Raw genomic sequence first — 58,322 nt, 5'->3', positions numbered from 1 at the left:
AATATGACCTGAATAAATGATTTTTTTATGTTGATGTGACCAAAGTTCTTGGGAAATTAATATTGCATCCTCTGAAAGCTGGACAATAGGTTACAGAGACTTTGCACAAGGCCAATTATTTTAAAGGAAAAGGTTTTTAGGCCTGCTTGACTCGTAAAAAGCATCCTTTAATGTGCCTCACTTAAAAACAGAAAAAAAAAAAGCTTATTTTACTCATTTTGTGCTGTGAGATACCCCGTTTACATAAAGCGTTGCAGCACGTTGGCTGAGCAGTGGGTCCATCTTGGAACAGCAGACCATTTATTTTGTTGGAATGGGGACGTTTTAAACTTTGCACTAAAGCATTCCAATTCGTTTAGGAACATCTTCAAAGCACCACCCATGTTTACTGCTCCAAGCCTGTAAAAGCTCTCCACTGCCATCTTCTGGTAATCTCTTCAGACGTACTTAACCCATTGAGGCCGGGAAAGCATTGCCGCATTTCTACCTTTAAAGCCGGGGGCGCTGTTGCGTTATTCTACCTTTAAGGCCGGGAAAGCGTACACGTCTTTTTTCATGTATACGGTTGTTTTGCACCAATTATTGACCTCTGCGCCAAAGAAATGCATTATAATAGACACGTGAGAGTGTCGTCATGTTCCTCGTGTCAGTTTTGAAGTTAAGTTACATCGAAAAAAAAAAAAAAGTTAAGTTTCATCGAACAAGCATGGAGGACTTTCAGTCCGCACACCAGGGGTGAAAGTGGATTTACCTGCAGATGCCACACCGTTGCAGGCATTTAATCATATTTTTACTGAGGAGCTTTGGGCGCATCTCGTTTCCGAGACGAATAGATACAGTGACCAGGTACTTCAGATTTCAGCTCGAGCAAAGATGGCAAGGTGGTCACACGTAACTGTGCCGGAGATGAAAACGTTTATTGGGATGTGTATGGGCTGCTTGTGCTGCCAGTACGAAGAGACTGGCGATAAAATAAATAGATAAATAAATAATTTAAATATAAAATTTAATTTAATTTTATTACTGTTTTCTAATTGAAAATAGCACTGTTCCTGCACTTTACTTTTTATTTTATTACTTTTTTTTTTTATTGAAAATAGCACTGTTCCTGCACTTTACTTTTTACATTTTCTATTTTCGTGAAGGTGTATGTAAATAAACTCAATTTCCAAAGAAAGCCACAGGTGTAAGCTCGCAAATACTTTTTGAATTTTGTTTCTATCTGCTACAGAGGCTGAGAAATCAATCATTTAGTAATTGCTGAATTTCCAGAAAAACTTCAGGTTTTAGGGGGTCTTTCTGAAATCGCCCATAGGTTTTACAGGCATTCTTTTCCAGGCGTCTTAGGCCTAAATGGGTTAAAGAGCACCCAGTGTGCAGTGCAGATGCAGCGATGGAAGAGGCTCCACGTGTAGATCACACATGAGATTCTCCAACCCTGCTACTAAATAATCTGCTTAAAACAGGACCGTCTTCTGCTTCACTACATATTAGATGGGGAGGATTTCACTGGTAACCAAACCTCTGTTTACAAGCAGCTGAACTTCAGCAAAGTGACGACTCCTGCGCTTTGTATTCAAACCGACAACCTTTCAGTGGGGATAGCATATTTGTGAATGAAAGCCATACATTTCTGTACTGAAGCAATGGGTGACTGTAGATGTGCAGAGGTGAGACTTCAAAAATGAAATATGAAAATATGCAGTGCACATACATTATTTATCAATCTCAATAAATTATTCAATTATTTCTTATGCATGTTCCAGCTAAAAGGATGAGATATAACATGTTTATGTACAGTAAAAAGGCTTTAATGATCGTGATAGTTCCTTCTGGTAGCACTCATCCAATATACAGTTTTCATTCATTGGGGGGGGGGTGTGTCAATGCCACGTAATTCAACTGAAACATGATGAGACGAATCAACATCAAGATACAGATCTGGACTCCCAGTGTGGCCACAGCGTTTCATAGAAGCATTCGGTCGGTTTGGCGGTCGGGTTCAATGTTTGGTAGCCTGCAGGAATTTCTGCAAGAGAGCACACGAGAGCGGCTCCATCAGTGGCTGAACTGTGGAATCTGCATCTGAACACGTCATCTTCAGGCCTGTTCATCACATACATGTTGCTGTAACTAAGCTTTCCTACGGCATGCTTTCTGCTCCTGCTGCTGAAGCATGTACTGCAGCAGCCGAGTTAAATGATGGAAAGTACGGTCAGCTGTGGACTTTAAACTCAGGTGAAGCTAAACTGGAGCTTTACAGCAGGATGATGGAGGCGAAGACAACATTTACATCACAGAACAAGTTCTAATCAGAAAGAAAAAAGGATTTTCAGAACTTCTGCAAAGGAAAAATCCCATGACATGACTTCCTTCATTCCACAGAGTCTGATCTGGATACTTCTCTCGCTGCGAGGAGCATGAATGGAGCTGGCAGTGAGTGTGGCCCTTACCTGCAGGTTGCAGTGAGTGTGTTTGAGTGTGTGTGTGAGTGTGTGGCCCTTACCTGCAGGTTGCAGTGAGTGTGGCCCTTACCTGCAGGTTGCAGTGAGTGTGGCCCTTACCTGCAGGTTGCAGTGAGTGTGGCCCTTACCTGCAGGTTGCAGTGAGTGTGGCCCTTACCTGCAGGTTGCAGTGAGTGTGGCCCTTACCTGCAGGTTGCAGTGAGTGTGGCCCTTACCTGCAGGTTGCAGTGAGTGTGTTTGAGTGTGTGTGTGAGTGTGTGGCCCTTACCTGCAGGTTCTCGTAGTGTTTCAGGGTTTTGCAGTGGTTGATCTCGGCCACCTTGGCTCCACTGAAGAACCGACTGCACACCTTACAGAAGAAGCCTGTCTTTGGGACCAAATACTCCACACCTGTAGCCACACAAGCACATCCACACAAAGTTTAGGGCTGGAAAGGCAACATCACATTTCATCAGGATTTATTCAGCTAACCATCTCACCAACAGGCCTGTTGGGGTCATACGGAGGGAAGGGCTCGTGTGTTTCCATGGCTGTCTCCATGGCTGTCTCCATCTTTAATTCTGTCTTTATGCTCTCCTCTTGGGTGTTGCTGTGATCCTCAGCCTTCTGCAGCTCTCCTGTAAAAAACAACCGACTTCAAAATGTAGGCCAAGGACTGATAAAGAAACACCTGCTCTTGGTTTCTACAGATGGCCGAACAGCTGCAGATGTCCTCATCTTGGCAGCATCAGAACACAACGCATCGCTGTGGAAAACTAACTTTGTGCTGAAGCTCGAGCTGAAAGCTCAATCAATCTGGAATGTGTCCCTAACTGCTAAGTGTGGAGATGACAGAGTCGTCAACATGGCTTCAATTATTTCAGAATCTGAGCATCCCAACTGGATATCTTCTGCCCAAAGGAAAAGCAGAACGCTGCTGCTTCAGGGTGCTAAATGTTCCAAACAAAACCGAACCAAGCTTACGTGCTGCAACACCTGCCATCTCCTCTCTGTCTTCATCCTGCACTGGCTCCTCCCCTTCCTGCACCGGCTCCTCCCCTTCCTGCACCGGCTCCTCCCTTTCCTGCACTGGCTCCTCCCCTTCCTGCACCGGCTCCCCCACCTCCTCGTCGTTGGCCTGACTGGGATCAACAGGACCGCTCTCCTTCCCTGCAGTGCCTTCATCAGCTGCTGGGCTGTCTGAGGGGGGCTCAGCCATTGAAGAAGGGTGACCACCTGGGGTGGAGCCCTGAGGAGCTTTCACTGTCGATTCTAAAGAGGAGTGAAAGAGTTGAGCCAAAAACACCCAGTACAGAATTAAAGAGCGTTTCTGTGGTGTGACAGCCGTACCCAGGTCAGGTGGGACATCAGCCGGGGCGGCTTCTGGGTGACATGCTTCTGCAGTATTGAGCTCCAGAGACGGCTTCAAACCAGCTGTGGGCAGGTCTGCATCTCCAGACTCTGCCGTCTGCTCGTCAGACTCTGCCAGAGTCACCGGGGCCTCTGGGGCCTCCGGGGCCTCCGGGGCCTCCGTAGGTGTGTCCTGGAGGGTTAGAGGAGCAGGAGATAACAGGATTAAACCGAGGAAACACAAGGAAAAGTCTCTGATGACAACAACAATATAGAGTTATCAAAATAAAAAAATGTTGCCTTATTTTTGGTTAGTTCTGACTGGTGAACTTTCAGATTATTAAATGTGTAAAAGGGAGAAAAATGAGAAGCTTCTATAATCTGGTGGAGAGAATGGAAAAATACTTCCTCAGCTCAGTGTTCTGCTCCATCACCGATGATGCTTCAGTTCAGGCTCACTGGGGAGACGTTTGGGACTGAAGTCACAGAACAGTGTTTACAGGGGCCACGGAAAGGGCCACGGAAAGGGCCACTGAAAGGGCCACTGAAAGGGCCACGGAAAGGGCCACTGAAAGGGCCACTGAAAGGGCCACGGAAAGGGCCACGGAAAGGGCCACGGAAAGGGCCACGGAAAGGGCCACGGAAAGGGCCACTGAAAGGGCCACTGAAGGGCCAGGGAAAGGGCCACTGAAGGGCCACTGAAAGGGCCACTGAAAGGGCCACGGAAGGGCCACTGAAAGGGCCACTGAAGGGCCACTGAAAGGGCCACTGAAGGGCCACGGAAAGGGCCACGGAAAGGGCCACTGAAAGGGCCACGGAAAGGGCCACTGAAAGGGCCACTGAAGGGCCACGGAAAGGGCCACTGAAAGGGCCACTGAAGGAAACATCAACATCTCCAAAGTAAGATACGGATGGAGCTTCTTCGAAGTGCGTGCAGAAGAAGAACTCTGGGTGTTTTAAAGGAGAGAGTTCAGACAGAGGGAATCTGAAAACAGAATATCCAAACTAAATGAAAACAGCTAACCTTCACAACATCTGGAGTAGCACTGACAATCTGCATGTTACATGGAGCCAGGGGACATCTGAAAGGTTGGAGCATCTTTGTTTGAAAAATGTCCAACATGGAGGGTGAAAGAAGTGAAACCAACTGGTTCTTGCCCAGTGGTGAACAAGCCTGCAAACATGCAACAGAAGCTAAATAAAGTACCTCAGGAGCGTCCTGCTGGCCAGGTTTAGGAGCACCATCTGCTTCTTCTGGCGTTTCCATGGGAACAGTGGGAGATGGAGACTGAGGAAGGTCAGTCACATCTCCAACTTCATCTACGGTCACAAAGTCGCTCAAGTTGAAGGGGAACTCGTCAAAGTCCTCTTCCTCCTGAAGTTCCACCCAGACAAAAGCAGAAAGTGTGAGATGCAGCATTCTGCAGCTTTCTGCAGCTTTTTGCAGCATTCTGCAGCTTTCTGCAGCTTTCTGCAGCTTTCTGCAGCATTCTGCAGCTTTCTGCAGCTTTCTGCAGCATTCTGCAGCATTCTGCAGCTTTCTGCAGCTTTCTGCAGCTGACTGGGCAGTGTGTGCTCACCTTTTTGCTTCCAGCTTCCAGACTGGCCCTTTCTTCCCTCCAGGAGCTCTGCCTGTATCCCTCCGATCTGTAGGATGACCTGGACCCTGACAACCCTTCACCATAGGCCCTTTTCCTCTCCTTTCTGTCCCTCTCTCTCCTGTCACCCTCCCTTCTTTCCTCATCCCTCCTCTCCCTCCTGGCCTTTTCAGCCCGTTCCTTCTCTCTCTTGGCCCTCTTCTCCCTCTCCCTCTCCTTTCTGGCCTCCCTCTCCTGCTTCTTCCCCTCCTCCTCCTCCTCCTCTCCCGTGGAGCTCTTGGCCACCTTCTTGGTCTCCTCTGCAGCTTTGCCCCCCGGCTCCGTGTCCGTTTGAGCCTCCTCCTCTCCGGTGGGGGGAGCTGCTGCGTTGCTTGGATGGCTTGACGTCCTGGTTCTGCACTCCACAAGCAGCGCGTTCACCATAGCTTGAGTCATCTGCTCAAACAGCGAAAGAATAGAAAAGAAAATAGAAAATAGAAAAGTAGGATGTTAAAACTGAATATCAGTTCATGTGCTGCAGGTTGAAAGTGTGAATGGATCATTAACCTTGGGGAGCTCTGGCATGGCTGTCTCTTGGGAAGCTGAGCTGCCGTCAGAAGTGGGTGGGTTTGTCTCCACTCCAACAGAAATCACTTCGGATGCAATGACAGCTTTGACTTGTGCTGCCTCAGCTTCACCAGCTAATGTTCCTCTCATCTCTGTCACCAGGTCTGTGTCTGCTGTAGCTGATGATGAAGTAAAGAGCTCCCCCTTTTTAACACTCTCATCTTTGCTGTCATTTTCCCCCAAAGATTCATCTTCAGTTGTCTTCTCTGTGCTCTTTATCTTGTCATCACCATCTTTTTCCATCGCCTCCAATGAAGATTCTGAGTTTGCCTCATGTGCCGTCACCTCTTCTTCTGCAGCGGCTGCCGTTTGGTTTTCACCATTAGCAGGTTTATCCTGCAACCAGACATACAGAGGTACTGACAGCACTCATGTGCAACAACCAGTGGAAAGGATCAAAGCCACTAACCTCAGGTGAGTCCTGGAAGGCAGCGATAACTTTGCTCTGCGGGTTGGCTTTGGGGTCGGGCTTTCGGGAGAAAAACAGAGGGTTGTTCTGGATGATGCACGGAAACATCTGAAAGCGTTTGTAGACAGACAAAGCCATGGCCGCCGTTGCCATCTCACAAATGACCTGAGCAGGAAGACACAACAGCACCCTCCATTTATGTATCTTACAAAGAAAGAGTGGGATCTGAACTGTGGGAGTGAAACTCATAAGGAGAGTTCACAACAAACAGCCCTCACCATGTTGTTGAGAACCAGAGTCTTAATGACGGTACCAAAGCGGCGCACCAGTTTCAGGACCTCAGAGGAAGCCGACACCGTGTCGGGAACATTCCTGATTACCAGCAGGCTGCTCCAGCCAACCAGAGCTGAACTTTCCTGCAAGAGAGAAGGAGAACCACCTGTGTGAGCTATTCTGCAGCATTACATTATTTCCATGTCAAATATAGTTCAACAAGCTCCTACCAAAAAAAAAAGCAGCCGTACTAAAAGGCATTACAGGTATCCCTGCGTTTCACATGCTCACCAGAAGCAGAGCGATCGTACCATCAAAAGTATACTTACTGATGGATCCACTGAACCCATGAGAAGATTGTAGAGAGACACCTGTGTGATGAGTTTTTGGACAATCAGTCAGTAATAAGTGAACATATATTATTAAGCACAAAAATGGAAGAAGGAAAACAAAAAACCAAAGAACCAAAACTAATCAGATATTATTGACGGTGCAGATGTAGCTGGAGCCCTACCGGCGTGCTGAGGCTGACGTGCTGGTTCACAAGACTGATGTTCACCTCCGAGTCATTCACACTTGCAGGCTTGAAGCTGTGGACCTTCACCAACTCTTGAGCAACATCCAGGTCAGGCAGCGACACCAGTGCCTAACATAAAAAACAATGTGCTTAATGCTTTGTTGCAGGCACATCAACCGTTTCTATATCATACTTAAGGCCAATGGTCAGTCAAAAATGAGAACTCCACGAAAAGGATATCTCAGTCAATCCCATGGATCTTACATTCAGCTGGCAGCACTGACCCCTGGATCTTACTGACCCATGGATCTTACATTCAGCTGGCAGCACTGACCCCTGGATCTTACATTCAGCTGGTAGCACTGACCCATGGATCTTACATTCAGCTGGCAGCACTGACCCCTGGATCTTACATTCAGCTGGCAGCACTGACCCCTGGATCTTACTGACCCATGGATCTTACATTCAGCTGGTAGCACTGACCCCTGGATCTTACATTCAGCTGGTAGCACTGACCCCTGGATCTTACATTCAGCTGGCAGCACTGACCCCTGGATCTTACATTCAGCTGGTAGCACTGACCCCTGGATCTTACTGACTCATGGATCTAACATTCAGCTGTATGTGCACAGCCCTCAGTGCAATAAAGTTAAACATGCCATTCCTGGCACAGGTGCCCAGCTGCATTCAAGTGGAAACAGTTGACATTCTAAGTTTTGTGGAAAATCTATCTGTACTGTTCAAGAGCACATTTATTCTGTACATTGTTTAAAAAAGGGGGAAAGGTTATGAGGCTAACATGAAATATATTGCAATTCAGGCAGATTTTACTCAAATACATCGGTCCAGTAAGCTGGGGCACTTCATTTCAGCTTTAGTTTTACTTCTTACACAACAGGCTGTCAAACTTCTTTAAAAGCCAATCGGAAGGTCAGACCTTCATTAAACCATCAAAGCGCTGACGCTAACCTTTCCGATGTGTGTCGCCAAGATGATGTCAGAGGGGCTGCCATAGGGCTGGACCAACTGGACGATATCACTCTCTGACCAACCCGTCTCAGGAAGGCCTGCGACCAACACCTTGCACTTCTGTTGAAGACATTGCATTGAGAAGTCAAACATCATGTTGAATGTTTTTTTTTTAAACAGAATTTTACCTGCTGATCACATTTATGCACTTGAGTAGTAGTATTTGGAGCATGTACCTGGTCCTCAGTCACGTCAGCCTCATTTCCTGCTGGGTGGAGCAGGAGCAGGAGGGAAGAGTCACAGTCAGTATGTTTTCTACTGCACACCTGGGTAAAAAGTCTTGACCTCTACAGAGGTGGAAGCAGGTCTTAAAAACCACCTGGTTCATAAAGGTTTACCCTTTCCACTGGCAAACTTACACTTTTATTCTAAATGGAAATTGCCATACTGTTGAAGTTAATGGTGTTTTCACCATCATTGATATAAATGTGGTCAGAGTTAAAGAAAAGATTTAACACATTACAGTTCAACAGTTCCACAAACTACAAGGAGAGCATTGAACAGATTTCCTACCAGAGGGTTTCCCAGCTTGGTCCTGTTCTGGAGCAAGTTTACTGGAAACAGAGCAGAGGTCATAGTTCTGGTGAGGGCTGAGATAGGCAGGGTGTCTGCAGAGTGTGCAGAGGGACAAATTAAATGACAAACCTGTTGGCATCAGAAGATCGTCCATCTTCAGCTTTCTGGAAGAAAAAAAAAAGCATGTACATTAGGAGAATGCACATGAGAATATTTAATGCCACCCAGAAAGGAAGGTGTGTTTCAACAGCGCCTGCATCTTTACTCTCCAAGCTTACTCTAACAGACCAAACACAGTCCATCCTGATCTCACATATGATTTTACAAACTTTTATTATGTTATTAGAAAGTTTATTCTTATGAAGCAAAAACATTCAAAAGCTTTCTGTTGTGGAGCAGCATCTGCTTTCAGTGATGCCAGGAGAGCGACGGTGTATGTGTACAGGTGTTAGCCCAGCGTGTGGAAAACTGCAGAATCCAGCAGAGGCTGGTGATCACTACAAGATTTATAGGTTCAGACATGACGGTTTCCAGATCAGACTGTACCAGCCGTATCATCGGGACTGCTGTTCACAAGTCAAAGTTTATGCTTTATGTTAATTACACTACATAAATGTTGAAACTTCCTGCTGGATTCAGAATTATCTTCTGTACCACAGCATCAAGTGTGTCCCAATCATGTGGCATAGATAAAAGGCCAAGAATCCTGCAACACTCTACAGTCCTTAATCAGACATAGATATTTGAGTTATCTTCATAAGAAACTGTGCCACAGTCTCTGTGACACCTCTGCACTTTTCTGACCACTATTTTATTCACTTCAGAGTAGGGCTGGGCCATAAAACCGTGACGATAGCTATGGAGGAATAACTTTTCCTCCATAGAGATATGAAACATGGTTGATATACTTTTCCATAGATTACATTCGTCCGATCTTTTGACAGACAATACGAATAGCCAATGACAACGAGAGTTGCGCCCCGCTGAACCAATCACGTGGCTGGAATAGAGCCATGCCAGCAGCTAGTCGTGGCGTGTTTGTTTGTGCTGCTGCAGCCGTATAAAAGAAGAAAATGAAAAAGTTCGGTGGTGTGGAGGTATTTTCGTTTTTTGAAGTCAGACACAAACAGAGTAGCGTGCACTGCAAATTATGTTCCGACAAAGACGGGGAATACCGCTAATCTGTTTCATCACTAATCTTCCCCCGATAACAGCGCCTGTGCAGCAGCAGCAGAAGCCCAGAGTCTGCTTTATCCAGCGCCGTGTGACAAACTAATCTAAGAGACACCGTGATATTACAGAGGCAGCTTATTGTACTGTAAAAGGCATGCTGCCATGCTGCCAATAAGCACAATGGAAAATAAGAGCTTCAAGTGGATGCTAAAAGCTATGGAGCCGGTATACATCGATATCGACTGATATAAAAAAAGAATATCATGATATGACTTTTTCCCCATATCGCCCAACCCTACTTCAAAGTGACTCTCCCAGGAAGACCCACTGCTTCCACCCATTCCTCCGCAACCTGCAGCCCACCCACTTCTCCCCCCCTCTCTCATTCAAAACAATCTCCTTGATCCAAAGCAATCTGGGTTTAAAAGTGGCCACTCCACTGAAACGGCTCTGTTGGCTGTTACAGAAGCCTTAGGTGCTGTTTACACATACCCGGGTATTTTGATAAACGCATATTTTCTAACCTTCGTTTGCAAAAAAAACTAGGTGCACACAGCCCCGTTTTTAAAAAAAACCACGTCTACATTGATCCGCATAAATACGCTATCAAGAGCTGTTAAATTACGCCAAGCCTGACGGTGGCAGTGTTAGAACGATGAGAATTCCACACAAGCCAATCAGAAGCCTAATAGAGAACCGCTGACAGGAAGAACTTCCGGATCCTTTTCAAGAAGAAAATATGGCGCCAGGCTCATGTGTGTGGACTGTAGGGGTGCAACGGATCAAAAATCTCACGGTTCGGATCGTTCCTCGGATCAGAGTCACGGATCGGATCATTTTTCGGATCAGCAAAAAAAAAAAAAAAAAAAAAAAAAAAAAAAATAGACAAGACAAATAAACATGTTTTGTCTTTTTGTTTATTAACACTTAAATTATTAAATTGAAATATATAAAATCAACTTAAAGTGCACAATTAACATCTTCTTTTCAACATAATCAAAGAAAAACAACTTAAAGTGCAACATAAAAATACACCGATAGCGTTTGTGATTGTGAAGGAAGGGGCTGCTTAAATGCCGCGGTGATGAGCAGTTGTTGAGCCGCTTTCGGTTTCACTCCTGTCAGTGAAACACCGGGGTGATGTCGCTGCAAATGCGTGGCCATGCTCGATGTGTTTCCACTGTTGTGTGGCTTTCTTGTGCCACAGTGCCTACACACCGTCACGGTTTTATCCACCAACCTCTTTCCTTCTTCATTAAAGCGGAACTCACCCTTTAAACAACGTCGTGCCCAATCACTATATTTGACCATAATATAATAGTGAATTGTGCTGCCACTGGGTATTATGTCTTCATATTAAATATAAAACCTTTGCATTTTTTTAGAAATGGTGATTTGACGCGTCATGAAATCACCGGAAGAAAAAATAACAAACTACAACAATTCTAATTAGTTATAGTTCTAATGTAGAAGGGTTTCACTTGACGTCACTTCCGTATTTTTCTAAGCGCGCTAACCCAGGTGGTGGGCAACTGTGTTTTGTCTGCCACTTTTTGCCCAAAATGCCTCAGTTTTGTGCCGTTTTTGGATGTAGCAGTCGGTCTAACCGAGAGAAGGGAAAGGGTTACTATCGAGTACCGAAGGTAATCGCCCATAGAGGTGAGAAATGGAAAAAAACTCAGAACAACGCCGCAAAAAGTGGATAGCTAACCTACGTTTACAGACTGGAGGAGCTCAATCTGCAAATGCTCGTGTCTGCGGTGACCACTTCGTCAAAGGTATGCGCGAAATCTAACTGTTTAGTAGTAGTGCAGTAAAGTATTATGTTGCTAAATGCCAGTCGACAGTAATGTAATACGGGCTACGTTTGGGCTTTGTTTTGAAGGCTGCCCCAGCGCGTTGTTAGCTACTGTCAGTGGACTGGGCTCCGACGGTCAAGCTGGGTTACCCAAACACAGAGCTAACACACCGTCATCGGTGTTTCATGCGATCTCTGAGAGTGGCTGATCTAAACAAAACAAATTTGTCACGTCGTCACAATCTTCACGTTTCAGTAGTATCCACGAAGTGCTAACAGGGCACATTAGCTCCCAGGTTCTTGACAACAGAATCGCTCGCTCTCTGCCTTTTGCATTAGGCTAGCGACGCCAAGTTCCAGGATATTACATGGTTGTTATAGCAGCTAGAACTACGTGCATGAAGTAGAACTATAACTAATTAGAATTGTTGTAGTTTGTTATTTTTTCTTCCGGTGATTTCATGACGCGTCAAATCACCATTTCTAAAAAATGCAAAGGTTTTATATTTAATATGAAGACATAATACCCAGTGGCAGCACAATTCACTATTATATTATGGTCAAATATAGTGATTGGGCACGATGTTGTTTAAAGGGTGAGTTCCGCTTTAAATTTGACAGGGAAGCTAAAAATGCTCCCAAACAGGGGATTTAAATGACGTGGGGCGTTCAAGCTCTTCTGTTCCTCCGCTCGCCATGACCACACTGTGTTGCAGGTTAGGGGTTTTCTTTATGTTAGCTATCGCTATGTCAGCTACGTGTTATGTCTGTGTGGTAACCTAGGCGACAGGTTTGTGTGGCAGCGCGAGTATATGGAAACAGACGTAGCACTACAGGCAGCAGTTATCGTTACAGTAGGCCTAGTCACCGAAGTCTAGCCTACTTTTATTTTCCATGCCCACTGTTCTACGTGTTGTACGCTGAGGGCAATAAATCACAAACGAGCCATAGGACTGTTTGCTTATTGAAGAGGGAACTGTTGCAGACTTTTACCCAGAGCGTGGAAAGTAGCCCTGTCCCTGGAACTAGCAGGAATTGTAACGGCTGTGTGAGGACTGAACATGCGCACAATTTTTTTTTTTTCATAAATCAATCCGCGGATCATGTGTGTGCCGAACCGAAATAATTGATCCGAACGGATCACGGATCAATGATGATCCGTTGCACCACTAGTGGACTGATAGCGAGACTGAGCTACTTTTACACGTTGCGCTGGACTATAAAACTGCTAAAGCCGTGAAAAATGTCTTTGTTGTTCAATACATTGTATGACTGTAATTTTCAAAATCACACAAGCGAGTATAGATTCAGAGCACAGGACCTACGATTCAGAGCACAGGGCCTACGATTCAGAGCACAGGGCCTACGATTCAAAGCGATTCAGAGCACAGGACCTACGATTCAGAGCACAGGGCCTACGATTCAAAGCGATTCAGAGCACAGGACCTACGATTCAGAGTACAGGACCTACGATTCAAAGCGATTCAGAGCACAGGACCTACGATTCAGAGCACAGGACCTACGATTCAAAGCGATTCAGAGCACAGGGCCTACGATTCAGAGCACAGGGCCTACGATTCAGAGCACAGGGCCTACGATTCAGAGCACAGGACCTACGATTCAGAGCACAGGACCTACGATTCAAAGCGCAAGAGCACAGGACCTACGATTCAAGAGCACAGGACCTACGATTCAGAGCACAGGACCTACGATTCAAGAGCACAGGACCTACGATTCAAGAGCACAGGACCTACGATTCAAGAGCACAGGACCTACGATTCAAACCGATTCAGAGCACAGGACCTACGATTCAAACCGATTCAGAGCACAGGCAGGGTATCCCCAGGTTTGACCACATGAAATTTAAGACCTTTTTAAGACCACAAAAAATGAAAATTAAGACTGGGGTCGCGACCCTGGGGGGTTCGATCCCCTCTAGGACACAAAACACCACGTACACAAATCAGTTTAAAATATGTTATTTCACAGGTCATGCAGAGCAGTCACTGTACATATTGTGGATAGGTCAAGTAATTGAAAACACAGGTAAAAAAACACATATGCTTAAAGTGTACTTTTGACAACTGTACTTAGTACAAAGTACAATATTTTCGGCGATTTAAAATGCGCTTCATTGCATTGTTATGCGTTTTGTCCCGAATAAATACCGCTAACGAGAGAAGTTGTCCTCCTGTGATTCACGATTCATACGAGTTTTACAAAGCTGCCGTCAACATTCACCACTGACCTCTCATGTCACAGAAATAAGCCACGCTAAGCACGCTGTAGCACACCAAAATACATCGCCATTTTCTTTGTAACATAAAGCACTGTTGTCATCTTAGCCATAGTCGGAACTGCTTCAGAACAGCTACGTTAAAGCTACTGTTGTGATCGATAACAAAATGGCATTCCATGTTCATTGCTAGTGCTCTCAAATATATCTGCTATGGCCAAGCTCAGCAAAGAAGGGTTGACGTTCTTGAGCTAGCTTAGCATGTTTTGCGCTCCTCATGTCCAGGGCAAGGTGACCTAATGTTGTAAGTTTGAATTGTTTACGACAGCACTTACATCTCGCCTCCACGTCAGTCTCCGGGGCCTGTGTGGTAACCTAGGCGACAGGTTTGTGTGGCAGCGCGAGTATATGGAAACAGACGTAGCACTACAGGCAGCAGTTATCGTTACAGTAGGCCTAGTCACCGAAGTCTAGCCTACTTTTATTTTCCATGCCCACTGTTCTACGTGTTGTACGCTGAGGGCAATAAATCACAAACGAGCCATAGGACTGTTTGCTTATTGAAGAGGGAACTGTTGCAGACTTTTACCCAGAGCGTGGAAAGTAGCCCTGTCCCTGGAACTAGCTGGAATTGTAACGGCTGTGTGAGGACTGAACATGCGCACAATTTTTTTTTTTTCATAAATCAATCCGCGGATCATGTGTGTGCCGAACCGAAATAATTGATCCGAACGGATCACGGATCAATGATGATCCGTTGCACCACTAGTGGACTGATAGCGAGACTGAGCTACTTTTACACGTTGCGCTGGACTATAAAACTGCTAAAGCCGTGAAAAATGTCTTTGTTGTTCAATACATTGTATGACTGTAATTTTCAAAATCACACAAGCGAGTATAGCTCTCAACAACAGAAATGCTGCTAGTACCTCCATGCTTGCCAGATAAACAATGGACGGAGAGAATGGCGTTTTCACGCTAGCATCCTGCCAACATGGCGGATAGGGGCGGGGCTCTGTACTATGACGACAACTCCTCATTCCATTCCCAAAACTCCGTTTTCGTCTCTTTCAACCAGTTTACACACAAACGCTAAACGGAGTTTTTAAAAAATCTCCACTTTTGCCAGAGTTAGATTCAGAGCACAGGACCTACGATTCAGAGCACAGGGCCTACGATTCAAAGCGATTCAGAGCACAGGACCTACGATTCAGAGCACAGGACCTACGATTCAAAGCGATTCAGAGCACAGGGCCTACGATTCAGAGCACAGGGCCTACGATTCAGAGCACAGGACCTACGATTCAAACCGATTCAGAGCACAGGACCTACGATTCAAACCGATTCAGAGCACAGGCAGGGTATCCCCAGGTTTGACCACATGAAATTTAAGACCTTTTTAAGACCACAAAAAATGAAAATTAAGACTGGGGTCGCGACCCTGGGGGGTTTGATCCCCTCTAGGACACAAAACACCACGTACACAAATCAGTTTAAAATATGTTATTTCACAGGTCATGCAGAGCAGTCACTGTACATATTGTGGATAGGTCAAGTAATTGAAAACACAGGTAAAAAAACACATATGCTTAAAGTGTACTTTTGACAACTGTACTTAGTACAAAGTACAATATTTTCGGCGATTTAAAATGCGCTTCATTGCATTGTTATGCATTTTGCCTCCACGTCAGTCTCCGGGGCCGCGAGCAACCAGCTGCTGTATTTTGGATCACTTAGCCATTGCGGGTTGAATTTGCACTTTCCCATCTTCGAAACAACTGACCACCAACTGCCGGGCGGGTTGGCTCACGCGCGCTGTCACTGTACTCACGAACTGTCAGGCTAGCCAAGACCTGTGTGCTCATGCTCCATATACACGTTCGCGAGCTCTGTTATTCATGTTTGACGTTCATAGGGGCTGTGGTTCGCTCACGTTTTCTGCGTTGCTCGTAATTCGCTACAGATCGGTTGAGGGGGAAAAATAGTCCAGAGAAATTTAAGACCTATGTATGACATTTTAGACCCGTGACACACATTTAAGACCTTTTTAAGGCCTAAAATCGGGGGAATTTTTTTTTAAGACTTTTTTAAGACTTAAGACCCCGCGGCTACCCTGATAGGACCTACGATTCAAAGCGCAAGAGCACAGGGCCTACGATTCAAACCGATTCAGAGCACAGGACCTACGATTCAAACCGATTCAGAGCACAGGACCTACAATTCAAAGCGCAAGAGCACAGGACCTACGATTCAAAGCGCAAGAGCACAGGACCTACGATTCAGAGCACAGGGCCTACGATTCAAACCGATTCAGAGCACAGGGCCTACGATTCAGAGCACAGGACCTACGATTCAGAGCACAGGGCCTACGATTCAAAGCGATTCAGAGCACAGGGCCTACGATTCAGAGCACAGGACCTACGATTCAGAGCACAGGGCCTACGATTCAGAGCACAGGACCTACGATTCAAGAGCACAGGACCTACGATTCAGAGCACAGGACCTACGATTCAGAGCACAGGACCTACGATTCAGAGCACAGGACCTACGATTCAAGAGCACAGGACCTACGATTCAAACCGATTCAGAGCACAGGACCTACGATTCAGAGCACAGGGCCTACGATTCAGAGCACAGGACCTACGATTCAAGAGCACAGGACCTACAATTCAGAGCACAGGACCTACGATTCAGAGCACAGGACCTACGATTCAGAGCACAGGACCTACGATTCAAGAGCACAGGACCTACGATTCAAACCGATTCAGAGCACAGGACCTACGATTCAAAGCGCAAGAGCACAGGACCTACGATTCAAAGCGCAGAGCACAGGACCTACGATTCAGAGCACAGGGTCTACGATTCAGAGCACAGGGTCTACGATTCAGAGCACAGGGCCTACGATTCAGAGCACAGGACCTACGATTCAGAGCACAGGACCTACGATTCAGAGCACAGGGCCTACGATTCAAAGCGATTCAGAGCACAGGGCCTACGATTCAGAGCACAGGGCCTACGATTCAGAACACAGGGCCTACGATGTGACCCGGGAAAGCCGAGTTGGACCACAGACCTTCTGATTGGTAGGCGAAAAGTTCCAAAGGATATGAGCACAGGATTTGCCATTAATGCCACATGCATATACCTTGGCTACTGTAGCTGTTATTTCCTGGTCTCTGATGCAGCGGTTTGGAGAAGAGGCCAGAGCTTGTGCGTCCTCAGCCCTCACCATGCATACAGATGCCTGCAATAGGAGAGGGGACACAGTCAAGATGTGTGACAGACAAAAAGCAAGGCAACTGTTTGGAATCATAATCTGAACTCTTTTACATCAAAATACATCAATGACCCTTCAACTGCACCTTTTGCCCCTGGCCCTTCTCACACTCTTCCTCGGAGCATGGCATGAGGATCACGTTATTAATCTTTCCAAAGGACCCAACCAAATCAGTAACTTCCTGTTCAGAGGCATCCTTTGGGATGCCCGTCAGATAAACCAGACGATCTGCAACACTCGAGTGCTGGGAAGCTGGGGTCACGGTCTTCTTCTTCTTCTTGGCTGGTGGAGTTTTAATTGACTAGAGACCAACAGATTTTGTTTAGATTTAATCCACATTCAATTACTCAGCAAAAATTATACACACACACACATATATATATATATTGACATTGGCACTCGCCATCTTGGGTGTTCGGGTGGCAGGCTTCGTCATGCCCTTGATGCTTTTTGTGGAGGGCTGCGATGGCCCTTGTTTGGAGCTGTGGCCTGTCGCTGAGGAGGCTGGATTTTGGCTGATGTCAGCAGAGTCCTTGGATAAAACTTCATATGGACGCTTCACACCACTGCGAGAGTAATCCCCTGTGCATTCACCACAAATCAGGAACAAAAAAGAAAAGAAAAAGGGGGGGGGGGATTTCTTTTTAATCAATCCACAATAACATGTACCACATTACATGTCTGAAGTTTTAAAAAGTAGGATACCAGTAAGTAATGTTTTCATGTGAACACACTCAGACTGAACTCTAGAGAAATGTGATAAAGATTAAAAAAAACAAGAGGAATCTGCTCTTCTCATCCTTGAATTAAAAATGCAAAGAATTTTTTTTAAGTCATCTGGGAATCAAATCAAGTGGTTTAACATGATCTCATTTGTTCAATACCTACAGTATGTGGCCCATAAGTTTAAAAATAACACTGGTGGTGCCTAATCAGGGTAACTGGGGCTGACCAGTCAGAGCAGACTGGGGTTACTGGAATACCTTCCAGTTTCTGTTTCACAGGAAACCCTTTATAAGTGGAAGAAAATAGCACTCAATGAGCTTTTTCATGGGGACTTTGAATTCTTTCAAAGCATTCCTGAGAAACGGTGTTCATAAAAATGGATCACAGACAACATATAAACATATAACTTGCAGTCAGCTGCGCAAAACCGTAAATAACCAACCTGACAGTTCCCTGTTCCTCCTCTCAGCCCAGTACTCTCTGGAAGAGGCTGTTCGGTGTGTAAAATAGGGACTCTGTGAGCCGGAGTGGTGGTGGGCGAACCGATGACTGCGTTCTTGGTAAAGCAAAAATTGAAATAGTTGAGTTTATTAGTGGATATACAATGCTGCACAGATATTTCCTGGTTTGACCAATTCATCCGTAAGTATCTTTCAAGTGGAACAGATAATAAAGAACAGTGCCGTAGGGATGAGTTAAAAGATGATGCCATCCTCTCAAAAGTAAATGGTCAACAGAGAAGTGCAACCAAGCAGAAGTGGGAAGCCTCAGTGAATGGACATGTGTGTAACTTCAGTGCACAGCCTGACAGATATGGAGCGTTTACATTTATTGAGAAGCCGTAAACCCTGGGCATCAGTTTTAACTTTTGATTTATATGTATGTTATGTATTCAATAAACTCCTTTTATGTATGAACCGTTCAACAAATTAATATTCATTATATTGCCAAAAGTATTCACTCAACCATCCAAGTAATTAAATTCAGGTGTTCCAGTCACTTCCATGGCCACAGGTGTATAAATGCAAGCACCTCAGCATGCAGACTGCTTCTACAAACATCTGTGAAAGAATGTTTCGCTCTCAGGAGCTCAGTGAATTCCAGCATGGTACCATGATAGCCACCTGTGCAACACATCCTGTCGTGAAATTTCCTCGCTACTAAATATTCCACAGTCAGCTGTCAGTGGTGTTATAACACAGTGGAAGTGATTGGGAACGACAGCAGCTCAGCCAGGAAGTGGTCGGCCACGTAAAATGACAGAGCGGGTCAGAGGATGCTGAGGTGCACAGTGCTCAGAGGTCGCCAACTTTCTGCAGAGTCAGTCGCTACAGACCTCCAACCTTCATGTGGCCTTCAGATTAGCTCAGGAACATACATCACCAAGTGCAATGCAAAGTGTCGGATGCAGCGGTGTAAAGCACGCCACCACTAGACTCTGGAGCAGTGGAGACGCCTTCTCTGGAGGGACCAATCACGCTTCTCCATCTGGCGATCTAATGGAGGAGTCTGGGTTTGGCGGTTGCCAGGGGAACGGTACTGGTCTGACTGCATTGTGCCAAGTGTAAAGTTTGGTGGAGGGGGGATCATGGTGTGGGGTTGTTGTTCAGGAGCTGGGCTTGGCCCCTTAGTTCCAGTGAAAGGAACTCTGAATGCTTCAGCAGATCAAGAGATTTTGGACCATTTCATGCTCCCAACTTTGTGGAAACAGTTTGGGGACGGCCCCTTCCTGTTCCAACATGACTGCGCACCAGTGCACAAAGCAAGCTCCATAAAGACATGGATGAGCCAGTTTGGTGTGGAAGAACCTGACTGGCCTGCACAGAGTCCTGACCTCAACCGATAGAACACCTTTGGGATGAATTATACGACGTCATATTTAATGGCTTAAGAATGGGAGGTCACTTAAGTTCATATGTGTGTAAAGGCAGATGAGCCAATACTTTTGGCAATAAAGTGTATATCTGACATCTGGTGTTCATAGCACCAGTAAATTCAATCTAGGTTTTGAACTGTAATATAATTAATTAAGTCCATATAGGGTCCAATTAAATTCCTGCAAATTAAAGTGGGGTATGAGATCTTTGAAAAACGGTTCCTGCAAGCTATATTTTTGAAAATACACAACCTTGCCTCTCCCTTCAGCCCACCCCTCGAAACCACGCCTTCAAAACACATGAACGAGTCACGAGTCTGTGAACGCGCAGGGGGGAGGGGGAGGGGGAGGGGGAGGGGGGAGGGGGGCTGACGGTTGATTGGCATGTCAGAATCCAATAGAAGTAACTCTCATCATTACTTCTATTGGTCAGACATTTCCTCTTGCTAAACCCTCTACAATGGACTAAAATATTAATTTTTTTCCCCAAACATTCTATTTTAGTGGGTGCAATGGGGTCGTGAGGAGGTTTTCAGACAATATGATAAAAAAATGCTCCAGAAAACATCTCATACCCCACCTTTAACTCAGGAGCTTTGTTTATCAACTGTAACTTTGAGGGTGAAGCGTATGTAGTTGAGCCCTACATCTCGCAGGAAGTCTACCTGTGTTGTGCGGGGGACGAGGATGATGGTGGGGAGAGTAAGGCCTCCCGTGAGGCCTGTGAGGATGGCTGTCCACCCAATGTCTCCCCTGTGAAGGGCTTGGAGAACGAGATGGGGATCCAGATGCAGAATGGAATGGAGAGCCATCCTTGGGATCCCACAGAGCATGGCTTCCATATCGTCCACTCCGACTTGAAAAAGGACAACATTCAGAGCGACAGGTGTTACCCCTGACATCACCTCAGAAAGAAAAACACTGCCGTTGGTAAAGGTTTTGTTTACTTGATTGTTTTTATGCTGCCTTCGCACCATAGCTTCTTAAGGTTTTAGGATGGTTGTAAATAAAGTCTGCTGTGTCACAACGAGTATCTCATAGCAAATATCTGTTGTTGCATATTAAATATAGACAACTAAAGAGAGAGCCAATTATGTTGGAATTAACACATTTTACATTACTTTCAATTTTACAGAACTGCATTTTATACAAGTTATCTAAAAATAATAACCAGAACTGCTTTCAATGCTTGGTCGTGGAAATTGTAACTATTATGTCATGTTATGAGCCAAGTGATAGAAGTGACACCCACTGGGTGCAACTGACCTTGGTAGATTTGGCCTCCAGCCAGGGTACCTTCAAACACACACACACACACACACACACACACACACACACACACACAGTTATCCGTTAGTTAGGACATAATGGAATAAATCAGTCCCCAAACAAACACTTAAGCCATAAACATTTCATTCTCATCTAAATGCTGTTATCAAAAGGAAACTTCCAATTAATACCTTCAAATGAGACCTTCTGATCACTCATCCTAAACTAAAAGTAGAATACTTTTCTACTGTCTTCTAGTACTAAACATACAGCGCAGGTGCAAAAGCTTTCTTAAGGTGTCCTCACTTGTTGCGCAAGTCTCTGCAGGCAGCTGTGTGGTCGACAGTGTTTATATGCTCAATCCAGTCCTGGAGTTAGGAAAAGAAAAAAAGAGAAGAGGAAACAGGAGAGGAAGCACAGATGGATAAAAACAACCAGAGTCAGGCTCACTGTCAGGGAACTAAGATGTGGATCTATGTTCCAAAGCCTAACATCATGCACACCCCTGAACTCAGGGGAAGGGTTTATTCTGTTACGCCTGCCAGCAGAAACACAACATAATGCAGACATGGTTCATGTTCAGCCCATGTTCCACCATCTTTAGTGCAACTGTGAATCTTCACCTTTAACACAATGCAGAAACATGTGGAAAACACTGGCTTCCAAGGTCAAAAATACTGATTACACCATTATTTACTAGATGGAATTATTAATGCATCAAATTGTCATTACTTTTAAGCTAAATAAATAAATAAAGGAAAATGTACAACTTGAAATAATTCCGATAAATAAAGCTGCAGACCATAACACATGACTGTTTATGTACCCGGGAAGACCTGACACTTCATCAGATTATGGAGGAGGATGACAGAAATGATGTTTTTATGTTCTTCTGTCTGAATCTATAAGCTTTGCCAAAATTCTACAACTGGCTTCAACTTGAAAAGTTTTAGAAGTGACATTCAGCTTTGAGAAATTCCAAATGATAACACTGTAATTACAGACAATGTGAAGCAGACAAGAAACAATCTTCAAACTTAATTTCTTCAGAAGAATCAATCGCATCATCATTTCAGAGGAGGTAAACTTGTCGAGAGTAAACTTATTACTAACATTTATTTCTATTATTCTGTGCTCAGATTTAAGGCTTTTAAGATGAGAACTCACAGTTTACTGTCAGTTTGACTTATTCTATCATTTGACTACAAATTATAACCAAAGAGATTAATCAATGAAATGGTCAACAGCAGAAAAAATACCAGGATTGCTTTAAAACCTGCCATGTGGGTAGAATTTGAACCCAATATATATCTATATTGTTACTGTGCAAGTTCATTTAATAACTATTGTTTTCTAGAATTAAATTACTCATTCTGTAGAAATCACGGAAACTTGAGACCGGTCATTTTGATTTAATGGATCGGGGAGTCAGAGGAAGCATCTTAGCTCCTGTGGTTATGCAAACACACTAAATGGAATTAGGGGAAACTCTTGTTATTGGTAAACTTATACGCTGAAAATGTTTGATCAGAAGTTAGTTTCGGAAGGTTTCAGCGCCTCACTTTGCAGTTTAAATTGAACTTTCATTTTAATTCACCAGAACCTGCCTTCTGACTGCAGAAAATGTGTCACATGATCAAGGTTTTTATAGGAAATGTTTAAAGGCTACTTTGTTTTACTGACTCGAAGCAAAGCATCCCGATTTGGGCAATGAGGAGCAAACCTGAGTGGAACCGTGTTATGATGACAACACAGCAATCAAAACCCAGGTGGTGAATGAAAAAAAAGTACAATCATTTCTCTATCGAGGGACACTGACATGTGGGTGGAGCATTTTTACAGCAGGCATCACGCATAATTCTCCTTTCTTTACTCAATGATCATTATCTGCCGTTATCCATCCTCTTCACTGGAACCAGAAATGCATCTTGACACGCCATCATTATCTTTTTGAACCAAATTAAACATTTATGGGACCTTAAACCAAGGTGGTACACACTGTTACGCTCAATCTAACACAGGTTTAAGTTAGAGCGAAACTATTTCAAATGGTGCTTCTGAAGCATACTCTCATATACCATGTGCTCGTTGTCTTATAACTACCTCCTCCATTATCAGACAGGTGCAACTAAAAAGGGAAGGGCAGGAAATAAATCCACCATGTTTAAACTGAGAAACGAGTGGCTGGGAACAGGTATTAATTATTATTTAATTGGACTGGGGGGGGGGGTTAATGCTTTTAAAGACACCTTGTTATAATGTAGCACTGATTTATGAGAATGGAAAGACAGAATCACATCGTAACTACCTGGAGAAGAGGTCACTAAATAAAATCCAAGGCATTCATTTTAAGGTAAGAGTTGGACATTTGTACAAGGGCATGGTGTAACACTCACCTTTTCCTGATCACACTGTATGTTGCACAGGGAGCAGGTATGGGGATACACCTTTGGAGAGACAGCAGCAAAATCACTTATCATGGTAGGAGTTGGTAACTTCTTGCTGCTGCCATGTGGTCTTGAGCCAGATGAAGAGGATAGAGATTGTCTTGATGAAGCCTCACTCCTGGTTTCAGATGAGGGCCTTGGCTTGGAACCCTCGTGCCGATAGTCTCTGTCTAAATTACGGGATTTAGGCGATCGTGGAAATTCTCTCCCAGGTGAGCGACTGCTCTTGTGTTTTTCACCGCTTGTCCTGCGATAGTCCCGGTCTCCGTGTTTGTTTGGCTCCTTGTGCTCTAAACGAACTTGTCGTCTTTCAGTTTCATCCACTTTTGGAACTGTTGATGACGATACTGCTGGGTACATTTTAACTGTCCTTTCACTGGAGAGCGGCTCTCTTTTGAAAGTCTCTCTGGTGTTGCCATCATCCTGTCCCCGACTGGCATGACCATAGTCGATAACTTTACCCGCCGTCTGTGTAACAGTAAGAAGGCTGGGTACTTCCGGAGAACGTGACGTCCGGGAAGCAGGTGCTGGCATGTCACGCATGCTGCGGGGAAATGAGGAGGAGGATGTGGAAGCCACGGTTTTCTTGTTGCCCGACTTGTTGATTTGAATGTCCCGAAGTATAAACGGCAAAGTATCTGGAGTCAACTGATCATCAGGATAATGACTCAGCACTTCCAAGTCCTCGTTTGAAAGTCCAAAGCTAGCCAAGATGCTCCCTGCACTCTCAGGTGTGTACAAACTCTGACCTTCCCCACCACCTCCACCCACGTGGGATTGCCGGGTTTGGGGCTGCTGCTGTGTGCCCTGATGGCTAGCATTAGGTGGAGGACCGGCAAAAAGTTTAGTTGGGGGTTGGTAGCTTGACCAGTCTACTCCTTGCTGCTGGCCAGGCTGATTATCAGCAGGAAGGGACACTGGGTTAGGACCAAAGCCTCCATGCTGATTGATCCCAGATCCCGAGCCTTGGTTCGATTGATTCATGTGGTCAAGTTGACGGTGGTCCATGTCCCTGGCCCCCCGGATAGCCAGGGCAGACTCGAGCTCATCAGGGAGTTGAGTGGGACGGGGAAACTGGAAACCCATGGCCTGCATGCTGGAGCGATTTGGATGTTGATTTGCGGGTGACTGATGATGAGAAGGCATGGGTGCGTTCGGATAGGGCTGGGACCCTTGTTGCTGAGAGTGCTGCTGATACATGGCAGCAGACGGACTCGGCTGTGTGACTGTGGAGTTCTTGCGGTTGACGTTTAACCTCACAGCCGACACCTGCTGTCTATTTAAAAGACTCAGGAGGGCCTGGTGAGGAGGCAACACTATTGCAAGCTCACTGCTGCGCAACTGATGGCCAACGATGATGGACGCTAATAGAGCGAGCTGCTGGAGAGCGATCCGTGTCCGAGTCTCAATCTGAGCAAGTCGGAGAGCTGTCACTGCAGCCACAGGTCCAAATGTGAAATGGGTCCCTCGGGTACGGTTGGCGATGGAAAGTGTTGCACTCCGCTCCGAACGAAGGTTAGGAACAAGGTGAGAATTACTGTCTGTGTGCACGGTGATGCTGAAGTGAAAAGCAGAAATATACTATTACAATAAACAAGATTCAGTTTGTTATTTCAAAAGTAGCTCTCAGACAAAGTCTTCCTCTTTCCTCCAACGCACGCTCGAACACGCCGTCAGTCCTTTCTGTTCGCAGCCTGTCCTTTAAATACAAGTGGAGTCAGCTTATAGATCTCTTTCGTGTAGTCCAGTGCACCCAAGACAAGAGAACTTTCTTTTGGGATGGAAATTTAATTAGGGTTATGCAACAACAGTTAACTCAACAGCATGGAAAACCCAAAGCTAAGATATGGCTTTAATAACCAAAAGAACGCTTCACACGAGGCTAACCCTCTGTGCCTGAAAGACAAAGAAACATTTCATGAAGCAATATCTTCTAACCTGTGATCAATCTTCAACATTACAACAGAGGGCAATTTGTCCAAACTCGATAGAAGTCAAAATATTCCAGGCGGCGCAAACCAATCCACAGGCAAATAATGTAATTATTTACAGTATAAAAATGAGATCATTCCAGTGTTTCTAAATGAGAAATCTTAACGACATTAAACACACCTCTACTGTGCTTGGATTTGCATAAGCTGGGTAAACCTCCAACAACACAATAAGCCATTCTCACACATGAAGTTGATATTTTCAGTTTTTTTTCCACAGTTGCTGTTCACACAAGCATGTGAAAGCAGGAGGGTTTCTGCTGTAGAGAGTGCATAGCAGCCATTTACAGAGAGCATCAAGAAAACACACATCATGTGTCTGTTTGGGGGGGGCTCAGCTCACAGACCATGATCCCACACAGTCAAAGCCCAGCTCATCAGTTTTACTCAACCCGGCGTGTTCTCTACAAACCCATCCCTCCATGGACCTGCTGTTTGAATGAAAAACAAAAAAACACTGGACTTCTGTTTCTGAACGATGGTGCTTTCTCACAAAGATGCAGGCACTTTCAGGAGATCACCTAAAATAGCTTTATTTGAAAAGAATTCATTATTCTGGAATCATTTTGCTGTGCTATGTAACAATGCTGAAATACATATAACCCAGAAGTTATCGCGCATCGAACTTTAATACTATCCAATTACCGTATTTTCCGGACTATAAATCGCATTTATTTAGAAATTTATTTCACAAAATCCAGGAACAGACATTTCATCTGGAAAAGCAGGTTATTCAACTACACAATAGCACACAGAACAACAGGCTGAACAGGTGTCCGCTATGATAACCTAGCACATTAACAGTTATTGGCAGCTTCTGGCACACCGCTGTCTGTGCTCTGATAGAGAGACTGCGATGCATGAAGCGCCAACACCAACAAGGCCGCCAGCAAAGTCATTTCTATTCATCTCCTTGGCAAGTATCAGGGAGAGGCGTGGAGACGGAACTGCACGGTTGAAGAGCCTCTCCTGGAGTACGCTGGTCCAGCACCCACCTGTGGACTCGCTCCTCCAGCTCGGCCATCTTGCTTTCAGCCATCTTGCTTTCAGCCATCTTGCTTTCAGCCATCTTGCTTTCAGCCATCTTGCTTTCAGCCATCTTGCTTTCAGCCATCTTGCTTTCAGCACTGGATTAGCTTCCTTTGTTTTCTTCACTGCAGGCAGAGTAACCTCTGCTTTTCTCCAGTCCCTCACAAGTTTCTAACTCACTCCAAACTTTATTTCGGCTGCATATTTTATTATCTGCAGTTTGTAATCTGCAGAATAGGATTTTCTTTAAGTTATTGTTTCAGCGGTAGAGGAGCAGCAGATAGTAGTCACAAGCCTAGAGCGTCCTCTCTTGGCTGTAGATAGCAATGTTTACTCCTTGGGTCGTGTCAGTCAGTATGAATTAACATTTAAAAACTTTTTCAATTAGATATATTTTGATATACAAGTCGCACCCGACAGTAAGTCGCAGGACCAGCCAAACTCTGATAAAAACTGTGACTTATAGTCCAGAAAATACGGTAGTTGTAAATGATCAAACACCAAAGAAAATATCTCTAACTGAAGGACCTTCATTATTGATTATTGATGCAGTGTTATATCCTCTTACAACATTGCTCAGTCAGCAGGATCAGGTGAAGCAGAAATATGTCTAAAACTAACGAGGGGGGGCAAAAGGGACTTTAAGTCGAGTTCAATGACTAAGTGGACTGATGCATGAAAGGAGGCTGGGTCTCACTGACGTGGTCTTAGCAGAGGGGCTTCAAGTCTAACAACTGTCAGGCGGCTGAGTCGTCTCTAACAAAAGAGGCTTTGCTGCTGTTCATCAGAAAACTAAAAAAAACAATCATGTCATGCAGAAAAAATTAATTACACATCATGTATGTGCCGTGTGCGTGCACACATCGGGACACTATACACATCATGTATGTGCCGTGTGCGTGCACACATCGGGACACTATACACATCATGTATGTGCCGTGTGCGTGCACACATCAGGACACTATACACATCATGTATGTGCCGTGTGCGTGCACACATCGGGACACTATACACATCATGTATGTGCCGTGTGCGTGCACACATCGGGACACTATACACATCATGTATGTGACATGCATAATGTGCCAACTAATTTACATATAGAATCCATAAAGACCTGATACAACATGTTTGAGTACTATTCAGCTTGTGATTTGTCATTAGAAAGTCAATTGTGACTAAATATCAAATGACGAATATATTCCTGGCAACAAATGAACCTCCTCCATTTGCCGCAGGTTCTGGATGAGAGAGCCACCATCTTACAGTCCAACATAGGGCTGGGTGAGAAAACGGGATAAATAAAGCTTTTGGAATCTTTAAGTCTCTGAATAGATATGAAACATGGTCGATATACTTTTCCATAGATTACATTCGTCCGATCTTTTGACAGACAATACGAATAGCCAATGACAACGAGAGTTGCGCCCCGCTGAACCAATCACGTGGCTGGAATAGAGCCATGCCAGCAGTAATCGTGGCGTGTTTGTTTGTGCTGCTGCAGCCGTATAAAAGAAGGAAAAAACAACGGAAGACACAGCCCGAGCTGAGGGGTGACATTGTTGCTAAGAAGGGCCGAAAAGTTCGGTGGTGTGGAGGTATTTTGGTTTTATGAAGTCCGACACGCAACAGAGTAGCGTGCACTGCAAATTATGTTCCGACAAAGACGGGGAATACCGCTAATCTGTTTCATCACCTGAAGCAGCACGGAGAATGCTAACTTTCAAACACAGCCCGGAACAAGTGCTCATCTTCCCCCGATAACAGCGCCTGTGCAGCAGCAGCAGAAGCCCAGAGTCTGCTTTATCCAGCGCCGTGTGACAAACTAATCTAAGAGACACCGTGATATTACAGAGGCAGCTTATTGTACTGTAAAAGGCATGCTGCCAATAAGCACAGTGGAAAATAAGAGCTTCGAGTGGATGCTAAAAGCTATGGAGCCGGTCACTGGAGGGCACCACAACAAAAGGCCCTCACTTCCCAGAGTCAAGCCGAAACAGGCGATACACAGACAGCAGAAAGGTCTCACATCCAGCCAGTGGCTGGACTCACTCTGATCAGCTGTGACCAGTCACACGTGTGAAATTATATTCTGCACCGGTTAAATGTGCTTACATAAGCCACATCAACAACCCCAGTTCAGTGTGGAATATTCTCACCATGAGACTATCGGGGTTATACTGGCATCCAATTTTCGATTTATATTTAAGGGAAAAAAAGAGCTCTGTCCATTATGATGGAGCACTGGCATAATAATTACACCTTTTCAATGTTAATGTTCTTTTCAATAAACATTTATTTCCGGTCTCTGCATAGATTCTGCTGTACCATGCCGAGGTTAGAGCCAGTTCCACAGAAACACGACTACACCGTCTGAACGGCTGCACGGGAGCCCGTGCATGGCGCGCACACACGGGCTCGTGCTGAGGTACAGGCCTCCACAACGGGAACGAGTCTGAGCGCGTGACCGTCAACTCTTTCCAAACTGCGAAACACAAACGTGTAGTTTATCTTTTCAACTCACCCGCGCAGTTAAATATAAACCAAATCCCAAATGACATTGCAGAAACATCCGATATGTTCAGATACATCATTCCGTCCGCTGTGGAACACCGGACCGCCCTCAGTAGCCCCACACATACCAGCCATTTTGAGTAGCTGGCTAATGCTAGTTACGATAAAGTTGTGCTACCAACTCTTCCTTAACATATGATGGACGCTCGTACCTTTAGCGTGTTCATAACACAGTCAATAAATACCTTTCACAATGAGCTGACGAGGGTCTCGATAACACTGGACGTTCCTGACCGTTTTTCAACCCGTTGCCGTTAGCCTGTGCTCCGCCATCTGCACCATCAGGACATACTTCCGTCTATGTTTTTCAGAATAAATCTCTACAAATCCAACCGATATAATATTACTATGAATCACGTTATATTCTCAATTTTGAGTCTTGCATTGTATTTGATCACATTGTTTAGAAAACACACACACACACACACAAAAAGAGTATTAATCATTTCCAGCCAAGGTTTTGCTTCAGAACAAAAATCGGGTCTTTTGAGCGTTTTAAAACATATATCTGGGCGACAAGTACAGCGGCAGTGTAGGCTACTAAAATTTTTGAAAAGCATCCTTTTTTTGTTTTTACCATTCAGGGACACTGAAGGACACCGAGGAGCTCAAAGCATTAGAACAGACACACAAGCTTGTGTGAAAACATTGACTTCCATTCAGTATGAACACCGTAACCTAACCAACTGAATGTCTAACCAAAAGTATGGAAGTTTTTCTGTGCCATCAGAGTTTGAATATGAATTTCTAATATTGAATTTTTACAGCATCAAAATCAGAATTTGAATTTGAAAAACCAACAGTGGAAAAAAAAAATCAGTGGAAAAAAATTCAACTTCAAAAAATTCAGTGGAAAAAGAACCAGACTCAACATCCGGGTAAACAGGGAGAAGCAATCGATCCCTGTCTCAATTCATCCAACGGCAGCCAATCAAGTTTACGCTCCATTGGACAGATCAGCCATGTCCACCAACGCGGGTGATGGTGCTTCGGTGAGTGAGTTTACTTTATTTGCCATTTGTGTGGATAAAATTGAGTAATAGATATTACTCAATATCTATTGAGCTGATCTGATGAATTGAGACAGGGATCGATTGCTTCTCCCTGTTTACCCGGATGTTGAGTCTGGTTCTTTTTCCACAGAATTTTTTGAAGTTGAATTTTTTTTAAGTTGAATTTTTTTTTCCACTGTTGGTTTTTCAAATTCAAAGTCTGATTTTGATGCTGTAAAAATTCAATATTAGAAATTCGTATTCAAACTGATGGCACAGAAAAACTTCCATACAAAAGCCTAACTAAAACCACAACCAGATTCTAACTGACCATGAAATCAAAATGTAACACTCAAAAACAGCTTCAAATGTGCAGTCTGTAGTTTTATGACCCCACAAATAGAAACAGAAAAATAGATAGATGAAAGAAAAATAAACCGATAACAGATCAACTACATAAGTTCAAGAATGCTTATGTTAGATTAATTGGAACTTTCTGTCATTTCTCCAGTCTTTCTGTGTGGTTTGGTTTGGTTTCTCATAACTTTGTGGTTCATCATAAGATTGTCATGAGGTCTTGTTTTATGCTTCTCATGTTTCATAGATTTGCATTACCTCAGTGGGAAAGCTGGACAACTTAATGAATAAGTTTTTCTGGAGGAGTCAAACTTTGCTGCCATTCATAAAAAGTGAATGACATAAGTTCCTAGTGTGTCTTCAAACATACTCTGCTTCAGATGAACAAAATGTGACATTCCTATGATAGTAGCCTGAACTTGAAAGGTACACAGTACTGATTGCTATCAAAACCTGAGTTCTCAGGAAACCTCAAGTAGCCTGAACCTGGCCAAAATGGCTGTAAGCAAACATTAACTGTCCCAGTATGGCAGACATGGAAAGTCACAGCTCAATAGTAAACATCTATGTTTCTATATCTACAGACCTTTTCAAAGGATTCAAAGACTTTATTGCCATTCCAGTCTGAACTTAGATGAGAAGGAATGCAATTGGTGTCTGAGGGGAACAGCCAATGATTAGAAAATAATAAAGCAATAAAATATTGCACACAATAAGTAAATACTCTAAAAGGTAATCGAAAGTATCACAAGAAATAACAGAAAGCTATATGGGACTTTACTCTGACAAATATGACAATAAGCTCACTATCTGGTAACATTTCCATGCCACTTTCAAAGCTTGAGCAATATTTGAATAAATGTATGCCATATCATTCACAGCCTGATGAAAGCATCAAAGGCCCTTGTTACTTGTCTGAAAAGGGCTTTTGATATGCAGGCAGTACCTGAGCTATAGGCTCTGCTAAACTGTCAACGGCAGGCGAGGCAAATGTATTTGTATGGGATAGCTCGGTCATTCAAAGTGCTTTACATAAAACGGACAGCCACCCTTCCTGGTTCTGGTTCTGATGGCCACCCTTCCTGGTTCTGGTTCTGCCAGAGGTTTCTTCCTGTTCAAAGGGAGTCGTTTCTCTCCACAGTCGCCTCAGGCACGCTCAGGACGCTTCAGATTGGACTGAAGACAAGTTTCAGTGCAATCTGTTGGTTTCCTTAGCTAGGAAATTGTTTTTGAATTGGCTCTATGAATGAATTGGATTAGTTTGAAATTAATATATTGGATTTTGATTGCAATAAATTGAACTCCAATTGGCTTGAATTGGATTATTTCAAGCTTATGAAATAATACTTCATATTATTGAAGTGCCTTGATATGATATTTGTTGTAATTTGGTGCTATATGTATAAACTGAAAACAGAAAAGCATTCAAACAAAGTTTACATGAGATAAATAAATAAAAGGTAATGTGCAGTGTAAATTATTGATCAAAGTAATTAAGCATTAAATGAACTAATTAAATTCAGCAGTGAACAGGAAAGTCTTCTCCCATCCATCCATTTTCTATACCCGCTGAATCCGTTGGTCGGGTCGCAGGGGGCTGGAGCCTATCCCAGCGGTCATCGGGGGGGAGGCGGGGTACATCCTGGACAGGCTGCCAGTCCATCACAGGGCCACACAGAGACAAACCAGACAAACAACCACACTCACTCCTAAGGACAATTTTAGTGTCACCAGTTACCCTAACATGCAGGTTTTTGGACAGTGGGAGGAAGCCAGAGAGAACCCACGCATACACGGGGAGAACATGCAGACTCCACACAGAAAGAACCAGCCGGGAGTTGACCCTGGAACCTTCTCGCTGTGAGGCCACGGTGCTAACCACCACAGCACCGTGCAGCCCTGCCTGTGGCCTTATCGTTTGTGAATAAGCCAGCGTTGATGCAGTCCTGCAGGTAGGTGTGAGTTTGGTTCTGAGATGTGCTCTTAGTATAAAACTAAAAGCAGCTTCTCCATGTTTAGTTCTAACAGAAAGCAAACCTGTTACTGATGACCTGACATGTCTTGAATGCTCATAATGTTTCAGAAGAGCTGTACTTTGGCCCTGGACCATTTAAAGCTTTACAAGCCAACAGCAGTATTTTAAAAGGATCTATTTGATGCACAGTGTAGAAACCTCAGGATTGGAGTGATATAATTCATTTTTCTGGTCTTAGTGAGGACTGATTTCATTTTATTATTATTTAATTTAATTTAAGCATCTTTTTTTTGTGAATATTTGTATTTCTTTTATATATTTTGTCTTGTTTATAGTTTGTATTTTCTATTTTTTGCATATTTGCACCAGCAGGAGTGGCATCAGATTTTCAATATATGTATGCACTGTATATATATATATAATGACAATAAAGGCTATTCTATTCTATTTCAATCTTTTAGGCACACTAGTAAATACACTGTTGCAGTAATCAAGTCTCCGGAAGATAATTGCGTGGGCCATTTTCCCAAAGACAATGTTTTGTCTTTGTTTATTGAATAAAATTCCAGAACATCCAGTTGTTTACTTGTTTGAGGCACTTAATGAGTGTTTGTGAGGGATTTGAATTCAATGGTGATGTAGATTTGTGTAGCGTCCATATCACAACAGTAGTATATTTTGCTGCTTTACACAATCCAAGCCAGTGGGAGAATACAAATGTTGAAAAAAGGAGGTTATAGAATTTAAACCTGGGCCGCTCTATATGCCATTTTAGTCCACACAGATGTGTGATTACCTAAAGACACAAAGTAGTCCCCTTCTTAAAGGATTCCTACCAGCAGAAATTTCCTCTCACTTCTCCTGTATGTGGAGTACTATGTTGTGGTCACCTATATCAAAAGCAGCACTGAGATCCAGTAACTAAGGTGTAAACTTTGTCGTCTTTAACATGGGTTGTCTCGGAGTTGAACTGAAGTTCTGTTGTGGATTATGTTTGTCAGCCTTTGCACTGAGCATTTCCATACAACTGCATGCATCAAACCTCATCTGTGCTGCGATAATTCAGAATAAATGCACATACCACTGCACTCCTACAGATGGTGCTTTGGATGCTACAGAGGCCTCGCACAGGCTATTTTAAAAATACAGTTTTCTATATGCACTTTGACCTTTCATCCACAGACGAAAGCAGTTTGTGGGCCTTTTGTTTGAAATTCAGAAGCAGATATTGCCAAAAAGATGCAAATCATAAAAGTGTTAACAAGATTTGCACATAAATGTAGTTGTAGTGTTGTCCCACTACAATGTGGAGCAAAGGCATCAGAATGCATTTTAGAGATCACAGCTTCGTCAAACTCTCAAAAACTACAAACATTGCATGTTCTGGGTGAGACCTGTTTGGACCTCTAAATGTTGAAGACAACAAGGTCCACATTGCTGAAGAATCTCGCAAGTCGTGGAGGAGCAGAAGGTTGAGCACAGGAGGCAAGGACTGGTGCTTTAGAGGAACAAAAGGCTTTATTGAAACACTAAACTCAAGGTGCTGAGGCACAAGCAAAAACCTACAAAATAAACTGAAACAGAACTAAAGAGGGACAAGACGACTGACAGCAGGAAATAACACAGGAGAGTTAGCCTCCATACGATGGTCCGGTACCAGGCAGGAAAAGCTGGAAGATATCTACTGAGGGAGGAGATGACAAATGCTAATCAGGTGTGGCCACCAGACACTGAACAACTGGTGCGAAACAAGGGAGGAAAAAGTCGACTAAATAAATCAGGAAGTAAGAAAACAGAGATACAGGATAAAAAAAATAGAATACAAAACACAACATGACATAGAAACTAATAAACCAAAACAAAGATCATGACCCAGAATTTCCTTATGTTGAGGACAGTGCTGTTTGCTTTAAGAAGAAGCACTTTTTTCTACACCTTTAGAAGGAAACTAATATAATGTGTATAAAGTGCTGAATGGAACGGCTCCCATCTACTTGAATGCTCTTGCAAAGGCTTATGTCACAACTCGGTCACTCCGGTCGTCAAAGGATTGTCGCCTAGCAGTGCCTACACCACACTGAAGACCACCCAAACTCTTTTCATGTGTCCTTCCACAATGGTGGAATGACCTACCGAGCGCTACCAGAACAGGGGTTGTCCCTGCTTCTCAGAGAGCATCTCCTATCCTAGCACTGACCCTGTACTTCCCTACCCCCTCTACTGCACTGTATCCTTCTGTACTTCCCTCTATGCCTGCACTCTATCACTACACTGTCCCCCCTGTCACCTCTGACAGAGCCTGACTCGTGCATTCCTTCTAGCTTATTGTTAGCTTATTGTTAGCTGTAATGTTATATTATCATTTGTAAGTGGCTTTGGATTAAAGCGTGTGCTGAATGCAGAAACAGAAACATAATGTGAGCACCATTCAGTGTTGCCAAAAACGTTTAGTGCACATTGTACAGTTTAGCACATGGCATGAGATTACACACGCCAGGGTATTGTTTTGGACTGTCCATAAAGGGTTAGGAAAATATTGCAACAGTCCACCTAGGTCCTGTGTATGTACAGTTATCTGTCACTGAGGAACTTGTGTTGTACCGGTTGTATCATGTGTTTCCCTATGATGTAGCATCCAACAGTGCTGTGTGGATGATGGCGGTGAAAGGTCCTTATATCTCTGTCCTTTTTTAAAATGCCTGTGTACCAGCCCTGCCAGTGCAGTACCATGTCCTACCCGCTTAGAAATCCTGTCCAACTGTGATTTAACCGAATTCCTCCGATGATATGATCATGTGTATTCATTTTAATGTTTCTTCTGAGGAAGGATGCATCTTAAATAATCCTGACCTTTTAAAAGTAACATCATCCATATCATTAATTTGCTGCAGCTTGACTGTGTGTGCCTCGCTTGGTTGGCCTTTATGGCAAGTGAGGACATTATCGGTGTTGACTGCACAGAAACTATGTCAGGCACTAGCACATTTTAAATTATGTTGGCAATTAGACAGCAGAGTAATATTCCAAAATAGCTAGTGTAATTATGTAATGTGTATGCTATATGAGAAAGAAAGGGGAGCTGGGGAGAATCAAATGGCTGTAATGTGGTCTTCTGAAGCTCTGAATGTCAGAGGTTGAACTTTATTAGCAAGTGGTCACTGAACTGTGTGTGTGTGTGTGTGTGTGTGTGTGTGTGTGTGTGTGCGTGTGTGTGCGTGTGCGTGTGTGCGTGTGTGTGTGTCCGTGTGTGTGTGTCCGTGTCTGACGGGACAGAGCTTTTATTCTAGTGAAGATGTGTTGTGGCAGCAACATGTTAGTAGGAACTGTACCTTCTCTAAATTTATCCCAACAAAAGAAAGCTCCTTGGTATAATTCACAGCTGCGTGCTTTAAAGCAGACTGCAAGAAAGCTGGAGAGACAGTGGCGTTCCTCTAATTTAGAAGAGTCTCAGTTAGTCTGGAAAGATAGTTTAATAATGTATAAGAAAGCCCTTCGTAAAGCTAGAACTGCTTATTATTCATCATTGATAGAAGAGAATAAGAATAATCCCAGGTTTCTTTTCAGCACTGTAGCCAGTCTGACTAAGAGTCCGAGCTCTGCTGAGCCAGTTATTCCTTTAACTCTCAGCAGTGATGATTTCATGAGCTTCTTTATTAATAAAATTGTTTCTATTAGAGAGAAGATTGATGGAGTCCTTCCCACTATTATCAGTGATGTATCATCAAGTACAGCAGCTTTAGAAGTATCTTTAGAACCTGATTTGTATTCAGACGGCTTCTGCCCAGTTGATCTCTCTGAACTAACAACAGCAATAGTCTCTTCTAAACCATCAACTTGTGTTTTAGACCCAATCCCAACCAGACTGTTCAAGGAGGTTTTCCCCTTAATTGACACCTCCATATTGGATTTGATCAATCTGTCTTTGTTGACAGGATATGTACCTCAGACTTTTAAGGTTGCTGTAATTAAACCTTTACTTAAAAAACCTACTCTTGACTCAGAAGTGTTGGCTCATTATAGACCTATATCCAATCTCCCTTTTATGTCTAAAGTTCTTGAAAAAATAGTTGCAGCTCAGCTTTGTGATCACTTACACAGAAATAATCTGTTTGAAGAGTTTCAGTCAGGATTCAGAGTGCATCATAGCACAGAAACTGCACTGCTGAAAGTTACCAATGATCTCCTCTTAGCCTCTGATAGCGGACTTGTGTCTGTGCTTGTCCTGTTGGATCTCAGTGCTGCATTTGATACGGTCGATCACAGTATCTTATTACACAGACTTGAACATGTCTTAAAGACATAAAGACCTGGATGACTCAGAACTGTCTGCTTCTAAATTCAGACAAAACTGAAGTCGTTATCTTTGGACCCGAGCGCTTCAGGGAGAAATTGTCTAGCTATATAGTTACTCTAGATGGTATTTCCTTGGCTTCTAGTTCTACAGTGAGGAACCTTGGAGTTATTTTTGACCAGAACTTATCATTTGACTCGCATATAAAACAGGTTTCTAGGACTGCCTTCTTTCACCTTCGTAATATTGTTAAAATCAGGAACATCTTGTCTCAGAGTGATGCAGAAAAACTAGTCCATGCATTTGTTCCTTCAGGATTGGACTACTGTAATTCTTTATTATTGGGCTGTCCCACATATTCTCTGAAAAGCCTCCAGCTGATCCAAAATGCTGCAGCCAGAGTTCTGATGAGAACTAACAGCAGAGATCATATTTCTCCAGTTTTAGCTTCTCTTCATTGGCTCCCTGTTAAATTCAGAATAGAATTCAAGATTCTTCTCCTCACATATAAAGCTCTTAATGACCGAGCTCCATCACATCTTAAAGATCTCATTGTAAGATATTTTCCTAACAGAGCACTTCGTTCCCAAACTGCAGGTTTACTTGAGGTTCCCAGAGTTTCTAAAAGAAGAATGGGAGGCAGAGCCTTCAGTTATCAGGCCCCTCTCTGTGGAACCAGCTGCCAGTTTGGCTTCAGGAAGCAGACACCCTTTCCACTTTTAATACCAGGCTTAAAACTTTCCTTTCTGATAAAGCTTATAGTTAGGGATGGCTCAGGTGATCCTGAAACATCCCATAGTTAAGCTGCTATAGGCCCAGCCTGCTGGGGGGCCTCATCTGTCACACCTTTCCTCACTTTACTCTCTTTATGTACATGTGACATTATTGTGGTCATTAACTCGTGTTTCCCTGTTCCAACAGATATCCTTTGAATGGTGTTACAGTGTTTGTTGTCCCCTCTTTTCTGTCTTCTCAAACCCCAGCTGGTGGAGGCGGCTGGCCACCCTTCCTGAGTCTGGTTCTGCCAGAGGTTTCTTCCTGTTAAAAGGGAGTCGTTTCTCTCCACAGTCGCCTCAGGCACGCTCAGGACGGGAGATTGGACTGAAGACAAGTTTCAGTGCAATCTGTTGGTTTCCTTAGCTAGGAAATTGTTTTTGAATTGGCTCTTTATGAATGAATTGGACTCCAATAGGCTTGAATTGGACTATATTTTTGAAGTACCTTGAGATGACATTTGTTGTAATTTGGCGCTTTATAAATAAACTGAATTGAATTGAATGTAATAATATAAGATAGATCAGATGCTCTGACTTATCCTTCTCAACCTGATAACTGTACCTAGATTATATTTCTGTGCTGAGTCATATGAAGGACTTAATTAGTTCCTCTGGATCAAATGTTGGCCTGGGTACTGGACCAACACCCTGCCAAGAAACACTGGTCAGGATGCAGAAAAGCAGAAAGATTGGTGGGTGTGCAATGGTTATAAAAATACAGATGGTAAAAGAATGCATTGTTTGAAGATTATCAGGTACAAATTAATTTGCTTTAATTGATGAAAGTACCTGGTGAAAAGAACAGGAGCGAGAGCATTGTAATTTGATAAATTGCCGCAGGTGGAGCTCATTGTGAGCCTGAGTTTTCCGTAGGGGAGACATGTGGCCTGTGCTGGACCCTTTTAGGTCAGAGCAGTGGCTGTTATGCATTTGTTCTTTGTATTTATATTTTCTGTGTTTTGTAAAGTTGGTAGAAAGTGGATTGTGTATGACTGCGGTGACTTCAGCAGCTGCTGTGAGCGCGGCTCCTCTTCAGTGTCATAGCCTTCATAGCTTGGCATGGATGAACTCTCCTGCTGATGCAGAACTATGGTGAGGAGTGTTCAGCTTTTATTTCGGCTGCATTTTGGGATGAAGACTATGTTGTGATATTATTTTGTATGGTTGGAGTAATGATGAGTGTCATGCTGGTTAGAGAAAAGACTCATCCATCCATCCATCCAACTGAGGGTTGTTGGAGCCTATTCCCACTGTCATTGGGAGAGGCAGGTGGCGACTCCTTCGGTTCAGTCAGACAAACAACTTTCCACGCTAACACTTACTTCCAGCGATGATTTCGAGGCAGCAGTTAACCTGACATGCATGTTTTTGGGCGGTGGGAGGAAGAGTACCCAGAGAGAACCCGCACCGAAAGGCCCAGCTGGGATTTGAACCCTTACCCATTTTGCTGTGAGGCGACAGAACTAACCAGTGTGCAGCCCACAAAGACTGATACGACTGTTACATTTAGGCTGCATTTGCTCATTTGTGATGAGAGGCTGGTTACCTTTTTGTTGTGGCTGAACTCTGATTGTGGGGTTTTTCCCAGGGTGGAGTGGCAGAACACAGTGTGCTGCCCCAGAATGGCTCCGGTCTTACTTTTCCAATACAAGTTTTTCTGTAAGGCTGGTGAGTTTCTGTCCTTCCGTAAAAACAATGAATAAATAAATTCAATTTCTCAGAGTTTCATGACAGTCTGGACTGGAGGCCGGCCAGTCCAACATCCAAATAAAGCCACGTTGTTAGGCGGATGCAGCTAGCAGTTTAGCATCGTCTTTCTGAAGTATGCAAGCCCTTGTCAGACGAAGATGTTATTTGGACAGGGAAATATGTTGTACAAAAATCTTCACTTTTCAGCGCTGATGGTGCCTTTCATGATGTGCAAGTTGCCAGTTTCATAGGCACTAATGCACCCCTATTCTGTCAGAATGGACTGTGCCTTGTGCAGTTAAATCTCTTTAAATGCATCCCTGGTGCCATGTCAGTTTCCACATTATTTTTGTTATTCTGAATAAATTAGCAACACATGCTGAATCTGCATCTCCAGTGAAGAGAAGTGAGGATTCCACATTCAGCATCTGAATTGGTTTAAAGCAGTGTGAATCTGTGTGGCAGTACCATTAACTTTACTTTATGGGGACAGGTGGTCTGCCGCCAGTCTGGTGCAGCTATTTTCAACACCAGAAGCACAAGAACAAATGTCTTCAACACATGAGCACCAGATGCCAGAATTATGACTGTCTATTTGAAATCCTTGTCAGATTTTTTGACCACTAAAGGCCAAATTATGCCAAAGCTGATGTTTAAGTTGTCTCTGTGATTTATTGACCATTTTACTGCAGGGCCTTCTCTGAAGGGCCAAGGCCAGGGGGTCGTTGAGATGGAACATTTAGAGAGAAGACTGAGTATGTGTGCTTATGTTCTAATTTGTCATTACAGTAAGATCATCTTACAGTAGTTAGAATTCCTTGTTTTCTTGCTCAGTTGTTTTTTCAGACTGATATGGTTTTAGGGTGAAATATTGTCATGTTTAGAGAAAAAGATTTGAGTTTAGTTGTAGTTGGTTCTGATTTTATAGTTAGACTGACGATAAAAATAGGTAAGGAGTCAAAACAGATTCTTTAAGCAGGTCTTCCAACATATGAGCAAATAAGTTACAAACCAGGAGCGCTTTAAGGTTTTTGTGGTAAATGGGATTTGGGGGGATGGGGGTGAAAAGTATTCAAATTCAAGTTCAACTCTCTGGAGTTTTTGGATACAATGGAAGCAATATTAAGAAGAGCAGCTTTATGCCATTTAACAAAAGGAGTGTTAACCAGCTTTAAAAAGCAAAAAAAAACAAACATTGGAGGGTCAAGGAAGCAATTTCTCCGCATCCTAACCACAGATATTTACAGCATTCCTTTTCATCAGCACCTTTCTGCAGCTGGGCTGGGAATACATCTCTCACCCAATACATTACATACAGTAAATGATGCTGAATATTACAGAAAATACATGTTCAATCTCATGCTCATCTGGAATAAAGTGGCCATATAACCATTTACTGTGACCTACCTGGGGTTTAACTTTGTCCCTGTCCTTCTGATGGAGGCTTAAAGTGTGGGGCAGTTTGGTGGTGAATGTGTCTGTGTGGGGCCTTTCTCAGTTTAGTTCACCTTTTGTTGACCTTCCACAAAATCTTGCTGCCACACACTCTGTGTGTCAGGTGAAATGACTGCTATGATGTGTGTTTCATGAGCGATATCCAAGCATGTGAACAGGAGCCGCCTGAGAGGCTGCTCATCATAAAATGTCTGTGATTTGTGGCGGCGGGATCATGGGGACCCCTCTACTGTGTGCTGGAAATATCACATTTGCTCCTCTGCAGTCTATGAATAATTTACCGAGACATTACCTGGCAGCAGCAGACCCTGATAATGTCATACAGCTTAGGATGCCAAAAAGGCCATGTCAGTAAAGTTTTGAGCTTAGTGGCGGAATATAAGAACGATACTAGCAGATTCCTGATGTCACCGGACCAAGGGCTCACACACATTACTGTCATCATCACATGACTGCTTTTAAGCATATAGGGTTTGGCAGCTGCCTAGGGTGCCACCACCTGAAGGGTGGAGAGAAGAAATGTATTCAGATGTCATTTTCAAGCGAAGTGGTTCAACCCTAAAGCATCTTACCTAAATGTCAGGTTGTCAAAATGGATGACAAGTGAGTGGTATTCCAAAGGGGGTGAACTGTATTTGATGAGGTGGTGGAAAATAATTCCACAAGTCATTTCATGATGTGTTCAAATTCTATTTGACCCAAACATATAGGATCTTAAGGCATTGTGTATAATATGCATGATACATATTATTAGCATACAATTTTCTGTGCACATACAAAAAGAGAAAGGAATACTTGGAATTATTGGATTTTAGAACAATAACAATAACCTCCCTTTTTGGGATGTGGTAAAAAATAGATGCATTAATACATAAATAGATAGATAATGGGTGTAAAAGGTGGATTATAAAAACTTTGTCTGTTCTCAAGTTTGGGGATAAACTGAGGGAGTTAACTCGTTTCAGAAAGGGGTTCCTGAAAGGATTTCCATGTATTCTGGGAAGAAAGTTAAGTTTCAGGTGATAAAGAATCTCCTCTGTCCAGTGTGTGTGTGCCGGGGAGCAGGTGAGCTTCCAGGTGAGCAGCATCAAAACTGCTCCTGCTTAACTGACATGACCATTAAAAAAAGTGACGACATTTAAAATAAAACAAACAGCAACAAAATCCATTTAGCTAAATAAATCAATCTAAGATGGAAATGTTATCAGGTATCAGTCTGTTTGGACAGCCATGTTTCCCTTAAAAGAATGCAGCTGAAGCTGAAAAGGAAGAGGAGCAGCAGGCAGAGCCTTGATGCTGCGTCTGTACCTGGGTTGAGGGTTGATGGGCCTGGTAACCGTGGCTGCTGCCTCAGGGCCGAAACTGGAAGAAAAAAAATCCAGAATTCACCCCCTTTATTCAGAAATAAAAGTCTATCATAACAGCAGACTAAAGATAAGTTTTGGTGCTGATCCTTTTTGTCTGTACTTGTTTCTGTTGATACTAATACATGTACAGTCAGAAATGCACTAATTCAGAATCAGACATGCTGATATTTACAAATCTGCCTTCAGATTTAGTTCCTTCTGACAGCGATGAATCAACTATACACATATTTGACTTTTCATTATTTATTATATCAGTGGCGGCTGCTGACTTTTAAAACAGGGGAAGCCCATATTACGCGTTCAGGGTTGTAGTGGCTCGTGCCATCCCAAAGCAGAAGATAGCAAAGTTAAAAAGAATTAGTTATAACATAGCTGTGTCTAGTATGACAAGTATGCCCAGCAAATACACAGAAAGAAGGTATAGACTTTGAAAATTCACACAGCAAGGCCAAAATCAAGTATGATGGAATCTAAGGCCTGTAAATGGCTGGATCAGAATCTGTGGAGCATTTTTCCCTGTCATAATGAATACTTAGAGTTTGATGGTGGTGGTAAGTATTCTTAAAAAAGGTAACATTTGTGAATGGGCAGCATGAATTCTGGAAAGAAACAACTAAAAGTATGAGTAAAACTCCAACAGCACTTTCACAGACAACCAGTCTCTTTCGTGTCCGCTTTGGGACTGAAGTTCCAGCGTGCTTCTCCCCGCTTAAAAATTCGGCTGCCACAAGATCTCTCATGATGGACAAACACTGACTCCAATCATCACGACACAGCCCCTCATATTGACACGCCCACGTCTAATCTACCCCCAGAGACGCCGAGCAGCCTCAGAAGAGGGAGTGTGTGAGGCAGTGTGTGAGGCAGTGTGTGAGGCAGTGTGTGAGGCAGTGTGTGAGGCAGCGTGTGAGGGAGTGTGTGAGGGAGTGTGTGAGGCAGTGTGTGAGACAGCGTGTGAGGCAGTGTGTGAGGGAGTGTGTGAGGCAGTGTGTGAGGCAGCGTGTGAGGCAGTGTGTGAGGCAGCGTGTGAGGGAGTGTGTGAGGCAGTGTGTGAGGCAGTGTGTGAGGTAGTGTGTGAGGGAGTGTGTGAGGCAGTGTGTGAGGCAGTGTGTGAGGGAGTGTGTGAGGCAGTGTGTGAGGCAGTGTGTGAGGGAGTGTGTGAGGCAGCGTGTGAGGCAGTGTGTGAGGCAGTGTGTGAGGGAGTGTGTGAGGCAGTGTGTGAGGCAGTGTGTGAGGGAGTGTGTGAGGCAGTGTGTGAGGTAGTGTGTGAGGGAGTGTGTGAGGCAGTGTGTGAGGCAGTGTGTGAGGCAGTGTGTGAGGCAGTGTGTGAGGCAGTGTGTGAGGTAGTGTGTGAGGGAGTGTGTGAGGCAGTGTGTGAGGGAGTGTGTGAGGCAGTGTGTGAGGCAGTGTGTGAGGCAGTGTGTGAGGCAGTATGTGAGGCAGTGTATGACGCAGTGTGTGAGACAGTGTGTGAGGGAGTGTGTGAGGGAGTGTGTGAGGCAGTGTGTGAGGGAGTGTGTGAGGGAGTGTGTGAGGCAGTGTGTGAGGCAGTGTGTGAGGCAGTGTGTGAGGGAGTGTGTGAGGGAGTGTGTGAGGGAGTGTGTGAGGCAGTGTGTGAGACAGCGTGTGAGGGAGTGTGTGAGGCAGTGTGTGAGTGTGTGTGTGAGGCAGTGTGTGAGGCAGTGTGTGAGGCAGTGTGTGACGCAGTGTGTGAGGCAGTGTGTGAGGCAGTGTATGACGCAGTGTGTGAGGCAGTGTATGACGCAGTGTGTGAGGCAGTGTGTGAGGGAGTGTGTGAGGCAGTGTATGACGCAGTGTGTGAGGCAGTGTGTGAGGGAGTGTGTGAGGGAGTGTGTGAGGCAGTGTGTGAGGCAGTGTGTGAGGCAGTGTGTAAGGGTGTCACACCGTGGTGAGGTTAAGTTGGGTTTTTGTCTCGTTTCATGTATTGTTTCGTCATTTCCTGTTTTATTTGGAAAGATTAACTTCCCTCTCGTTCCAGGTCACTTGCCCTTCCTCTCGTGCTCCAGTCTGATTGTGGTATGAATGATTCCACCTGTTTCCCATTACCCCGGTGTGCTTAAGAGTCTGCGTCTCCCCCTGTCTTGTGCCAGTGTGTTGTATCTGTCTCCGTGTAGTGCATCATTCTAGCGTTTTTGCCAAGCCCGTTTCCCAAGCCCGTTTCCGAGTTTCCCAGTGGTATTTATCCTCGTAAGAGTGATTTTTTTTTCCCAGAGTAAGTTTTGATAAAATAGAACCTGTAAGAGTTACAGTGTTAATTTTGTTTATAGCCCTTTTGTTTTCCTTCCTAGGTGGAGTGGCTTTTGTTTGTAAATCTTTCATAGTATATTTCCTCCGATTTTTAAGAGAGGCTCTTTGGTTTTTCCTCCTCAGTAGGAGTGACATTTAGTTAAAAGTAAAGTTTCATGGTCTTTTGTTTTCTCCTCCGCTAGTGGAGTGATTTTGAGTTTGATAATTTTTATAGATATACTTCTCCACTTTTGGAAAGTATATTCTTAGATTAATATTTCATAGCCCATTTAGCTTCTCTCACGAGGAACTGGTTGATCTGCTGCCCTCCAATAAAAGTCTTGGAATTAAACCTCCTGCATCTGCGTCCTCCATTCTCTGGGTGTGACAAAGGGAGTGTGTGAGGCAGTGTGTGGGCAGTGTATGAGGCAGTGTGTGAGGCAGCGTGTGAGGCAGCGTGTGAGGCAGCGTGTGAGGCAGCGTGTGAGGCAGCGTGTGAGGCAGCGTGTGAGGCAGCGTGTGAGGCAGCGAGTGAGGCAGTGGGAAAGCGCTTTGAGTGGTCAGCTAAAGTTTATTTTCATTTTCTAAAGTTAGAGCTTTGCTGTTGTAAAACTTCCCAGAATCAGACCTGTCTCAGTGTTGAATGGAATCTGTAAGTTTTATTGTACAAAGCTACAGCCATGGATGAGTTACCGTAGTTTGGTACAAAAGGGGGAAAAGTCTTGTTCCAAAGATAGTAAAAAATCTAAAAATCAGCACCAAAAACACTCAGTATGGTGCCTTTGTCTTCCATAAAAAGTCAAACTTTTAATTAGGTTACAGATTTTCTGTAGGAGTATGATACCTGGGATGTTCAGGATCTATGATGTTCACATCTATTTGGGACTTTTTTTCATCATCTTCCAGTACACCATCAGATGGATGTTTAACAATTGATGTTAAATATGCACACAGAGAAAATAAATGTGTTTTCTTCCAATGCCATAAGAGCACAGTGATCAGTAATTCTGAGTGAGAGGGTTCCACGGGCAGAAACTATCCATGCAGAATAGACACGTAAAAACACTACAAAAGAGGTCCATGTCTGAAAATAGCTGCAGGAAAGGTCACTATGTCTTCAATAATTGTTTATGTATCCATGCAGAAATAGTTGGAAAGATGACACACACAAACACACATGCCATACCCAAGAATAGAAATGATGGCAGTAATGAAGCAGTGTGGAGGACTGGACAGTGTCATGGCTGGGAGCCGGAGAAGGGTGATAAATCACACATCGCGCTTCCCACATGTCTCAGATATAATTAAGAGACTTGTGGAAGGAAAGCAAGGAGGTGCTAAACACATGTATCTTTTCATCATCATGGCCTTTTAAACTGTGAAATACACTCATACAGAGTTGTTGAGAAGCTCGAGCATCACAATACATGTGTGGTAAGTGTCAACATAAGGATGTATGCATGAAAGAAAGCAATGTGTTCTGATATTCAGATTACCATGTTCATATTGTGCAGGACATGTTCCAGACGCCTTCTTCCATTCCCTCCTTTGTGGCCAAATGTCCACTTTCCATGCAAGATGTGGAGTCTTGCGTGGAAAGTGGACATCATCCAGTAAAAACAGGCCTGCAGACGCACGGTGTTGATGTGCTAAAAAACACAAAAGCTCCATCCATAGGAAATACATCAACAAAAATATAGTCATTACCAAGTCTTCAAGCCATTGTTTGTGAAAGTGCAATGATTTAATCCGTGCACCGCCACATTAGGTTGGATTTGTTGTCAGTGTGGTTTGGGGAAGGCTCACGACTCAGCATTTCTCATTTCTTTAGTTACAGTGAAGCCAGCTCAAACAGGAACACACCATGTTTCAACCTCACGTAGTACAGCCTTGAAGTGTCTCTGAGTCTCACTTTTTAAAACAATTCTTTTTGTTTTTAGCTAATTTGCCAAGATTTCAGATTTCATGCTGTTCCACTGCTGAGGCCTGATCGTCTTTGATGCTTTTCTCTGCACTGAACTGCATTTCTTTCTGTGTTTTAAGGGGAATGTATTCTGTTCAACTACTTTAACGCATTTTATCTTTTGCCTAATTTACTCTGCCATACATTTCCACTGCCATTACAGAGTGAAGTGCAATGAAGAGAGAGTGTCAAAGTGTCAGATAAGGTTCAGGTAAGGTTCAGGTAAGGTTCAGGTAAGGATCAGGTAAGGTTCAGGTAAGGATCAGGTAAGGTTCAGGTAAGGATCAGGTATGGTTCAGGTATGGTTCAGGTAAGGATCAGGTAAGGATCAGGTAAGGATCAGGTATGGTTCAGGTAAGGATCAGGTATGGTTCAGGTATGGTTCAGGTAAGGATCAGGTAAGGATCAGGTATGGTTCAGGTAAGGATCAGGTAAGGATCAGGTATGGTTCAGGTAAGGTTCAGGTAAGGATCAGGTAAGGATCAGGTAAGGTTCAGGTAAGGATCAGGTATGGTTCAGGTATGGTTCAGGTAAGGATCAGGTAAGGATCAGGTAAGGATCAGGTATGGTTCAGGTAAGGATCAGGTAAGGATCAGGTAAGGTTCAGGTAAGGTTCAGGTAAGGATCAGGTAAGGTTCAGGTAAGGATCAGGTAAGGTTCAGGTAAGGTTCAGGTAAGGTTCAGGTAAGGATCAGGTAAGGATCAGGTAAGGATCAGGTAAGGTTCAGGTAAGGATCAGGTAAGGATCAGGTAAGGTTCAGGTAAGGTTCAGGTAAGGTTCAGGTAAGGTTCAGGTAAGGTTCAGGTATGGTTCAGGTAAGGATCAGGTAAGGATCAGGTAAGGTTCAGGTAAGGTTCAGGTAAGGATCAGGTAAGGATCAGGTAAGGTTCAGGTAAGGTTCAGGTAAGGTTCAGGTATGGTTCAGGTAAGGATCAGGTAAGGATCAGGTAAGGATCAGGTAAGGATCAGGTAAGGATCAGGTAAGGTTGCTATGGCCCAGGCCCGGGCTGTTATGACTGGAGTGATTGTGTTTGTTGTTTATTTGTTTTGTTTTGTTTTGTTTTGTTGGTTTTGTTTTGTTCTTTTCTTTATTTGTAGGGGCCGTCTGGGTGGGGCGGGTGGGTGCCTTCGGGTTGCCAAGTGGCGGAGGAGGAGGAGTTGTCCTGCTGGTTCGGGGTCTGTGGTGGCTGGGGGGCTGCTGGCCCACGGATGTGCCCACTGCGCCACACTCTAGCGGAGTTGGGGGATGGATGCATGTGCTGTGCAAGTGTTTGTGGATGTGTTTTTTTTTATTTTTATTTTTTACTATTTTATGTTTATTTTTCTTTATTTTTTCTTCCTTATATGATGTCTGGGTCTGGGTCCTGCTGTCCTCTGGCCTCCTTGTGCTGTTCCTGATGGGGAGGGGCATTGCTTCTCCCCGCTGCTCGTGTTTTTTTTTTTTGTTTGTTTGTGTGTTTGTTCTCTGCTTGTCTGCTTACAGGTGCTCCTGGTGCTTCTAAGGCTGGATTCCCCACGAAAGCCGTGAATTGTCTTCAGTTTTGTTTTTACAGGTGTAGCAGCTGGTTGTCTGATTTTTCATTGTTTTTTATGTTTGTCTCTTCATGTTTCTGTTCCTTTTTTCTCTTCTTCGCTCTCCCTCTCTCTCTGTCCCCCGGTCCGGTTCGGCACTATTATCATATCATGTTAAATATTGTAACAAAAATAAATAAATAAAAATGAGGAGTTGATGGGCATCAAGGGGAGCTTTACATTCATAAAGCTTCCCTTGGCATAGCAAATGTGTTTAGCATAAACGGTAATCAGGTAAGGATCAGGTAAGGTTCAGGCAGAGATGTATAGTAACGAAGTAGAACTACTTCACTACTCTACTTAAGTACTAAAATGCTGTATCTGTACTCTACTGGAATATTATTTTTTTCTCCTACTTCCACTTTTACTTCAGTACATATTTTCAATGAGTTTAGTACTTTTACTCCGTTACATTTTTTATGTGCTGCATCATTACTCGTCAAACGTACACCCATTCATGCACAAACACACCCACACGCATACAAACACGCAAACATACATATAAAAACACACACAGAGACACACAAGCATGCACACAGTTTAAGAAGGGGAAAAGTTGTAGAGAAAAAAAGCACAAGCAGGGAAGAGAGGGGAGGGATGCTTTAAATGGAGAGGGGACATGCTTGATCTGTTTGTTCACAAAGAGTTAAGCCCAGTGTTTTCAGGTGTTCTAATCACTTTTTGTTTTTACATGACATTTGTATTTGTATGTGGCCTACTGGCCTTGAGATTTGTTTAACAAGTTGAAAGAAAATGACAAGGATGAAAAGAAAATGTGTAATGTGTGAAGTGATGGGAGATGCTTTAAAGGGGGAAGGGACATACTTGCCAATACATATTCTTTTGTTCAAAAGAGTTAAGCTCACTGTTTTAAGGTGCTCTTGTACATTCCGCCAAACATTTTGAATAATATAAACAATTTGATTTTCAAACTTTCGACTGATTTCTTTAATAACTACACTACACAATACTTTTACTTTTACTTTCAGTACTTGAGTAGTAATTTTAAAAATAAACTAATTGCAATACTTAAGTACAAAACATGTTTAATATTTTAGTACTTCCACTTAAGTACGGTGCTTAAAGAGCACTTGTACTTCTACTCAAGTCACTTTTTTGATAGAGTACTTGTACTTCTACTCAAGTCTGAATCGCTAGTACTTTATACATGTATGGGTTCAGGTTAGGTTCAGGTTAGGTTCAGGTGTCACAGCTTTCTTTTTCTTCTTTTTTCTCCTCAGCCACACACGCAGGACTTTAGCTGCACAGCTAAGCTGACGGGGTGAGGAAGTCAGGCTGTAAACACATCACATGTCATCATGTCATGGCTGGGCATGCTGCAGCTTCAGCAAACTCACCCACAGCCATGCCACCATGAAGACATACTGGCTGCTGTTTTCCCCTCTGAGCGCCTCGGAGCCTGCTGACCATCATTTTAACCAACCACAAACCAGATGAGTGACAGCTTTGTATGCACCCTGTCGAACATTCGTCCAATATCTGCTCTCCGTCTTTCACACTGTTCTCCTCCCCAGAGTGTCAAATACTACCGTCCTGACAAAAGCCTTTGGTGTTGAACAGGCTGCTCTTATTTCAAGGCATCGATATGTATCGCCAACATAATTCTTATCTGACACTGGGCTGGGATTAGAGGTGACATAAGCATCATAGTTTTTTAAAGTGACAAATATTTCAAACTTGTGCTGACAATCAGTACTGATGTATCAGTGTGTGTGCTATGCTGACAAGCAGGGACTTATGGGCTAAGCCTGAAGATTAAGCTGTCTCCACCCAATGAAAAATGATTCTCTCCCAAAAACAAACTGTGAAATGATACAGTAGAAAGAAACAAAGTTCAACAAGCTGCGTCCATTAACACAGAGCTGCCTCCAAAAGCTCTTTCTTACAATCGAAAAAGGATTAAAGAAAAGGGAGATATTCACAAGCAAATGGAACTTTTTCTGTCAGATATTTGGATGTTTTACACTAGTTTACCGATGTTTATTATTTTTCTACTTTTAATACACTGTGCTTTCACAAATAATGCAATTCTTATCATGTAGTTATAGGATGACATTTTACACATAATCCCAATTTACATAACATGCTGATTCATTAACTTGTGATCATATTTGGGATGATCTGTGACTGATAATAAAGATGCTGATAATGCAGCTCTATTCCACTTCTTCAGTTGTCCAGAATATACTAACTGCTCAACTGGGGACAAAAATAAGTCTCTATTTAGGGTTAGGGTCAGGAGGAGAAAGCCAGGAGTTGCTTTACTGCGGAGGAGAAGTTAATCAGAACCGCAGATAAAAACCTTCTGAGCTGATCAGACGAGCTTTGAATGGGAAATCTGAGACCTTTGGTTCCTGTCGGGATGTCTGTTAACAGATGTGTCCGTGCACGTGATTCCCAAAATCATTCTTCCATCCCATCTGCTTTGTGTGATGTTGGAATATTATCTGGGCTGTATATGATGATAAATGATTACTTATATATTTTTAATATTTTTATATTCTCACTCTCTTTGCACTGTTTTTGGTGGCTTTAAATTTTGTTGTACCATGTATAATGACAACAAAGGCATTCTGATTCTGATATATCATCTATATGTCTGTTAAACATAGGGCAGGAAGTGGAGTTCTGCCTCTCTGCATCATCACCACGATAAGCCCAGCAGAGCAGTGAGGGAGAAGCAGCCACCAGGCGCTCCGCTTTGAAACAAGAAAAATACAAATCTGCTAAAGGTGGCTGTCATTAACTCTTTAGTTTAGAATGTCCCAATCTGTGCACGACCAATTCAACACTCCCAAAAGATCATCAGATCATCTTCTCGCCTAAAAAAGTTAAAAATCCTTTCTTTTCTATGAAGAGCAAAGCCCCCTGCTGAACAGCTGTCCGTTTGAAGTATACACAAGCTTATCTACATTTCCTAACAGCCATTTCTCAGATTGCACGGACTGATCTTTGGCCCCAGACCTGACCCTCCTGTTCAGCCTGTTACTCACTGATGAGCTGCTTTGGTGAAGTCAGTGCTGGTCCAAGGAGCTGGTTTCTTCTTGCTGGTCTTCTGCATCTCCAGACAACTCTGACAAACTGGATCAAAATCCCTTAAAGACGGACTGATAACAGTCAGCAACACTTCAGAAAAGATGGACCAAACGTCCAGAGCATTAGGCTTTCATCCTTTTTAAAGTTGCAGAAAGCCTGGAGCCTGTGAGCCGACGCTCTTCTGTGAGCAGCAGCACAGAGTGGAGTGCGGTGACCTTGCTGCCTCTTCTTTACACTCCCCTCCGTGCCCCCTCCGTGCCCCCTCCGTGGCATTTCACACACACCCACACAGCGTAGTGTGACACAAACGCTCTGGACCAGGGGAAGGAACTTTTATCACCCCGTCTGAGCTGACAGAAATGCATAGCTACAGAAAGATTGTACCTCCAACTGAAATGACAGGCGTTTCGTTTCTGTCCTTTTTTTTTGTGACGGTATAAAAAACAAACTTATTTGGATTATTCAGTTACAGGGAACATGTAAATTCACACATACTTTAAATAGTATTTAGCTATTGTGACATTTCATGTGAGTTAGCTAGTCAGGGCAGCATCCAGGGATAGCCCTGTGGCTGGGTCACAAGTCATGGCTTCAGTGTCAGGTTTCAGCAGCCTGCTGATTCAGAGGGGGGGCGCAGGGAAGAAGGGCTGGAATGATGGGAGCTGATAGAGTGACACGTGAGAAGAGGGTGAGGCTAATGTGTACTTTTGGCTTGTGGGACACCCTAAGATGACCAGAGGGAGCAACACTAACACAATTAGTTTGTTATCTGTCAGTGTTGAAAGATTTATGATCTGCTTTCCAAGCAGAAAAAGCTCAGATAACCTGAACTATCTGCTGTGGCTCAAGCTGGAAAAACAAACAGTTTTTCATCATTTTTCTTTTATGGAAACAATATAATGTGCCATCACTGGATAACTGTTGTCACGTTCCCTGAGACAACCCAACTCATGATTAACACAAACGTCTTTTTCGTTTCCTACATTGATCATGATAAAAAGATACTTGCTTTCTTATTTTCTGAGGCCAGAAGAAGCAGCTGATGCTTTGTGGGGAGATTAAATTTTCTCTGGATACAGCTAACAGTCTGGGGAGTCAAAGGGCAGAACATGAAGACTGAGGAGACGAGGAGTGAGAACATTAACAAGAACCCTACATGGCTGAAAAATAAGACGGGACTAATGGCACGAGACACAAAAGCCAAAACAAGTCCGAGCAAGAATGAAAGGGAATAAAAAAGCCAATCAGCAAAGAAGTCCAACCCCAGCAAATGATCACATCAGTATGCTAACATGTGGCTAATGCTAGTCTATTGCTGTTTAACATGCTGCTGCATCACAGGGTGGAGAGGGAAACATGCCGCGAACATGAAGCCCTGTGGGAGGAGAAAACGCAGCGCTGCCAGCCAGCTTCACTCCACAGGTTCTGAGTTCACCCCCAGTTACACCGTCGAAAGGTTTGGACAAAAAAGGAGATCAAACTAGTTAAAGGGATAGTTCGCCTCTTTTGACATGAAACCTGCTGCGACTGTTACGGAGTTTGTTGCTGGGAAGCAGGGGACTGCTCGGTCTGCACAGCACGCAGTGATACGCAGGGAGAGAAGCAAAACGCTTTATGTTTTAAACCCCAGACAACTAGCCGGACTACCTTCATCGACACCAAAACGAGGCTGGAACTCTGCTCACAGGATGCAGCACACACACACACACACACACTGGAAATGTGTGGATCTGAAAAAATGCATCTCACAAACATGTTGCTGTGGTCTGCAGCGACAACGTTTTAATGTAAAAACAGGATGAAACAAACACAAACAGGATGAAATAAACACAAACAGGATGAAACAAACACAAACAGGATGAAATAAACACAAACAGGATGAAATAAACACAAACAGGATGAAACAAACACAAACAGGATGAAATAAACACAAACAGGATGAAATAAACACAAACAGGATGAAATAAACACAAACAGGATGAAACAAACACAAACAGGATGAAACAAACACAAACAGGATGAAATAAACACAAACAGGATGAAATAAACACAAACAGGATGAAACAAACACAAACAGGATGAAACAAACACAAACAGGATGAAATAAACACAAACAGGATGAAACAAACACAAACAGGATGAAACAAACACAAACAGGATGAAATAAACACAAACAGGATGAAACAAACACAAACAGGATGAAACAAACACAAACAGGATGAAACAAACACAAACAGGATGAAACAAACACAAACAGGATGAAACAAACACAAACAGGATGAAATAAACACAAACAGGATGAAACAAACACAAACAGGATGAAATAAACACAAACAGGATGAAATAAACACAAACAGGATGAAATAAACACAAACAGGATGAAACAAACACAAACAGGATGAAATAAACACAAACAGGATGAAACAAACACAAACAGGATGAAACAAACACAAACAGGATGAAATAAACACAAACAGGATGAAATAAACACAAACAGGATGAAATAATGCTCATAAACACTCACAGGCAGCAGGGATACTTTCATCTTTTCACAAAGTCCCATCTGTACATTCAGAGATCTACATCCATATCAGCAGTTAGATGCAGACACACAGTCTGTTCTGAAACAAGCTATTTGAGTAAAAATAAGAAAACAAATATACACAATCACCGTAGTGGGCTGGTGTCAGATTCTGTGTGTCACTGAGGTGGAGGAGGAGGTGGAGGAGGAGGAGGAGGAGGAGGAGGGTGATGCTGAGGGAAGACGGAGAAAGGGACAGAGTTTGGGGGCCAGAAAGGAGAGGAGAAAGCTGGATTGAAGAAAGATGGAGGAGGAGGAGGAGGAGGAGGGGAGTAGAGAGCGAAGCTGGGTGGGGGGAAGTGCTGAGGGGGAGGAGGATATGGGCAGGGAGGAGGGAGGTACATGGGAGGGACATCTGTGTGTCTGGGAGGTGGGTATGTGGGTGTGTATGGTGGGTGGGTGTGCCTGGGGTCCTGGGGCCAGGCTCGAGGCCCAGCGTGTCTTCGTGGGACATCCTGAACATTATGCCTTGGTTGCTTCATAGTACTCTGAGTGATATGAGACGGATTATCTGAGGAGAAGAAGGAGGAGAAGGAGGAGAAGGAGAAGAAGGAGAAGAAGGAGGAGAAGGAGGAGAAGGAGGAGAAGAAGGAGGAGAAGGAGGAGAAGGAGATGGTTTAGCTCTTTAACATGATTCCCACATGAGCTCCTGCAGGTCAGGATGATTCCTTTAAACCAGAGGTCTTCAACAGGGGGTCCGCGGAGGTACTGCAGGGGGGTCGCGAAATCTTTGTTTTTTTTTCCAAACAGTTTTTTCTCACAAATTGTGTGCAAACGTGTGCCATCCACAGATGGTTTGAGGATTCATTGTCCCATCTACATGAAGTGTTGTATGCAAGATGTTTGTTTATAAATGTCAGTGGCACGGCCACCCTGTACCTTGCACATGTTTAAAATAAAAACATGAATATATTAACCTGTGTATTATTTGAATAGCTTAGTATTGAATGTACAATAACAGACTAGCTATGTTTATACACGGCACTAGGCCCCGTTAAATATAAAACACAATTGTATGCCATATAAATAGTAGGGGGGTCCCTGCTCCAACTCTCCATCATTTTGGGGGTCCCTGGCCTGAAAAACGTTGAAGACCCCTGCTTTAAACCATTACCCCCACACCACATAAGCCTCGTTTCCACCATGCAGTCGGTACGGGTGGGTTCAGAACGGTGCGGTACGGGTCGGGTGGCTTTGGGGTCAGCTTTGCGTTCCCACTGTACAAAGGGGACCCTCAGGGGTGGGCGGAGTGCGTGCCGAAGCGTAAATAACATCCATAATTTGGAACCGCCTCCAAGTTTCTTCAGCTTAATGCCACACCAGTTCGCGGTCCGGTTGAAACCACTCTGCCATTTCTGTAGCAATCAGCTGGAAAACTTTTTGGTTTGGCACAGCCTCCTCACCAACACCGGAGAGCAGAGCCTGGAACCGGTCCTGTGTGCCGGGTACCCCAAGCAGAAGGGTTACAGACATGGGAACCATGGGTTCCATGGTAACGGGTTCCATGGTAACGGGTTCCATGGGACCGGTACGCTCCGGTGGTATTGGAAACACTGAAATAAGCGAACCATTCTGAACCGACCCGTACCGGACTGCACAGTGGAAACGGGGCGATACTGGAGTTCTATGTCTGGGAGTACCTGCATTGCTGTTCTCCTTCTTCTTTCTGGCGTTCTTCACTTTCCTCTTGGCTTCCTGCTCTTTTTCGTCATCACTAAAATCTAAAGCCTGGGAGGGAGAGAGAAGGAGGAGAAGAGCGTGTGAAAGCATTTCAGCCGTACGATACTTTATTCTAACGTTTCACACTCAAACTTTACAGACCAGAGGATCATTTCTGAAAGGAAAACACTGAAGTAAAATGCTGTGAATCCATTATCAAACGCATCCTGAGTGTTCTCAGCTTAAACCATCACCTGCCTTTTTGTTTTCTTACGTTTTGTTCCAGTTGGAAGTTCCCATGTGTAACTGAATGCAGCAGAACCAACTATTACTGAAACAAGGTTGTCCAAAGAGGAGCTGAACATGAGGCCTTTAACACAAAGCGCAGAGGAGGGGCCGGCCAATGAGCTGCCTGGCCGGCCAATGAGCTGCCTGGCCGGCCAATGAGCTGCCTGGCCGGCCAATGAGCTGCCTGGCCGGCCAATGAGCTGCCTGGCCGGCCAATGAGTTGCCTGGCCGGCCAATGAGTTTTCCACTTTCTATGACCTGCGCACATTTATTTTGCACCTACTGCTGTTAAAGGTTCACTTCTAGCTGTTGTGGAACAACTGGGAGTCATCCATCAGCCTTGTGCACCTTTAAGTTGTGCTTACCTCTTCTGGTGGTTCTTGGTCATTCTTCCACGATGCATCAGATCCTTTCAAACTGAGAAAAAAACATGTTCACTTTATCGGAACATTCATCGGAAACAAGAGAAGCTACATGTGGCTGTGGTCCACATAAAAGGAGATCCTGTGTGTGGAAGTTCTTACAGTTTCAGCTGCTGTGTGAGGATGTACGCTGTGTATTCTTTAATGGCCGGGGCGTAATAAAGCGTCTGTCCGTCCGTAAGCCCCTTGCTGCTGATCTGGTCCACAGAGTTAAAACGCAGAATGTACAGAGGACTGGACACGGGGCCGAACACCTCAAACACCTGAAGCAAACACAGAAGGACTGTGAGGAGGCTCACATGGTTACACACCCAACAGCTGGAGGTCTCTGCAGGACCACCCACCTTTCCCACAGCCAGCCGGTCGGCCCTGAAGATGATGCTGTCCTCGTTCAGAGGAGGCGCGTCCTTCAGCGACTGGATGATCACTGAGCAGAGAGACGGAGCTGAGAGCATGCACACGGCTGGACAGTGTGTGTGTGTGTGTGTGTGTGTGTGTGTGTGTGTGTGTGTGTGCGCGCGAGCGCTTACCCAGCTGCTGGACAACACTGGAGACTGTCCCTGCTGGCTGCAGCTCTGCTTCTTCTGGTAACGTCACACACACTTCCTCCACAGCTGGAAGCTCCTGCAGACAAACAGCCAAAGACCAGTGAATCCACACATCCTGTCTGAGGAGATGCTGGTAGCAAAATAATGTCAAGCGTCTGCATTCTGAGCACATCACAGGGGAAAGAAAACTTTAAAGTGAAAAGACTTTCTTTCTATCTTACAGAACTTCCTTTTTTGTGCCAATCGTATGACTTCACAGCAACACATTTGAATGGAAGGCGCAGTGATACTGCCTCTCTGTTGAGGACAGACACTGAGCACAGGTGTCACTCAGATGGTTCTCAGAGGCCATCACAGACTGACCTCCAGTAAGACTTCATCTCGAGTTCTGACAGGGGCTGGTTGGCTGAAGCCTTCGTCATCATTATCGTCCTCAAACATGGGCACAGTGAGAGGTGAGGAAGAGGAGGAGGAAGAAGAACTATCACTGAGGATGGGAGAAGAAGCACATCAAAGTCAGCTGTCTGTCTCTTAGCTCTGCCCGGGATGAAGAATGACCGAGTGGAAATACCTGTCCGAGTCCTCAGAGTCCTCACACACACCAGCTAGATCTGCTGGATCTGCTGGATGTGCTGGATCAGCTGGATGTGCTGGATCTGCTGGATCTGCTGGATCTGCTGGATCAGCTGGATCTGCTGGATCTGCTGGATCAGCTGGATCTGCTGGATCAGCTGGATGTGCTGGATCTGCTGGATCTGCTGGATCTGCTGGATCAGCTGGATCTGCTGGATCTGCTGGATGTGCTGGATCTGCTGGATCAGCTGGATGTGTGTGTGGGATTGATGCTGGGACATCGTTGGGTGTCACGATCAGATTTTCTAAAATTGTTGTCACTGAGACCTCCTCCTCCTCCTCTGCTGCTGACAGCATCTGCTCATCTGGTTCCGGGAGGCTTTGGTCCATCTGACATATTATTCAGATTTCAAACATTACAAACAGAAAATGGCACCTCATGTGATTACATAACACATTAAGTAGAGCATAATTACAACCCGGTATATAGTTTTATAAAGGAAAGCCCCACACAAAGTTTTAGTAACTGTGCATTGTAAGACAGCTACAGTTACTTATATTAATTACAAATTGTGTCGACTGGAATAAAAAACTTAATATTTTCAGAAATACAAGCGACACCGATGAGGAGACATTAGCAACATGTCAAATTGAGCTGAGAGGGTGTTAAAGCTGCTCTTTCTACGGCAGGCACACTTAGCTTGGGCGGCTAATCACGAGCTAATAACAAGCTAACTGTGCTGCTTTCACGCGACACTCCAGAGCAGCACGAGCACGGGTAGGTTCACCAAGGAAAGCCGAAAAGTACCATGGAAAAGTGCAACTAATGACACTTACCTTTGGCTCGGGCAGCAACTGAATCCGCGCTGAAAGCAGCCTCAAGAAGTTCCGCGAGCTCGCTCAGCTTTACCAAAGGATTTCCGGTGCGCGTTTTCAAAATAAGGGTTTGCTTGACGGCTGCGCTGATTTGCCTGTTTTAATCAGAATCAGAATCAGAAAAAACTTTATTTATCCCCGAAGGGCAATTAGAAGGGCGAAGAGCGGTACATTAAAAGAAGAGCAAGAAAATGGAATCACAAAGAAAAATAAAATAAATAAAAAAATAACAATAAAAAATAACAATAAAAATAAAAGAAAAAAAAGAAAAAAATAGGGCGTCGATAAAATTAAAATGACAATGTGATTAAAGTGACAATTTAATCATTGGTTTGAATGAGTTCTGATCGCAGACCTGCTGTTCTACTACACTTGTTGGAGTGATTAAACGCAGTTCTGTGTGGGAGGGAAGAAATAAGGAAATGAAGCTAGAGTCTGTCAGAAAGACTTCTCTAGATACAGAGCCAGCTTCCAAGCTCACTGAAAGAAGCAGCG

The 58,322-nt window shown here is 43.9% G+C and overlaps 2 protein-coding genes across 4 annotated transcripts; both read right to left on the bottom strand.

The window, feature by feature from the left end:
- Window positions 1-1,773: 1,773 nt before the first annotated feature.
- LOC142379103 (uncharacterized) lies at window positions 1,774-51,067 on the bottom strand. Of its 3 annotated transcripts, none has more exons than XM_075464214.1 (26): window positions 50,838-51,067; window positions 41,982-42,035; window positions 23,494-25,102; window positions 21,404-21,465; window positions 21,095-21,124; window positions 20,494-20,684; window positions 18,395-18,508; window positions 17,630-17,808; window positions 17,312-17,527; window positions 17,095-17,193; window positions 8,872-8,906; window positions 8,740-8,780; window positions 8,403-8,431; window positions 8,167-8,286; window positions 7,195-7,326; window positions 7,010-7,051; window positions 6,686-6,823; window positions 6,408-6,572; window positions 5,939-6,334; window positions 5,375-5,827; window positions 5,002-5,169; window positions 3,795-3,987; window positions 3,429-3,716; window positions 2,945-3,082; window positions 2,734-2,855; window positions 1,774-2,029 (listed from the first exon to the last, which is right to left on the bottom strand). In XM_075464214.1, the coding sequence occupies exons 1-26, from the start codon at window positions 50,903-50,905 to the stop codon at window positions 2,003-2,005; spliced, it is 5,109 nt and encodes a 1,702-aa protein (XP_075320329.1). In that variant the 5' UTR covers window positions 50,906-51,067; the 3' UTR covers window positions 1,774-2,002. The 3 variants fall into 3 exon arrangements, with proteins under 3 accessions (XP_075320329.1, XP_075320328.1, XP_075320330.1); XM_075464213.1 differs by having other exon boundaries at window positions 1,775-2,029; window positions 8,403-8,434; XM_075464215.1 differs by lacking the exons at window positions 41,982-42,035; window positions 50,838-51,067 and adding an exon at window positions 29,324-29,425 and having other exon boundaries at window positions 1,775-2,029; window positions 8,403-8,434.
- Window positions 51,068-53,166: 2,099 nt separating this feature from the next.
- LOC142379465 (uncharacterized) lies at window positions 53,167-57,879 on the bottom strand. Its single transcript, XM_075464620.1, has 9 exons — window positions 57,789-57,879; window positions 56,950-57,341; window positions 56,742-56,865; window positions 56,361-56,454; window positions 56,175-56,257; window positions 55,933-56,093; window positions 55,774-55,825; window positions 55,102-55,189; window positions 53,167-53,972 (listed from the first exon to the last, which is right to left on the bottom strand). The coding sequence occupies exons 2-9, from the start codon at window positions 57,339-57,341 to the stop codon at window positions 53,581-53,583; spliced, it is 1,386 nt and encodes a 461-aa protein (XP_075320735.1). The 5' UTR covers window positions 57,789-57,879; the 3' UTR covers window positions 53,167-53,580.
- Between the last annotated feature and the right edge of the window lie 443 nt (window positions 57,880-58,322).

Source organism: Odontesthes bonariensis, chromosome 4 (assembly GCF_027942865.1).
Source record: "Odontesthes bonariensis isolate fOdoBon6 chromosome 4, fOdoBon6.hap1, whole genome shotgun sequence".
Taxonomy (NCBI): domain Eukaryota; kingdom Metazoa; phylum Chordata; class Actinopteri; order Atheriniformes; family Atherinopsidae; genus Odontesthes; species Odontesthes bonariensis.
Note: the sequence above shows the minus strand (reverse complement) of the source record. Positions and strands in the feature narration are given on the sequence as shown.

Bases quoted from the DNA above. Each gene is read 5' to 3' on its own strand.
- LOC142379103 (XM_075464213.1), bottom strand. From the start codon at position 50,905: ATGCAGAAGACCAGCAAGAAGAAACCAGCTCCTTGGACCAGCACTGAC. The intron at 6,335-6,407 runs GTTAGTGGCTTT...GTCTGGTTGCAG, and splicing joins CCTTCCAGGACTCACCTGAG to GATAAACCTGCTAATGGTGA. The intron at 5,828-5,938 runs GTTAATGATCCA...CTGTTTGAGCAG, and splicing joins CCATGCCAGAGCTCCCCAAG to ATGACTCAAGCTATGGTGAA.
- LOC142379465 (XM_075464620.1), bottom strand. From the start codon at position 57,341: ATGGACCAAAGCCTCCCGGAACCAGATGAGCAGATGCTGTCAGCAGCA. The intron at 56,455-56,741 runs GTCAGTCTGTGA...GTTTGTCTGCAG, and splicing joins GAGATGAAGTCTTACTGGAG to GAGCTTCCAGCTGTGGAGGA. The intron at 56,094-56,174 runs GTGGGTGGTCCT...TGTTTGCTTCAG, and splicing joins ACCGGCTGGCTGTGGGAAAG to GTGTTTGAGGTGTTCGGCCC.